Here is a 60948-nt window from a genome sequence, read left to right as displayed (position 1 = left end):
AAAGCGGGGCAGGAGCCTGGGTTGCCCATCCATTAGTAGCCACCAAATACATCCAAACCAGAACAGCTATGTGAATGAAAAGCTGAGTTGTGGGGGGACATGCACTGGCTGGGATATCTGCCCAGGTATAAAAGGAATAAAAGGATATGAACAATAATTGACGTTGAAGCCATGCACAGTGAGAAGCAACAGCACAATGCAACCTCCTTCCCCAGTATCTCTGCATCGGCTAAGGGCTTAATTGGTGTGGCTTGGGGTTTCATTGATAGGCAAAGATGTGGAGCACCGCCACGTTGCTGAGTCCGCCTCTGATCTTGTCACCGTGTAAATCCCAGATAGCACTGCCGAAGCCACTCAGACTGCCTTGGATCTGCCACAGCAGAGCTGCGCTGGGATGCCTCACCTTTTCAGCAGCGGGGAGAAGTCCTGGCAGGGTTTGCATGTCAGAGGAGCACCCAGAAACCCAGGTGCCTCGCAGGAGAAGGCTGAGGAGCAGTGACCGCCCAGCTCAGGGTGGGGAGAGGAGCCTGTCCTGGTATTCGGTGGCTCTGCTTGAAATCAGAGCCAGCAATGTAGTGAGGAGGGAGAGCACGAAGGCTGGTGAGCCAAAGCCTAGCAAAGTCATTGTGTCTTCTCTCAGCTTCTCTCACCTTCTCCCACTGGAGGGACAGGCTGGAAGCTGGAGGAGCTATGCAGCACCTTCCCTGGGAGGCTCTGCACTGCCTGCACCCATCTCAGGTTTTCCCCATCCGTCTGCTTCTCCTGGCCCAAGCCAGCACCCCAGTAGCAGCTTGGGAGAGGTGGGCGAGGGGCACAAAACTCACCCTCCGGGCATGTATGGGAGGGAGCTGTGTCAGGGACACAGAGCTGGGTGCAGCTTGTGCCTGCCCTGCTCCTTTACAGCCCTTCCTGGTGGGTGGTGAAGCTGCTTTCACAATTGTTTCCTGTGAAAAGCCTGCACCAGGAAGCTTGCTACTTAGCCTCCTTGAAAAAGAAATATTTTTCTGCAGGAAATTGCTTCTTGAAAACAGCCCGGCTGCCTCGGAGAAGCTGCCGAGGAACTGACGTGTGCGCAGGGCGGGCAGCCGCCGATGCCAAAACTGTGGAGCCGGGGAGGTGATGGAGACGCGAGGGGATCAGAGGGGAGGTGCTCAGATAGCATCAACAGGTCCTGCACTAGCAGGTCTTGGGCCATTCCTCTCTTGCTTGCCTGTTTTCTACAGAGGAAGGACTTTTTTGGCATACAAAATGAGGAATGTTTAGAAATGGGGTATATGGGTATATATTCAGCTACATGCTGTGCATTTTGTGTCTGATATATGCATGAGACAGGCTTGAGAGTAGATGTTATTGGCTTTTAAAGTCCCATAAATATCCTGTCCTGCTCCATCATTGCAGTGACAGACTCTGGAGGGTCTTAATGCCAAAGGGAGCATTGGAGCTGCCCCCTCCTCTGATCATCTGCAAGGTAGGATTTCATAAGGGTAGTGGCACACTGCCTCCATACCTGCTCATTTAAAATCCATTCCTAAAAGGGTAAATAATCTTAAATATTCTCCAGTTCTTGCTCTGGAAGGAGTCTGGAGCCCAGGAAGCAGAGGCAGGGAAAAAGGGAAGCAGTCGTTGCTCAACAATGTTTTCTCAGTTTAATTAGACTGGAGCTGCCCTCCCTTCCTGGTCTGCTTAAACAAGAGCCCCCTTTCTCTCCTGGGTTTCATAGAAAGTGCGGGGACCTCTGAAGTTCTCATTTAACCAGCTATCCCAGCCAAAGCACTGTGAGAAGAGCTGGGCCAATATTTCCCAGATAAATTAATTTTTGGCTCTGCAGATTGGATTTTTTGCACCCAGGTGGAAGCATGCCCTATTCCATAAAAATGTAGAGGTTTCCTCAAACCCTGAAGATGGAGATAGACTTTTCTTGGGTGCCCAGTGAAAGGATGAGAGGCAATGGGAACAAATTGAAGCATGGGACATGACAGTTAAGCATAAGAAAACACTTTTTCACTGTGAGAGTGGTCAAACACTGCATCAGGTTGCCCAGAGAGGTTGTGGAGTCTAGGAGATATTGGGATACCCAACTGGGATGCAGTACCTGCCTTAGCAGATGCTGCTGTGAGACACAGGTTGGATTGGATGCTCCTCAGAGGGACCTCCAGCCTCAGCCATTCTAGGCTTCTGTGACCACTAAGAGATGATCACAGAAAACAATAAAATGGGGTCTTGGAGCCTCGATTTTTGCTGTGGAGATGTTTAAAGGGAAGCAAATGTCCATGTTGCCCAAGGCCTGCAGCACTCTGCACACAGCTGTGCTCCCCTGTGGTTGCCACAGAGCTTCTAGATCTACCTGGAGACCTGCACAGTGGAAAGGCGACAACCAGCCCAAGGAGAAGGCTCCTACATCAGGTCGGGTTGCGCAGACGCAAAGAGGGGGACAACTGCCCTGAGCCGCCCAGCCGCTGTACATGCCTTCTGGCTTTTGCACAGGAGGGGTTGATTTCCTTCTTCTGCAGAAACATGCCAGAGAATAATTTTGTAGTCTTTGGACCAGAATTCATTGACATGTTGACGTGAAAGTCTCCAAGCTCTGCAGCAAAAGTGCCTCCCGGAGAAGCAAAGGATGCTATGCCCATTTAATACAGGAAAAATGGCACCACCCAAGGACCTGGCCATGCAGCTTGCATGTGCTTGTGGCTGCCCTTGCTTCACAAGATGGTCCATGAAGGTTTCTCCTCGCGGTGGTTCTTCCCCAGCCTACATCTACCTGCCTTTGCTGGGGCAGCAGGGGGGAAGATGCTTGCCAGGGCTTGGCATCCTCGCAGGATGGAGCCCACCGGAGACTTTGCCCTGAAGAGGGGCTGTGTTAGGAAGGGGAATCTGTTCCCATCACTGAGTTACATGCCTGCAGTGTCAGAGCTGATGCTCCACGGGGACTGCTTGCTGCAGAAAGGAGAGCACTGCACTTAGATCTTCCTGCTGAGCATTTGTGGGGGAAGCGCTTCACCAGGCCAAAGTCATCTGACATTTTTCTTGGGGGTGGATGAAGATAATGAATCCAGATTAGGCAGTGCGGAGGCTGGGGAGCTAGATTTCTGCTGAATATATATGAAGACAAATGTAAATTCTAAACTTTCTAGGGAGTATTTTTACCCTGGCTCAGTGTTAACGTTGATAAAAATAGTCACAAATTAGTGCAGGAGTAGAAAGCAAATTTGGGCCTTTTTTTTTTTTTTTTTTTTACTGTTAAAACCATGCATCTATTTCTCTACCAGGAGAGTTAACCTCTTACATGCATTAATGAAACATGGGGTAAACCACCAACAAGTGCCCTTCCCTGACAAAATAACTCCTACCTCAATTAAGTAATTAGGCATGAGAGTTGAAGTTAAATAAAAAGCTTTTTTTTAAAAGAAAAAAAAGAAAGAAAAAGTGATTCAATCCGAGAAACTCAGCACTGCAAGGAGGATGTTAACATCACACCAGCCCACTTGCCTGGTTCCCTAGCACCCAAATGCTTGCAAAGGTGATGGGGAGGCACCGGCCCCATTCTACAGATGAGAAGAGCGCAGTGTAGAAAATTGTGATTTTGCTCAATGTCACAGAGCAAACCAGAAGCCACCCTGGGAGCCCAGGTCATCTGAGCAAATTCCCAGCTGAAATACTGCTCACAAAATACCGCTTCAAGCTGCCAGTCCATCATTAAACTGCCAGGAAGGAGCATCCTCTCTTGGTACTGATGGATATTTGACCACAGGCACCTGAGACAGGTGAAGATGCCTGCTAGAAGGAGCTTAATAGCTTTATGGATTGATATCTGGGTCATGAATCATACCTGATACTTGTTATTAGATGTTGCAAACAGCTGAGTGAGCAATGAGAAGATAAGTCCTAGGAAGGTTTAGCTGCTACAGCCCAGAGTTGTTGGGGGAAGGGCTGCTTTGACAACTGAGACGGGAAAGAAAACACTTTTGGGGTGCAAAGGTGTTGAGAAAGTGCATGTTAAAAAGAAAAAAAAAAAGCAAAGGCATGCTCTTCAGAGGTTCATCTTTAAGAAGAAAACATGATTTAACTTCTAACCAGCTTCTGATTGCAAATACTTTTGCTTTACTCTTCAAATCCTTGGGAACCCCAGCCCTAGCCTAGAGCTGTAGTTAGTACCATGAGTCCCCTCATGATGTGACACTGTCTTCCCTTTACTCAGGCTTTGGCTGCTCCCTCGGATCAAAGTAGCAGCTGTCATGTCCTTGGAAGCAACGCTGACCGCAGGGGCTAAGTCAGGACCTGGAGTGAGTTTGGGGTAGACATCTGCTAACGATGCATTTACCTCCTGTTCTGCCAGGACTCACAGTTATGGGCTTTGTTTCTAAAACACAAGACAAAGACCCAGGTGGAAAGGAGACACCAAAACACAGCCTGCGGGCTCGGCAGTCGGAGAATCTGGGAGAAGAGTGGTAGTGGCGATGGAAATGAGGAACCTGAGATGGTGGCTACATCAGCATCACAGGAGACCAGGATGGATGAGGACAACAGCAATCTGAAGCCAAGCCAGCAAGACATGGCTGTGGGCATGGGAAAGTTGCTGGTCACTGTGCTGGGCATCGAGTGGAAAGGCTGATGGAGGAGAGAGTCTTTCTGCAGCAGGACAACAACCAGAAGGACGCACACAGCCCCTTGTATTAGAAACCGAAGGCCAGTTGTGGCGGTATGGCAGGGAGACGATGGCAATCCACGTGTAGAGCAGTTACGCTTTGTGCAATCCTTGTCGCAAGCACTCAGGACTCTTTGGAGCTGAGCCGAAAGCTGCTCATTTCTGGACGTGCTGATCTTCCAGCTGTCAGCAAGGCCGTGTACATGATGAGACAAACGCCACCAAGACCCCTGAGCCCCGTCCAGCCCCACTGTGCTGGAGCAGGTGCTGGCGCACAGCATCCTGGCCCCAGCCCACGTGCCTCTGATCTGCCATGTTTCGGGAAACCTCACGGGTGCAAGGCGCCTTCTCCTTGGGAGGGGATTTGAAGGGGACACCCACGGCTCTCTGCAGAGCAGCGATTTCCTCTTTCACGGAAGAAATCCCCCTGGACGGCAGCCCCGGCTGCAGCGGGGAGGATGCGGGGCCTGGCAAAGGGAGCCTGGCGCTGGAGGATGATAACTCGGTCTGGCTTTTGGCTGCGGTGCATTTTGGAGCGGCTGACTCAAGAGGGCAGCATGCCGACGGGCTGGCACCGGCCGCTGCCCGCTGCGCTGCCCGCCCTGCAGCTGCCGGCCCTGCCTCGCCTGCCTGCTGGGTGGCAGGGGGAATTCACCAGGGTGGGCCGTACTCCCGAGGGCCTGGAGACGGGAGAAGCGAGGGGAATCTCTATTGCTCCCCTCCCAATGTCCCTCAGCTCCTGGCTGGGCAGGCAGAGGATGCCACACCAGTGCTAGGTGACACTATTTCGCTTTCGACCTCGTCGGGGCGAAATCTGGTCTTGCTTCTGCAGGTGATGCGCCTGGAGCCTGTCCCGAAACTTATGTGGTTGCTAATGCGACCGCAAAATGGAGGTGAAACATTTCTCTTCTGGTTTCACAGCACCGCATGCCGGCGGTTACACCTGCCTCCCTCGCACCACGGAAGAGGAGCCAAGGAGTCCCCGTAAGATTTCTGGGCACTGTTTTCAGTACACCAAGGGCTTTAGACCCAGATGTAAGTTCTTTGCACAACCCGCTGCTGTTCCCCTTATGAATTGAAGGTGCTTTGATAAACATACTGAAAGGTCAGCTATTTTCACTGTGGCTTGCATAAGAACCTCAACATCCTCTGCTGCAAGAGCAGCGTTAGTTAACTTCCTACTGCAACACTGAATCACAATAGCTTCCCACAGCAACCAGTGGTAAAAATAACTGGGCAAGGGGAAGTGGACGGCTTCTGCTGTTCCGCTTTCTCGGGCACACTTGAGTCACAAAAAAAAGTGATGTAGAACAAGCCATTTATTTTGCTGATGCCGATGAAATCCATGAACGGTTTGGAGCACAGTCCTGCTGAAATCACAGAGTGTTTTGCAACGGGATGCTCAGCGTGCTCAAAGTTAAGCATGTGCTCAATTGCTGTGTTGAGTCTGAATTTTTCATTAGGATCCAGACTTATGAATTAGACTAAAAGGAGACAGGGACCCTAGCACAGCCAAGTGCAGCTTTTGTACGAAATACAGAGGAAAACGGCCTCCTTGGGATATTTCATATGTCCAGGGTATATAAAACACCACTGGGGAGACAGTGGCCCTGCTATGGTTTCAGTAGTAGATCTTGGCTTTGAGAAAAGCAGGTCTTGGCTGGATAAAAAGTGCCCTTAAATACAATCTGATTTGTATTTTTTGCCTTGACACTATGTAATTTGAACAGCCCAGTTTTAAACAATATTAAGACTAAGACTCTGTGTGTGTGTGTGTGTGTGTCCGCGCATGTTTATTTGCCTGTGGGGGGGTGTTTTAAAGAACAATATCTTTCCTGTTATACAAGATACAGCCCAAGTCTTGAAATTCAGCCAGCTGGGAAAAAACCTTGTCGGGACCTAGTCAGGTCGTTGAGCCTGGGAATCTGCTGGTGAGACAGACCCTGACTCTTCCCTTTGTAACAGTATTTGCTGAGAAAGTTTATAGTAAGAGGCTAAAGAGAACAGAAGTTAAGGCAAAAAAGGAGTGGCTCATCTGTCCCAGACTGGGAAGGAGAAGCTGTTCCCCCTCCCACTGATGCCCACGGGAATTTGGAGAGCTTGTAGGATAACCTGGGTGAGAAGGGACCACAGAAGGGCTCTAGCCAAACCTCCTGCTTAAAGCTGGGTCAGCCCTGAGGACAGACCAGGTTACTCGGGGCTGTGCTGAGTCGAATCTTGAAAACCAACAAGGATGAAGATTGCACAGCCTCTCTGAGCACCCCGTCAATGTTTGACTGCCTGCATGGTGAAAATAGACTGCAATAGAAGCAGCTCATACGAAACCACATTTTTTATGTCATCCTGCTCATTAAAAAGAGAAATATCAAATCTATTTTGTAACAGCAACAGTTTATGTGAGGCATGGAAAACTTCTGGTACCGGAGAACTGATTCACATGAAAAGGCACGTAAAAGATGGAAGGAAACCAGAAGGAAGCCTCCAGTTACGTTCCTGTTGTGAAATTTCAGTATCGCAGCACAAAAGGTTTGCATTTATAGTAGTGGGTACCAATAGGGAAGATACTCTAAAAATAAATCAGGATGCACAGATAAAATCGTCTATTTTGAGGCTCATTCTGAGAACGCAAGGGACTCCTGAGGCTCGATGAGTCTCAGTCAATTTTATTTTGGAACTGTGCGTTGCTGTCAAAGACCGAGGCAGGGCTGGGCATGAGCCACTCAGAACCCACGCAGGCCTCCACACCTGCTGGCCCGTGGGCCGTGTCACTTCACTCCCATAACTTTTTCTTACACTTTTGGCTGAAAACTGACGGGGGAAGGGGCGGGCGCCCGGGCCGGCCGAGGCGGGCTGGCTTTGCCCGGCAGCAGCGCGGGCTCCCGGCAGCAGCGCGGGCTCCCGGCAGCGTGGGCCGGGGGCCGTGGCCCCCGCGCGCCTTCCCGCGCTCTGCCCCCGCCGCCGGCGCCGCGCGGGCCCCGCCCCCTGCCCATATAGGGCTCGCCCGCTTTTCCCCGCCGCGCCTCATTGGCCCTGGGGGCGTGGCGGGAGGCGGTGACGCGCGGCAGCGGGCGGGGCCTCCGCGCGGGGCCGCGCCGCCCGCTGCGTGTGCACGGTGCCGCGCCGATCCGCGCCGCGCCGCGGCGGGCGGGGCGTGCTGCGCTGCGCTGCGCTGCGCTGCCGCTCGGCCGGCCCCGCTGCCCGCCCCGCCTCCCGAGGCATGACACGCCGAGCCGCCGGCGAAGCCCCGCTTTAATTGAGGCCGCCGGGATGGGGCGCACCGCGTAGGGCAGAGCGGGGGCCGCCGCGCTCCGGGCCGCAGGCAGCGCGCACCCACGGCCGTGCGGAGCGGCGCCGCGTTCCGGCACAGCGCGAGCCCACCCGGGCCCGGGGGAAGCAGCGGAGCGGGGCCGCGTCCGGCCGCCGCGTGGGTGGCCGGTGGGCCGGGCGCTGGCGGCCGCCGCTGCCGAGCCCCATGAAAACGCAGGTCTGGGGGAGCTCCCCGCGGGCGCCCATGGCTGCGGCGATGCCGTGCAAGAGCGCGGAGTGGCTGCAGGAGGAGCTGGAGTCGGGCGGCGGCCGCTCGCTGCTGCTGCTCGACTGCCGCCCCCACGAGCTCTTCGAGAGCTCGCACATCGAGACGGCCATCAACCTGGCCATCCCCGGGCTCATGCTCCGCCGCCTCAAGAAGGGCAACCTGCCCATCCGCTCCATCATCCCCAACCACGAGGACAAGGAGCGCTTCGTCAAGCGCTGCAAGGCCGACACCGTGCTGCTCTACGACGAGGCCACCGCCGACTGGCAGGACGGCGGCGCCGCCACCTCCGTCCTGGGGCTCCTGCTCCAGAAGCTGCGCGATGACGGCTGCAAAGCCTATTACCTGAAAGGTGAGGTGCCCCCGTCCGGCTCCCGCAGCCCTTGTCCGGCCCCCCCCTCTCCCCCCCCGCAGCCCCCGGCCGGCCCCTGCATCGCCGGGCATCCATCCCCTGGCCCGCTGGAGGTGCCTAGGTTGTTTTGCTTCCTCCCCCCACCTCCCTCAGCCTGATCTTTTTTTTTTTAATATATATATTTTTCCCCCTCTGCATCCCGCTTTAATCCCCCGCACAAAATGGTCGCAGGCTGGAAGCGGCCGGGAGCGCCCCGCTTCTTCCTGCGTCGCCTCCCCGGCAGCGGCGGGAGGGAGCCCCCAGCTCCGCCGCCGGGGCGTCCCCTCCAGCGCTGCCCTGTCCCAGGCAGACCCCGGCTGGGCACCGCTGCCGCCCCCCGGGGCGGCCCTCGCCTCTGCTCCCCGGAGGGGGCCTTTCGGGGGCTCCCCGCCCCGGCGCCAGGCTCCCCTCTAGCCCCTCCGGAAGGGATGGCCAGATGGGGGGGCGGGCAGGAGACCCCCACCCCCCTTTTTTTTTTCTTCCCTCCCCCATCTCTGAAAAGCCAGCTCTTGGGGTTTTCTCCCCTTCTCCCTGGAAATGCCAGCGGCGCTGGGAGGGGGCAGCCCGGCTGCTCCCCCGGGGCAGGGCGATGGAGGAGCGGGGAGCCCTGCTGCGGGGGAGCCGAGCTCCGCACCCTGCACATGCCCTTTCGTGAGGGCTGGGGCGGTTTGGGGTTTGGGGGTTTTTTTTGTGGGGGGAGGTGTTTTTTGGCCATTTTGAAAGATCCCAGCAGGCCTCCGCAGCGGGCTGAGGAGAGCCCACAGCTGGGCTGCCGGGACCCTTCCCATCCTCCCCGTCCGGTCGCTGGGTGGCGGGTTTGAGGCAGAAATAGGAGAGCGGAGGAGTGGGGGGGAGAGTGGTGAAGAAAGTTGCCACTCGCAGCCCTTTAAAAAACACTGCTGCTTCTTGATAGACCTTTTTTGGGTAGCCGAGGGAGCCCCTGGTACGGGGTTGGGGTGGCAGGGGGACAGGCAGGTATTTGGGGACCAGCCTCTGGGGCTGCGCTGCCTGCACAAGCCTCCTTCAAAGGTGACCTGGGAGGGGGCAGCCAGGCCCCAAGCACAGCGGTCGGTCCCGCTTTTCCCTCCCGTCCCCCCGCTCCCCGCCTGTGCTGGTGGGTGAATCCCCTGTCCCAGCCCGGTTTGGGGTTCCCGATGGGCTGCGTTGCTCCTTCACTTTGTTTTCCCGTTTCTCTCCCCGTTGTCCTCATCCCTGGCAGGAAGGAGCAGCTTTGAAGTTACTCCTAAGCTCTCCCCGATGGGCAGGGGAGGAGCTGAGCCCCTTTCTCTGCCTTTTTCCGGGAGCCTCGGTGGGAAATGTTTCCAATTAAAATTCCAAAATGGCTCCTCGGCGCTGTCTGGCGGCGCGGGGGGGAGGAGGAGGACGAGGACGAGCCTTTTTCATGAATGGATGTGGCAGGAGCTGTCTGTCCTGCTCAGTGACCCCGCCACAACCGCCGAACCCACTAACAAAGTTTCCAGGAGCCCTTTCTAATTAAACCATTTGTCAGTGTCAGATACCAATGGCTGAGCTCCGGTTTAATATTGCCTGGAAAGGAGGTAGATTGGTGGGGTTTTTGCTTCCCTGCCTCTGCCTTCCTTTCCAAGCTGTTGAGCTGAGGAGCTGGAGAAAAGGACTTAGGAGCAGACATGAAGGGTCCCATCCCTCCTCAAGGCTGCTGTGGTTTGGGTGAAGAACAAACCTGTGACACTGCCCTGTCACAAAACGTGTTGGTAGTGATAAAAATAGGTGTGAGGATCACTCTGTGGCAAAACTTATGGCCTTTTTTCCTGCTTGAAGGTGAATTATTTTACTGGGTTTTAGTGCCTGGGCTGGGTATGTGGTTGTTGGTCTTGCTTTATCTTTTCAGACACAGATACTTTTGTGCTTTTTTGTCTAGGTGGCATAGTAGCTCTTGCCTAAACTGCCTCAGACCCATATTTCTGAGAAGCTAAACGAGGCAAGATTGTCTCTTGCCATTGATTTTATTCTTGGATGTTTGCTTCTTTCGTGATTGAGATTTGGCCCCTATTTGTCACAAGCAATATTGAACTTCATAAGAAACACTCTTTGGTTTTCTGGGACCTGTTTGCTCAGTCACACTCTGCCTAGGGAAGATGAGGGAGCAGGGAGATGCCTTTCTTGGGCTGAAGTTGAAGGTATACCAAATTTTTGCTGGCAAAGATGTGCTAAGTAACATGCACGTGCGTTCAGGTAGAAGGATTTTCCATTCTGAAGAATAAAACATCTTTTTCTCTCTGCCTCTCCCCTTCCCTCTCTCCTTTCCCCCTCCCCAGGTGGCTTTAACAAGTTTCAGACCGAATATTCAGAGCACTGCGAGACGAACCTTGACAGCTCCTCGCCCAGCAACTCTCCCCCGGCATCAGTTCTTGGCCTGGGAGGGCTGCGGATAAGCTCCGACTGCTCGGATGGTGAATCTGACAGGGAACCCAGCAGTGCCACAGAGTCGGACGGGAGCCCTATTCCTAACAATCAGCCTGCCTTTCCGGTCCAGATCCTACCTTACCTGTACCTGGGCTGTGCCAAAGATTCGACCAACTTGGATGTCCTGGGCAAATATGGCATTAAATACATCCTGAATGTGACTCCCAACCTGCCAAACATGTTTGAGCATGACGGAGAGTTCAAGTACAAGCAGATCCCCATCTCAGATCACTGGAGCCAGAACCTCTCGCAGTTCTTTCCCGAGGCCATTGCTTTCATTGGTAGGTAGTTGGCAGAACATATCTTTTCATACTCACCACTTGGGAATGTGGCAAGCCGCTTCCCAGGGCTGTTGCTCGTCTCTGGCCTCACCTCTCCGGGGCACAGCATCGGCGCTAGCTTAGCAGCTGAGCATCACGCTGCCGAGGTGATGCTTCTGGTGCGCGTCACCCTGGCTGGGTTCAGGGAGGCCTACCCTTCCAAAGTTCAGCCCTCTTACAGCACCTCAGCTGGGTTACCTGCACGTGGTAGGGCTGGCCCCGCTGGACCCAGCCCCGCTGTCTCTTGCCCTTGTATGGGGATTTGCACTTGTGTGAAATGGCTGAACCAAGGCGGTGGGGAGCTCCTTCGCCTGCTTTGCTCGGAGGAATGAGTGTTGATGGGACTTGCACTAATGTGACTGGTGCCAGCAATTCCTTAGCCCCAAGTGTGGTTAAAATCTGGGGAGGGATGTTTTCTTTTCCTGAGGGAATTTGCTAGTCTAGTTGTGATCCCACTGTAAGTCGCCCTAGCATAACTAACTCCTTGTATGGATACTTCTCCTAAGGTAAGTGTCAACACAATGAGTTAGTGATTATAATTACACGGCAGAGCTCAGCTGGAAAAACTGCTGTGCAGACAGCCTCTGAGACAGCTTTGGCTGGTCGTGGGGAGGGACGCAGGGGGACAGACCTCTTCTCCCAGGCTAGTCTTGACTTTGAAAATTGCTTCTTATTCTGTGAGAAGTGTTTGTCGGGCTGAATAGGGATGTACACTTTCAGAATGACCTGTGCTGTCTGGTGACGGTCGTTAACCTAATCAGTTCTGATTTATGGGGGGGTGAATGGCACAGGTAGTCATTACCGCCATTAACTATTAAAAGCCCTATGGCTTCATATCTGGTTAAAAACATTGGTGTTTCATATCTGGTTAAAAACATTGATGTAAGTAAAGGTGAGGGGGACCTTTACCTTCAGACTGAAATCTGTGCAGCCTGTTTCAATGCTGCTTTAACCGCCCTGTTTCAGATGCCGCTGCATGTGCTTGCTTGCTGTGGTGTAAGGCCTGAAACAGGGCAGAGCGGTGGTAGGTCCCTCAGCTGCTTTTCAGCCATCGGAAAGCCCGGTTCCCATGTGCTCTCCTTTGCCCCGAGCTTTTCTTCTCTAGTGACGTGATTGTGGTCAGAAGTGTCTGTCTGCTTCAGTGTGGCAGCAGGGACCTGTCTGATGCCCCATCTGTACTTCCCACACAGAGTGTGGTATTAAACATCAGGTGAGGTACGGGGTCCCTGCTGGCACGTGGCCTTTGGGATCCATCTGCTCCAGTCAGACGATGTCTCTGTGAACACCGCACTTGTGCTTTCCAGTTAATGACAGGAAATGGAGGATTACCTCACTCTAAAGCCAAACACCAAGAAATGCGGTGCAGGTCAGATGAAAGGCAAAAATGTCTCAGAAATATGTTGAACGGGGAGAGACTGGGGGGAGGGCTGAGTACGCTGTGGGGCGATTGCCCACTGTACTGGAAATTCTTGCTTGGTTTTGGAAGCTGGGGCAGAAAACCTGTTGTGGCTTGGGTCTGGATTTTGTTTTGCCTGCATCTTCTTTGCCCTTCTCTGCGCTCCTGGTGCCAGAGTGTCTCTTACCTCTGGCTTTGCCTGAGGATCCTCTTTCTCCTGCCACCTTCTTCCTCCCTGCCAAGCTCTCAGTCAAATGACTGACTTCAAATAGGGCTGCCCAGAAGTAAGCAGTGCTGGGTACTTGTGTGCATTCAGCGCTCTCAGCGGCGTGTCCCTCTTTCAGCACTAAGATGTCAATTCATAAAGGGATCACGCTGTTCCGGCTGTGCAAGAGACAATGAGTGTGTGTGCTTTTGAGTCAGTGGCAAGGCAGGGGAAATTTCGTCGCTGTTCTCTCGCCATTTTTTTGGTCCAGCCTGCATTCCTGCTCTCCGCTACCATTCATCCTGAGAGTCTCCTCCAACACAAGCGTTTGTTTGTAGTGAAGTGCGTTTCTGTCGATCCTAAAGAACAATTTCACAATAAGGGAAGTTCCTGCACTTCAGACTCTGCTTAAATTGGCTTTGACTACATTCAGATAGCTTTCTAGTGGAAGGAGGACAAGAACAGCGGAAGAGAATAGCTTGCATGGTGCTGGGCTGTAGCCTTGCATCAAGTGCTCAGCCTTCCCCAGTTAGTTGGTGTTGAGGTGGGTGTGCTATGCCTGACCAGCAGCATCTCCCTGGAGCTGTTGTCTCCAGCTCCACCTGCCTTTTGTGGGTTACTCCATTTCTCTGAATAGAGGGTACTGGTGCTCCCTAGGCAAGGGATGTGTTGCCAGGCTTGATTAATACTCCTCAAGCATGTGAAATGCTTAGCCTTGCTGTGCGGAATGGGGATGTGCAGCTTCGCCATGCAGTGGGAATATCTCAGGAGCCCTTTGGGGAGAGATGTGGGTGTCAAAGGGACATGAGATGGTGTCACTAGGAGCAGGGGATCCAGTTCTGGCAGTCGTCCTGGTCCTGGGAGCTGCCACCTGGCCCTGCTCCAAAGCCATGCGTTTTTGGTGCAGAATAATAGACTCCTCCTTCCCCTTGTCTTGTTTCAGATGAGGCCCGTTCCAAGAAGTGTGGGATCCTTGTTCACTGCCTCGCTGGCATCAGCCGGTCCGTAACAGTCACTGTCGCCTACTTGATGCAAAAACTCAACTTGTCCCTGAATGATGCCTATGACTTTGTGAAAAGGAAAAAATCCAACATTTCCCCAAACTTTAACTTCATGGGCCAGCTCCTGGACTTTGAGAGGACTCTGGGACTCAACAGCCCTTGTGACAACCGCTCGCCCAGCGAACAGCTCTACTTCACCACACCCACCAACCACAACCTGTTTCAGCTGAACACTCTGGAGTCCACATGAAGGGGATGCTGCCTGGTCGGGAACTTGAGCATCGAATAGCTTCTCTTGAGCATTTCAACTCTTACAAAAATATCTGTCTTGCCAGGCAGCTCTGAAACGACTAGCTTCTCTGGGCAGAGGTGCCTGATCGCTGCTTTAAGAAGGCTAATGCCGTTCATTAGTATCCTGATCAAAGTGGTTTGAAGAGGTAGTCTTTTTACAGGGGGTTATTTAATACAGGCGATGTTACAGCGTTTTGAACGCAGCTGTTACCGGCAATAACCGCTTTCCTGGGTGCATTGGGACTGTCAGAACACGCACACGTGTGAAGAGCTACCGGGGGTTAGCTTGCTGTGGAAAGCGAGGAGATTTATGCACTTGGAAACCTTGAACAAAAGGTGTTGGGCCAAGACTGTTTTAAAACCCAAGTTTACTTTTTTTTGATTTTAAAACAAGAAAAGGTAGATCTTACTCGAGCTTTGGGTTCAAACTCTTTTTAAATATGTAAGTTCCTGACTGTTTGTACAGACAAGGTTGCAAAACCAGTATTTTATTCTGTTTCTTGTTTGATCATTTATTATTTTTTTTAATCAAATGTTTATATTGACCAAATGCATTTTGCACACTTTGTGAAGCCTTGGTATGTCCTGGCATATTACTGGGTACTCCAGAGAGAGATACATGCTGCTGCTGTTGTTGTTAGCATCTGGTAGGAAGCTTTGTTATGTGTGAAGGCCAGTTGGGCTTAAACGCAACCCCTTCACCACTCCTGCACTCACAATCAAAAACTCTGCACTGATTCAGCCAAGGTGACTAAGCCGCAAGCTTTTTTTTTTTTAATGCCACCCCTGCCAAAAACACTGTTTGCTATTGCCAGAGGTAAACCTCTTGTAGCCTCCAGAGCTGGTAGAAGCATGTCTGAGCCCAGCTTTGTTCTCTGCTGCCTGTTGACTGACTTAACGTCATCCAGCTGGCCCAAAACCATTCCAGCTTCCCAAGTACAGAAGGTAGTAGTGATGTTGGTGTTTCTCATGCACACTCGATTCTTTCCCACGTGTGCGGGGTGGAGGGGAGAACACGGCGAGCGCCTGGAGCAGAGTGAGGATTGCGTAGCGGGACGGGACTGAATCGTCACGCACAGAGTGTGTGAGGGGAGTGAAGATGTGGAAATTATGACAAGAGCGTTGTAACAGAGAATTTTTTTATATATATATATGAATATATATATTAACTGGCAAATTCTGAGATGATTGGAGCTTTCAACAGAGGTTCTGATTTTTTTTTTCTTCCTCTTTCGAATAACTTTATGCCGTGCCTTCTATTCTGAGAAGACTTGTTTATATTTCTGGCTAGTGTTTGGCAAACACCTTATACCGAGCCGGGAGGGGGAGGAAGTGGTAATAATTTCTGGGAGGAGGGCAGAATGGATTTGGAGATTTCTTTATTGGCTGCAATGTAGTCCCTCCTTTCTCCCCCCTCCCTGTCCACTTTAACTCTCATGTAACGGAAAAAAAAAAAAGCCACGGATTTTTTCTAAATATCCAGTTTTTTGTACTTTTTTCAAGAAAAAGAAAAAAAAAAAATCTCCATCTGGAGGAATGTTTGACGCTGTCACATCCTGAAACTGTTCTTTTTGTTAAAGATGTTACCAGAATGTTGGAATGAGCTTCTCTTTCTTGTTTTCTGGTTGTTTTTTTGTTTGTTTGTTCGTTGGGTTTTGTTTGCAACAATGTTGGGATCGTGGGTCATTGGAAGGGAGAATGGGCGTAAGTACGGTTGCGAGTGAGAAAACTGAGAATATCCTAATTGCATCTTACCTCATGGAGGAATTTATTTTTTCAGGGATTTTTTGACAGTGCATCTGTATTGCATTACAGCTAAGCTGGTTTGTAAAGGCTTCCTGTGCTGTTAGTGGTCTTTCTTCTTTAAAGGAAAAAAAAAGATGCATCTTCTGATTAGTACAAATGAGAGCTTGTTAGTGAGGAATGGTTCTGCTTTCTGAGTTATGAAGGAAAATTAGTGACCCTATGTATACTGATCCAATATTGGGACTTTGTTTATATTGCAAATAAATATTATTTTTTCTTTAAAAATGATGTTTGTGTCAGATGCTTGTCTAGCCTCTGTCCATATAAGGGCACGCTGCTCTTATCCGTTTTTTTATGGTTGATTAGTATTCTTCTGTGACCATGAAGAGCATTTGCTGGGCAGTGTTCAAGTGTGGTGTTTGGTTTCATGCGCAGCTTAATTTTTAAGACCTGTGGTAAAATGGAGAGGGGGAGGTGGGAGGGCGAGGAGAGGGATATGGGGTATTGGATAAACCAGAGAACAAAGAACAGCTTGAGAATGGGACCGGCTTTGACCCCAGCCATTCCTCCGTGCCAAAAATAAATAGATAAACTAAAGACACTTTTGTTTGCTGTTTAAGCGTGGCCTACAAAGGCATGGCAAGGCCTTGCCCACAACTGTTGTGATATTATTTCAGTATGTTGAGACTTTATTTCAGTAGGAAAGCAAGAAGTCATGGCCTTGTGGGCAGTCACCTGATGACTAACTTCTGGGTCTCACAGAGAGTGGGAGCCCCCTCCTGCATCCTTGGGTGGGGGGCCAAGCCGCCAGCCACAGTGTCGCACGTGGGCTGCGCCGTCTCCCTGTGCTCCCCGGCCAGAGGTGCGAGTGGTTTGTGGGAAACCTGGAGGGGCTGCTGAGGGTGCTCTAGGGTGAAATGTGGCTCCAAGCTCCTGAGTGCAGCCGGGCTAAGGGAGCTGTGGCTCCCCGTGCCTTTGCTCATAGCTGGGCAGGACTGAGCATCAGTGGGTTCATCGTCCATCTGTCCCTGTCCCGCCCCCCTGCATTCCTTGTTTTAACCTAAATGGCAAGAAATTAAATTACTATCTGTTCAATTCCTCAAAGTGAGTGTGTATGTCATCTTGTTCTTCTATTCCTAGGGCCCAAGCACCAAAGATAGCTAGTTTTATTCCAGAAGGAGCTCAGGCTGACAGGTGCAGAGTCCATTGCAGAGCAGGGGAGGTAGTCAGAGGCTGAAGCAGGAGCCAAGAGAACGTGTGTGTGTGTGAGAATTTGTTTGTTTACTCCTTGACTGCATGATGGGAATCTATATATTGATTTAGAGGCTGGTTTGTGGCTCAACAAATGAAAATCTACGTGGTATGCAGGGAAAGGAAGACCTTTAGGTTTTCCTCTGTAATTACATGGTAGAGTAGCTCTTGAGGAAGATGAGAAACCATGCTGGAGGCTGGCTGTGCACTGAAGGAGTGCAGAACAGCTTGTCAGGTGAATGGCTATATTTGCTTCCATCTAATTTCCTCTTATGATTTTCTGCTAAGGTGTGGAATAGGATATTAGCAGTTAGCATTAGCTCTGTAAGCACATTTGCATGGTAGCTGAGTTGTGGCTGGCTGGAACAGCACAGCTGCTATTTGCGACGGCCTCGGTGAAAGAGCTGGTGTGCAGGCAGCTCCCTCGGCGTACCTGATCCTGGGAGATGCAAGTCTGTTGTGAGCATCCCACCACTGCTGCACTCAAAAGCCCCATTGCCAAAGGAAGGAGATGGCTTGTCTGAAAACCATCCTGCCACCTGCAGCTGCTCTTTCCTCCAGGACCCAAAGGAGCCTTTTCCAAGCTTCCTGGCCTCGACAGCAGGGAGCAGCCAGCCTGGCTGGTCCTCGGCCATCAGTGTTTTACAAATGTCTTGCACCGTGCTTCTTGGCTTGGAGGGGTTTCCTTGGAGACCTGATGTCCTGTAATTTAGTGAGGAGACAAGAACTGACATCAGGAAAGGGGCAATGCTGGAGAAATAGTTACAGAGAGAAAAGAGAGCGTGGGGTCTGTCTACACTCCCTTACGGAGGCGGGCACGAGCACTAGCTGAGCGTAGGAGCACGGGCTGAGTGAGAAAGCTGGTTATGTTCAGATCGGTGGAATTTGGCAAGGAGGTACCGCTTCCCACACACAGCAGGGAGAAGCTCCTTGGTTAACCCATTGATTCCAGACAAGCCGCTTGTAAGATGCTCTGTGGTGCTCTGCTCTACAAAACTGGGTAATCTCCTGCTTGGGTACAGAGATCTGCTGTCCCTGGATTTCACTTGTGATGCCACAAGCCCTCAGGCAATACAAGTGGGAATTTATCTTTTTTTTTTTTTTTCTTCCCATGGATGACTTTGTCGTACCTCTCTGATTTGAGCAGTTAGGGGGACCACAGGTCCCAGGTGCTTTCAAAAAGTTTCTCCCTCTGTTTCAAGTCATGGCAAAAGCACAAAGCTCTGAACAGAGGTAGAGCTAAACTCCTGCAGTTCCCCACCAGGAAGCCCAGGTAGCTGATTTTGAACACTTCCAGCAGCCCTCTGCACAGCACATCCCATCCTGCCTCCCTCCGTGCTGCCTGGCAGAGCCTGGCTGCTCACCCCAGCCGGAGAGGGAAAGGCAAGGAGAGCAGGTATGTCCTGAGCATGAGAGTGACTGTTTGGCATCTTGTGAAACAAAAGAGCAAAGAGTAGGTTCCCAGGGCAGTGCAGGAGGATTACTTGTGGTCATAGACAACGATAGAGAAACAACACAAAGGCAGGGGAGATGCGCCCCAAACAACCGGAGGAGGGAGGTGCGAAGGGGTGGTGGAGGCATCATTAGGAGCCCAACAAGCAGGACATGAGCTTGGGGAAGGGGTTTTGGGGTTACTTGTAGCTTTCTTTCCCTCGCTTGTGTCTACCCTTACCCCTCTCCTAGGCCCTTATTTCTTGGTGTGGCATCAAACACGCTCTGAGCATGATGCAAGTCAACCTCTGCAGCTCTGAACTTGCCTGCTGTTGCGTCACCCAGAGACGCACGTGGGAAAGCAGACTCTTCCTGCCACCATCTGAATTTGGGTGCTCACATTTCCAAGGTAACCAGGTTATTTGTGGGCTGTTATTTTCTTTTTTTATCCTTTATGTGAGCAAATCAGACTATTTGCAGTGTTGCGAAGGCATGTAAATCAACACATCCCTGTATTTACAGCCAACTGGCACACGCTGTGATAGTCATGCTCTGGGCTGCTCGGAAAGTGTGTCAAAGTGGGCTTTCTTCCAGATTTTGTGCCATTTGCTCCTGTGCTTCCTCAAATCTTTCCTTAATTGTGCTTAAGGTCAGAGTGCTGGGCTGGCTAAATGTAATTTGGGATGAGAAGGTGGGTGAGGAAACGTCCAGCAGGTAGGGAGAGTAGCTCATGGGAGTCCCATCCAGCCTCCACGTCCTGTTCCTGCAAGTTCCTCTGTTCAAGCTGCAAAGTTCCCCTTTTGCTGGCTTTGCCTTTTGACCTTCTTGCTGTGTCGCCCAGCAGCATGGGCCCAAAGGACAGGCTGCAGCAAGGCCACCCAGAGCTGCCACGAGGTCACTGCTGGATCCCCGGCCCAGGTGTGAGATTTGGGTGGGAGACAGCACCACGAGTGTGATGTGAAGGAAACGGCTGTGCCGTGTGCTGGCAGTTCTGTTGCATTGAGGAGGCTCCCCGTGCCAGGAAGGGGGCAAGCAGGTGCTGAGGTCTGCCATGCCCGGCCGGGTGGTGTGGGGTCCGGGCTGCCACATATGGCTCAGCTAGTGACGTGATGACGAAGCAGGAAACATGCCTGTTTCCTGGGGGCCATGCTCAAGTTTAAATGGCTGTTTTTGTGTGGCATCTGTGTAGTATCCACCTTAAATTTGCGTGAAACCGTGAGGTGGGGAGCAATATGGTGTTGGACCTCAGGGCAGCGCTCTCCCTAGGGTGAGCAATGGCAGCCATTTTGTGTCTCTTCTCCACAGCATGCCCCTTCTTGTCATGGCCGCTGCTGCCCTGAGCGGGGTGCACCCACCCCCCTTCCTGGGCCAGCAGGGCTTGTAGGGTGGGGGGGAAATTACCTCTCTGAGCATCGTCTCCTTTTCCTAGCCTGGCTATGTCTCTGCTCTCACCTTTTTCCTCTCCAAAACACCTGAGGAGCTGCTGTGACACCTCGGGTGGCACCTGAGGGGACACTGACTGGTGGTCTGGGAAGGCCTGAAAGACTCGTGGCCATCACGGTGGTACAGGAATGTGGCTGGGTCCTGCGAAGGAGGTGTGGAAGGATGAACAGCTGGGGAAAGAAGGCTCTGTGTGGCTGACAGCAGCTGAACTCAGCCTGCAATGGTGGTGGCAGTCCTCAGCAGCTGTGATGGCGCTGGCACCAGCGGTCAGGGACTATGAGCTGCTTGCAATGGTATTGTAAGTTTCTGGTGCCTCCGGGCTCCTCCCTGACACCTCCATGCTGCCCTGCTCATGTCGTGATCGTGTTTTTGGGTTGGGAGCTGGGTCGGGGCGGAAGCTGCGGTTCAGCTTTGATGGCTCAGTCAAGGGTTGGGGATTAATTACGGGTTGGGAATTAATCATGCAGCAGGCACAGACACCCAGGCTGGCTGTACAGCCCCAGACTGCTGGTGCCCAGCTCCTGTGGGCCATGTGGACCCCTCAATGCCGGGACAGTATGGACCCCCTCCACTGCCTGGTGCTAGGCAAGACCACCAGAGCTCTCTGGCCTTTCTTTCTCCCTTCTGGTTGTTTGTGCTCATAGCTGAACTTGCACTTATTCTGCATTATCCTTATTTGCTTTCCCTGGTTTCTCCACTGCTTTGTGTTTCTTCAGATAGTTGGGATTTGAGGTACTCTCACCTGGCAGCTGCTCCTGCGAAGCTGTGGTCCTTCTGCAGGAGAATGGAGCCCTGGCTTCCTCTCAGAGACATTGGGGCATGTTGGAAAAGGAGGCCAGCTGTGCTATGGGGAGATTTGGAGGGGATGTGTGTTACTTCTGTGCTGCTCAGTGGTGCAAGCGATCCAAGAGCACATAGGGCCTTAAGAAGTATCGGGTGGGGGAACCAAGTATGAGTGGAGGAAGGGGAATCCAGACAGATTAATTTATTTTCCTGCTTTCTTTCCCTGGAGAAACATCTGGCTTATGTAAAGCCATTTGCTGGGTTTCTCACTGCTTTATTTTGAAAGTCTCTGCATTCAGGCACTCTGCTCTTCTCATCAACCTGCTCTTCTCATCTCCCATCACTGCCTCAAGGGCAGATTCTTCATGATTTGGGGTTTTGCTTTTATGAAGTTTACTCTTTGTTTCTGGTCTGTGTTGTCTTTTTCTTTCCTTTTCTTTCCTCTTCTTGTAAAGGACTGCTCTAGTTTGGCTTGTGGTTTTGCCTTGTTTTCTTCTGAGAGGTGAATTGTTGTGATAAACCCTGCACAAAGTGGGAGGGAGCAGACTGGTGCGTTGGCGAGACCCTGGTCACTGATACGGCACTAGTAAAAGCCCTGTGCTAGCGAGAAGCTGAGCTCTGAGGTTTGATTGCAGATGCAACACCCTAGAAGCACAGCATTTTTCTGTATGGGAGATTTTGAATTGAAATGTGCATGAGGGGGTGCAGTTAGAGGGGTTGTGACTTTGGGTTTGGGGTAAGCACTCTCCTTCATTTTGCCAAGGTGGGTCTGAATTGGACCCGTCATTTTACCGTGCAATCCTGGCAGTGAAGTGCTCAGTACCTGGTGGAAGATGTACAGCTCTGCTCCAGTGATGCAGTTTGGTTCTTACTCTAAATCTGCCACTTCCTCTCCCTGGATGGCTGATTCCCCACTGCTTGGAGCAGGCAGCAGTCCAGGCAGGATCGCACCCCTGAGAGCCAAGCAGGATGCTCTCAGAGCTGTGCAAAGCAGGATGCTGGATGTGAGTTTGAGGGGATTCAGGGTGCTGAGCCTGCAGAAAGCTGCCTTTTCCTCTGACAGACCAAGGATCAGCTCTGCAGTGAGCTCTGTCTCCGTGTCCTCTCTGCCATTCATCACCTTTCCTCTGCCCCCGTTCAGGCTGTTGCCTTAGAATGATCCTGCGCTAGAGGTTCAAACAGGCTCCTGCATGTCTTGGCCTTGCATCCAGTTGGCAGAAAGCTGAGAGAGAGAGAGATGTTTGGGAAAGTGTTGTGGGTTTTTTTTTTTGTTTGGGTTTTTTTAAATTATTTTTTTTAACAAGAAGCTTCACTATTCATTCATTCCCCAAATAGCTTTCCCTCTCATTGGACAACATCTTCCTGCTAGGACAGTCCAAGCCTGTTCTGACAGGCTGCTTATCTGCCTTGCAGCTCTGACTGCTTCCTCTGTCTCTCCTTTGTGTGGGAGGTGTTTTGTCTTTCCAAACTTCTGCTGACTTCAGTGGGCGCTAGCTTGTGCCCAAACATGCACTGATAGTGCAGTTCAGTGCTGAAATTCGCCACTGATTTTTATTTATGTCCCTGCAGCATGTTTTTCTTTGCAAGGGGAAGGGCTTAAGTGGTTTGAGGAGGGGCAGGAGGGTTGTTATTGAAAGTTAGTGAAGCAGAGGTTCTCTGCTGACCCTGTCTGCCTCTGTCCAGCGAGTCCTGCAGCAGAACGTGGTGAAGGCACTAGTGTTGAGGGGTGCCACACCGATGGGGGTCCAAATAAGGGGCTGAACTGCACAAAAACTGTGTCTGAAAAAGCCCAGAGCAGTCAGCTTGTTGCTTTCCTGTATTGCCAGCTGCTCAGGCAGTTTTAGAGAAATTCCCAGTCTAGTTTTAAATCTGGTAAAAGTGGAGAGAAGTGTGTGTGTGTGCATGAAGCAAGATTTACAAATGTCAGTATTTTTAATAAAACAAATCCAGTCATGTTTGAAGCTGCTGTCTGCCAGTGTACATTCCTGATACAGAATCAGTGCTTCCACTGAGATACAGTTTCCAGCCAACGTGATGGGACTGCCACTTCCTATCTGTGGCTCGAACCAGCAGTAGCCAGGAAAGGCCCATCTTGTCCCCTGTCCATGTTCCTCTTAGAGTGTCTGTATCAGTCTGGTGCCTGCAGCCTCATCCCCCAGGCTGGGCTAGCTGGGCCCCTCTCAGATGAGGAGGGAGAGGACAGATCCTCTTAGGAGAGGGACATCCGTCTTGTGAAGAGCACTTCTGGATCATACGTACTGGCTCCCCTGGAAAATGGTGGGCCCTTGCAGCTTGTGTTGATTGGCCATCAAGAGATGAAGCACTTGACCTTGGAGATGGGACTAGTGGTGAGTTACATGCAAGAACACTTCCCTGCCTCAGTGTTAAAATCAAGCTCTGATCTCTGGCAGTCCAGACTAACTCCTAGATGTCACTGTCCTGAAATAACTATGAATGAAACTCCAGATGATAGTTAGTTTTTTTGAATCTCCAAAACTTCTGTGAGCCTGTTCCTTGTGGAGGTACATTTGGTTTTGTCTATGGAGTTCTTCATGTTTCTTCCTGAGCTGTGGGATACTTCTACTGGCCATGCAATGCCACCACATGTCCAGTGCTACTGCATGTGCAGCGGAGGCTCAGGGATGTTTGTAGGTCAGGGATGACAGATACTCAGCAGGGCTCGTAGGTGCTATTATTTAATTGCATTCCAACAGCAGCGAAAGCAGTAGCAAGAGTAATAAACAAATTATAATCTACATTATGAAGCTGACAAATGCCACCCACTCATTACCTGTCTTTAACCACTCTCATTACTACCTAGTCTTTGTGGGAACTAATCTTGCTGCTCAGTGTCCGACTTGTTCACTTAATACCATTATCTGAAGCAATCGACCGCTCCTTGTGAAAGAAGAGGAAGGTGCTTTTCCTGAGGCTTGTTCTCTGGGCGCTGAAATGTGGGCAGCTCTGGGGTGGAGGAGGCTGAAGGGAGCACTTTGCAAAAGCATGGTGTGGCAGGGAGGTGAAGACTGAAGTCCACAGGGACAATCTCGGGGGGTGGGTCTGGGGGCAGGTGGCAGGATAGGAAGAAAAGGCTGCACTCTGTTTGTCTCCCTGGGATTGAGGAATAGTATCCAGCAAAGGGATGTTAGGAAGAGCCATGTTTTCTTCTCTCCAGATGTTTTCCAGGGTTCGGGAGCAAGCTGGGTTGCTGAGTAATGACAGTTCTCTTTGTGGCTGCTGCAAGCCCAGGGCATTGTAGGAGGAAGTCCTGGTAGTGTTTCTGTGGGGACCTGTTCAGGCTCCCCCCAGGAAAAAACAATTGATCTCCAGGAATTTCTTGCACAGGTCTGGCGGCATAGCTTGAGTTCAGCAGAGTCAAGGATGCTCAGCCTCCTTGGTGCCTGGCTGCTGCCACTACATTGTGTCAGTCCATACTAAATGTTAACGACTGTGCTGTGCCTGGGGTGCAGCTATTCTCCTTTCCTCACTGACACAACTGGGAGCTTTTCTGGGGGAGGTTATTAAGGCCTGGAAGCTGAGGAGTTGGGCTGAGAGAGCAGATGGGAAAATAGGTCTTTTTCAAGATACTCCATGGGTGGCTGAACCCTGGCCAGCCAGAGGTCCTATTGTGCTCTCAGGGTTTTGCAATATCTCATGAGGGTCTCTAATGGGTAAATAATAAGCTGAAAGATGGTAAACGAAGACGGAGAGGTGAAGGGCCATATTTCCCACTGGAGAATTGACATCAGTCAAATGTGACAAGGGCCTGTCGAAGGCCAGAGCTTTTGAATGTGTCTGTTAATGATGAAGAAGAGTAAGTGGCAGATTATGAAGTTTGCTGCTGAGTATTCAGAGTAGTAAAACCTAAAAGCTGCACTGAATAACTGTAGGAAGTCCTTGCAATGTGGAGTGGTGGGGTTGCAGTATATGATGCTGAGAAAAGCAAAGCAATCCAGGGAGAAGAGGGAGCCATCTTAATCTAAAATGCAGTGGAATGGGCTCAAAAGGGTTAATGTCACTTGGGAGAGAGATCTCAGAAGTGCAATGAACTGGGCTATAGGAGCAAGGCTTGATTCTGAGTATGGTCAAAAAACCCAAAAACAATTGACTTCTAGGAAAAGAGCTGAGAACAAACTGTATAAATGCACTGTATGAATCTGTGGGGAACAAAAGCGTTTATGTAGGTTTGGGGGAGACTGGAGTAACTAATGCAAGGAAAATCCATTGAGTGCTTTTAAATATCAATACATAGTCTCTTGTGGAGAAAGTCCTGCATCTGCAAATAGCTGGAGCCTGGGAAGGTGTTTGTAATGAAACATAGCTACATGCTTGCCCTGTTCTTATACTCTTCCCTAGGTGCTGCTGTCAAGTACCATTGAAGACAGGACACAGGGCAGGATGAAACTTGATCCAACCACAGTTAGTGGCTCTGATTCCTTTGCTTTTCCAAGAAAATGCTGACCTGGAGTAAGCCATGTGTGGCACACTGCGACTGTGTGTGTATGAGGAGCTTTTATGGAGGTTAGAGATAATGCGCTCTCTTTCTCTCTGTTCAGTGAAGAGAGCTGCTGAAGTGCATGGCTGGAGAAGAAAAATCCTGAGGTTATTGTACATCAGTTATCAAAGGGACATTGCAATGTAGTGTAGGGCAGCCAAAGCAGGGAGGGCGACTTTGTACCAACAGAAACATCTTGTTCTTCACCAGCACCAGTCACTCTGAAATGAACAGTTTCCTTAGGTGATGGAAAGCCATTGTCCGGGTCAACAAACCCACCTCTTGTCTCCTTTGAGGAATGTTTGGGCAAGAAACCAAATCCAAAAGGATTCACTTTCTTTGACCTGTCATCTCCCATCACTTCTTAAGTACCGTGCTTCTGGTTAGGAAGAACTGGATGACGTGGAAGTAGCTGGATGGGCCAGGGCAACTCATCCTACCCTCAAAACCCCCATGTGCTACTTTAACCCACACCACAGTGGGGCGAGACACTGTGTGGGAGCATGAGACAAGTTCTGAATGTTCCTGTTGATCAAATGGCCCACTGAGTCTCCTGATCTGCTGTGGTGATAAGTCATAACGAGGACTCTCTCTTAATCCTCATTATCCTCTGTTGGCGCTTCCTGCCCACATACACTAGATATTTCCTATCAACAGGGAGTAACCTCTGTGGAAGATAGGATCAGATTCCCAGGAATCAGGCTGTAGTAAGAGTGAAGGAAGAATGAAGAAACTGTCCTAATTTGAGGCTAATCTTATAAATACAGGGCTGGATACAGACAATAGGAAGAGAAATGCCAGGAGAGCTTTAGCATTTAGTTAGGGAAGGATCATCTTTTGCCAGGAGTAGCCTTAATTGTAACTTATGATTTGGTAAAGTTGCTGTTTGATCTCAGCTTCAGCAGAGGGGAAGAGACAGACTCTGGGTTGTGTCACCAGAAGAGGAGTAGCCTGAGAAAAGAACAGGGAAAAGTGTCTTTAAAAACAATTTTTTGTCACTTGTGTACTAAGTCAAGCTGCAGTGCATGGATGGAGTACTTTATTTCTGTTTTGATTTGGATAAAACACTAAATAAGGAGGAGAAAAGGGCTGTGTGATTTTTCCTGAAGCAGACGTGCTAATATACCCACCGGCTATTTAATGTTGCACAGCATTGCTGAAAATGCAGAAAACCACAAATCTTTTCTTCTAGCATAAGTGGGTTGGTGGGGTGGGGTGTTTCTTTCCCCTACCTAGACCCATAGCTGGAGCCTGTACCAGTCAGAGACTTGGCTTGTCCCTCATGCTCACCTTTCATGTGGGCTGGGTGGAGTGTGCTGAAGCTGTTTGTGGTAGGAAGTTCTCTACAGACAGTTGCTTTTATGAACCTTTTTAGGCAACCTGTTAAAATGAAGAGTTGCCTCCTACCTGTCCCTGTCCTATCCACATCACAGCACCATGCATGGCCAGAGCCCGTGATGCCTCTCTGCGTTTCATTTGCAAGCAGGATGAGAGCACAAGCATGTTTGTGAGAAATGAATTGCCTTTACAGGGGTGTGTGAGGGTCCTTAACCACATATTCATGAGCAACTGGTATTCTAGCATGATCCCATAACCATACAAATGACTACAATGCAACAAGGTGTGGGCACTGGTTGCTTATCCCCACCCTAAAGGCGGTGTCGCAAGTTCCTGGAAAATGCCGTCATGTCCTTGCGGGTTTGGACTCGTTTGGCTTTTTACTATCCATCCAGCTCACAGGTGCTTGTTGGTGTTTTATTTATTGCCCAGCTCTGGGCTGATCACTGCTTCTTCCTTCGGAAGCTTTACAGGCCTTGTCTTGGACCAAGTTTGTGAAGCTATGGTGACATACAAAACCCCTGCTGCTTCCTAGAAACTTTCTGTCCCTTTTAGATAGTCCAGCTTGGACAGGAGGTCTCACCAGGCTTGGCCTAAGACGAGTGATACAGTAGTTCCCTGTTCCAGGCTTCTTGTATGAGTTAGGACAAGTGCTTTCAGCGATCCGTAGGTCATCTGTATCTTAGTTTCTCACTTCCTATTGTTTCTGGCCCTCCCAGGATAGTTGATTTTTGCCTGAAAGTCAGCAGAAAAGTCATGCCATGTGGACTTCCATTCCATCCCGAGGTGGTTTTCTTTGTTGTTTTCTCTTCACCATAGCAGGTTATGTGATCTAAGGGTTCTACTTTATTATAAACAGTGCACAGTTTGGCTCCAGTGGCTGGTTTGTTTTTTTTTTTTTTGTAGTTTTTGTGTTGTTTGTTTTTTATTTTTAAATTTAAAAATGACTGATGCATTTGGGCTCTGTTTAAGATGAACTCTGTCAGGGAGCAGGGCTGGCTCAGAGGACATACACAGTGGTGTGGGCACACCAGATCCTCCTTTGTGCTACATTTACTTTCATAAAGGTTTGCTAAGTAGTGCCTACGGGTGGTTGATGCAGCTGGATAGTGAACAGAGTGCTTGTAATTGCTTCTGCTATCTTCAGGGATGTGCTTCCAGCAAGTCACGACACCTGGTAACGTGCTTGTAACATCTAGTAACCTTGTAATTTTATAAGTGGAGCTTTAATCCTGCCTGGTTGCCAGTCAGGTCTGGAAACATCGACTGTGGCACTCTATGGTCTCTGCTAAAATGCTGTGCCTGGTCGCTGAACTCACTGGATTTTGCTGCCTTCGCTGTCTTCTCCTTGCCAGATGCTCCAGTCCTTCACATAGGTCGAAGCCTGCCCTTGTCTATTAGTTTTCTCCCCAAGACCTTCTGTAGCGTGGATGTTTGCATGTTGATCCTTTGCTAGCCAGGTGCTGCTGTGTGATATTTCCTCCTTTACAGATGGCAGATACCTTGCAGTGAAGGAACTGTGAGGCTGAAGGGGCCAGCATTCCTGCAAAGCCTTGAGTGGTCTGGTTGAGGCACTGGAGTTTGGGAAGGTGGAAGGACTGGAGGGAGAGTTTAGGCTTGCTGCAGAAAGAAGACAGATTCAAGAACTCTTGTTTTGTCTGTGCTGTTGGGATCTGGTCTGCTGCAGGAATGGGAGTCCCTGTGCTGCAGGCTGGCTGCAGAAGGCATGCGCCAGCCACAGGGTGCTCAGCCAGGCAGGAGACGGAGGGAAAGGAATGTCCTACGCAGGCTGTGAGCAGTCCCTGGACTGAGCCACCAACAGAAAGTTGGTGGCAGAGCAGGCATTGAGCCCTGAGCTTTTAACAAACCAGCTTTCACCAGAACCTCATGGCCCAGCCTTGTTCTCCAAGGCCTGCTCTAACCATAGGTGTAAGGTGTCATGCCAGAGTACCCAACTGCTGGAGTCCTGATCTGTAGCTATCCCCACCTGGGAAGGTGTCCCCTGTAGAAATGCAGGCAGCAGCATCCTGCCATGCGGGAAGCCCTGAAGAAGAGAAGGCTCGGCCAGGAGGAGGTGCAGAGCACACAGGAGGATCTTGGGGTGGGGTTTCAGGCTGACTTCCAGGTCCAGCTTTGGGGCAGCCCTGGTAAACGCTCTTCACAGCACTGGGAGGGACTGGTGTTCAGTGAGCAGGGCGGGGTGGATGCTCTGCGCCAAACTCTCGCTTGTCTTCTTTCTCCTTAGGGCATTCTTCATTCATTAAACTTGCTACCAAGGCAGCTTTGGTGGAAGTAACCAGTTTCCTGAAAGTGGAGGCCTTTCCTGAGTGAGCACGCAGTCTTGGGGTTTGGGTGAACTGCCATGTTTGGAAGAGCAGGGTGGGGAAAGCGGGGAGTTTTGTTGTGTGCTCCATTACCAGTGACTGTGGACAAGAATATGAAGCAACAACCAACACCAAAGAGCAGAGAGCCAGTTTTAATTGCCTGCAGTCAGATACTCCTGGTGAGCAGAGAGCAAAGCTTTGAATGGAAAGCACAGTCTACCTCTAGTCTATATGTCTTCCTCCTTCCTGGCTCTAAATATGAATTCAGGTGTGTGGCTCCAAAATAAGCAGTGAGAGCCAGTTTAGGGTGGGCGCTGTCTTTTGCCTTCCACTTTCTTCAGTACCCCAATCAGCAGGGACATGATCCCAGGCAGCACCCCTGTGGCATGGCTGTCGTGCGAAATAACAAGCTGGCAAGTCCTGACTCCTTATTTATATTTTGGTGAAGGTTTTTATCATGTTTCCTGCAGACACGGACTGAGAGGAACGGGTGGTTCTGCTGTTGGTGTGCCTTTCTGATAAAGGCCAATGGCTTTTAGCAAGCCTCACGGCTCTTGAGTTGCTGTTGGGTCTCACTATATCCCCTTTTGCTGCTTCACATGAGCGCTTCTGCTGTGTCTGCTGGAAGACAGGTGTCTTCTGTGCAAGAGATTTTAAGAAGTCACTTAGCCTGTTTACTTTTCAGTTTTATAACCCTTATTCTGTTTTTTTTTTTTAAATTCTTCCTCTGCCCTGGAAATCTCTCCTTTACCCTCCCCAAGTAGAGAATATTTACAGGAATCTGTAATTTGTTAATTGAAACTGCTTCTTGCTTTGCATGAAAAAAAAAAGCAAACTATGACTGTAACACAATGGAAGTATAAACAGGAAAACAGACAAAAAAGGATTCATTTTGGAGACATATTCCCTTAAGAATGCAAAACCTTCTAGGCCTGGAAGGTATGTGAGTCAAGTATCAATTGGTATGATGTACCAGAAAAGGAAATGTTTAACTTTTTTATTTATGTCCAGTAGAGCTCAATGAAGCCTTCAGAGAAAAATACAACTGAGAAGGATTCAAAGGGAAACAGCACTTAGGGCTTCTGGCTGTGTATGCAGCGCTTTTTAAGAGTTTCATGGGAATGTTAATAGTTTATTCTCAGCAGTGTCTGCGGAATGCGAGTCTGTAATTTGGAAACTTTTTGCATGACTTTAAAATTGAAAATAAAACAGAAATCTGGCCTAGATTTTAAAAAATGACAATGGAAGTTCCCCCCAAACCAGTGGTGAGATAGCCCATAAACAGTGTCTAGAAAACCAGGTCCCTTAAGGCTGTCTCCACTTGGAATCCAAATTTAATAGGCGATTTTAGGTGATCTTATGTTTGAAAGTCACCATGTGATTTGGGCAACCAAAGGAATAATTTGTGAATTATCTATTAGCTGAAATATGTTCACATAAACCATACACTGAGTAACTGAACATAATTGAACATATAGTCAGCAAAATTGAAGTCTGTTCATGGCTAATTTGTGAACTGACAAAGGAGCTAAATCATTTGATGAGCATTTGGTTCCAAGTTGTACACCTATCTCTAGTGTCCAGCTGTAAAAGAGCAAAATGTTTAGTTAAGCTCAGTATTGATGGTTTATGAAGATCAGATCTATTTTTATTATTATTGCTTTATTTGGAAAAGACTCCAGAAGTCTTTGGAGTGTCTTTTTTTTTTCTCTTTTTAACCCTTTTTGGCAGGATGCGAACAGGTCAGAGCCAGACAGTTATCCCTTCTGCAGTTGGTCAGACAGTTAACAAGCAGCCTATTTGGTCCAGAAATTTGGAGGGGTCCTCATCTCTGCTGTACTGTGATCCTGCCAGGCAGGACAGCACTTTTCACCTCTGCAATTTGAATTAGGGCAAAGGAAGAACAAACTGTTACTATGAGCTGTTCCAACCAACTCCCTTCTTCTGTCAACTGCCAACCATGATTTTATGTTTAATTATTTGCATTACATCATTAGTCCTGTGCTAGATGTTGTACAAGGCTAATGATGTAAAAACTACACTAGGTTTAGACACTGCACAGGCTTCCCTGTAGGGCGTATGTGCTGAAGTGTTTGAAGTGCTGAAGGAGGGGAAGCTGGCAAAATCTCCCCTATCTTCTCCCTTTGGAATAGTAAGATATTTAACATGTTCATTTAGCCGGCTTATTAAAACAGGATATTCTTCTTCAGAAGTACATCCCTGGACTAGTTAGAATCTCCTTTATGCTTTCTGTGCCATGCATCCGAGCAGGACATTTCTGAGGGAGACCCTCAGTCAGAGGTCCACCATGCTCTTCCCACCAGAGCAAGCCCAGGCCGGGCACAAGGACAGGTGGTTCAGGGGCACATCAGATCAGTTATTTAGAGACCTTGGGCAAAGCAGAATGCATCAGAGTCTTGGCTCTCCAGAGCATAAATGTCCAAGTATCTCTTCTGAAGGTGCCTGGTAATTACAAGCAGATCTCCTCCCTTCCAGAGCCTGTGGTGAGATTTGGCTACTTGTTATTGCCCTAGTGTTATTTCCACATCCTCACAGCCTGTGTGTACATGCATATTTCCACTTGCTCTTTTATCATGTTCTCCTTTCTGAGCTTCCCTTTAGACTGTTGATAAGCTGTCTGTATTGCTTAATATGGGTTGAGGGTGTTGTGTTTCGGAGGGTCTGGCAGGGTTTCTTATGGAGCACCTGGATGCACAGGAACTATTAAAGTGTGGTCTCACGGTCTAACAGTTGGGCAGGGTAGCCTGCTGGTTCCCTCCTGGTGGGAGTGTGCTCGCTCCAGATGCCAGCTGATATGGTAGGGATGAAACTGGGAAAGGATGTTCTGTGTACTGGTAGTAAACCTCTGAGCAAAGGGGTCTGGGAAGGGGAATGGGCAGTGCTGGTGGCAGAGGAGGGACAGCCTGACTCGCAGAGCCCCTGTCCTATACTCACCAAGTCTGGTTTAAGAGAGTGGAGAGGGAAATCACTTCTTTTCACCTCTGTTGGTGTCTCTGCCCTCCTGCTCTCACACAGGGCTGCGTGTGTAGTGTCTGTGGAAGCAGAGCAGGACAGGACAGCAGGTGCCTGGATGCCTCGCTCTTTCTCAATCCTGTGGCCAGACTTGTTGAGCCCAGTTCTCTGTATCTGAATCAAGCCTGCCTTAACCTCATGGAAGTGGGGTCAGGGACTGAAGCTGGGGTGCGTCCTCCTTTTCCCACGGCTACCCATATGCTGAGAAACCCAGGAGCTGATCACACTCCACTGCTCTGGTAGGAGATGCTTGTCCTTTACCCCTCTCTGGAGTGGTTGAGTCTCTCTGCACTGAAATACGCTCTCCCTGTGGAAGAGGAAATATGGGCCCTACTTCTGTGAGATGCTGCAGGATAGCCAAACATCCTCAGCAGGTAGAGATCATGTAATTCAGGTGGACCACTAAACTTTTAGGCAGCAATTAGGACATATGCAGTAACTCTGAGTCAACTAATACATCTGGGTGTTGCCTTGGCATACTTCCGATGGCAAATCCTTCCTGTGTAGGCTTGATGTTCTTACATTCTCTGCTGGCCTCCCAAGTGCTCCACTTGGAAACCTGATCAAAAGCCTGTGGTGATGCCAAAGGGAGATGTCCCATTGAATTCCCTGGCGTTCCTTTGGTCCTCTAAACCTGCAGATGATCCCAGGCAGTTTCTTTGATGCCTTCTTCCCCAGTGGATGAAGTAATTATGACTTCTGTGCAGCAGGTTAATAGCTCTGAAGACTTTAGTCAGGCTGATAACAACAACTGTGTTTTAATAAAAAATGTTCTGGTAAATCCTTCTGAATTGCAGCTCTAATTACTCTGCAGCCTGATGTGCAGCAATTGCAAAGCTAATAGGATCACCTGAATCCAGTTAATGAATCCTCTGTTATGGCTTGCTGTGACTCACAAGATGTGTAGTGTTTCTTCTGGTCTCCCCTGCCCTGCTCCATTCCCTGGTGAATATTTATGCTCTGTATTGCTAAAGGTAAGGGGGTGTGTGCCTAAACTTTGAATGAATTAACTTAAATATATGTGTGTCCTTTCTCTCATTATTTCAATGGACTGTAAGGATCAAGAGCTTGGGCTTTTTGCTTTGGTCTCAAGGTGAGTTCATTCAAGAACTCACCAGTAGCTGCTACTGCCTGATAGCTCTTTTCAGGCTTACAGGTTTTGGTGAGAAATCTGTTCAGCCCTGTTCTCTGCTTCCCTGGTAGTAGTCTGCATCTGTATTAGAGAACAGAGTTAGGAGAAACACAATTCCTCCTTGCTGGCATTTTAAGGTAGTTTGTCCTGCATCAGGAAAGGGAAAAAACATTAATCTGAAAGTAATTTGTTTTGTTGGAACACTTTTTCTTTCCATTTCAACCCTTTGTATGTAAACTTGCTTATGTTTCCCAGCTGCTCCCCCCTGGCCCCTTCCTTTCAAAAGGAAAAAGGCATATTAACTCCAAATCCAAGTTCTTCCATTTTTGACAAGGCTGTAAGCTGGGGATCTGGGTTTGGAAGGCTCAGGACTGCTCAGGAGTGGGACTCTGGGCAAGCAACAGGGACCCAATGGTGCTTTTGGTTTTAAGGTGCCTTTTTCTTTTACAGGTGGAGGGTCTAGGTAGTTTGGGGCTTGTTGGCAGACTCTGGTGTTAAAGCTTCAGCCTCAGTCAACGATAAGCAAAGGATTGTTTGAAAGTGGCCTTTCAAAACTTCCCTCCTTGTTGATTTCTTGTTCTAAATGTTCTGTTTCTTACATATATTTATAGGATTAACTCCTTGTTTAGGCACACTATAAAATGTGCCTCTAACCATGTACCTTATAACTACTATAATAGCAAGGAAGCCTGTCTGACGAATTTAGTGGCAGGAAGCAAAGTAAACATCTAAAGGATGTAATAAAGAGATTCAGGTGGGTAGGACATAGCAACATACCTTAGGAAAGACTTGACACCAGCCACATTTCTGGTCCTGTAGCTCCAGTGCAGTTCTTTACTGGACATAATGCAGTGAACCATTTGTCTTAACTGCTCATGGAGTTGGGGCTTGTGTAAAAGCACAGATGTGAGGCCTGGGACTGTCTGTCCCCTAGCTGTGGGGGTATTACTGTAGAGGGGAGGATGCATGGAGCAAATCTTTCTCTTTCCCACTGCACACACCACAGCTGATTTCATAGATGGGTCAAACTGAAAAACTCCAGCTCACTGTGAGGATGTTAGTAGAGGATACTGGACTGGGGGTTTTCAGAGGCTCAATTAAATCTCTGTCTAGGAACTTGAAGACCTTGGGTAAGAGAGAAAAATGCTAAATGATTCAAGTGTTGCAGTAGAGAGAGATGAATGAAGTTACAAAGGAACTGTACAAATATTTATTGCATGCTGGCAACAGATTTCAGGCCAGTCCGTTACAGCTGGGGGGAGGGAGTGTCACTATTTTTTTTTGTTGTTGGTCTTTTTTTAAGCAGAGTTTAGAGGGAAAAAAAAAAAAGGCTTGGGTGACGTTTGGAAAGAGGAACAAAACCAAGCCCAGCAAATCTGCTTGTAAATGATAAGACAAGGAGGGGGAGAGTAGCAGAGGTGGTGCTGGAGGGTTTGTATTGCTTTCCTGGACATTAAAAGTGCAGTAGCATCTCTGTGGCTGCTCCTGCCTAGCTGTGACATGCAAAAAACCTCTTGTGAGCGCTGGGCTGAACGTGGGAGGAAAGGAGTGCAGTTTATATTGGATTTTCAAATACTATAGTGTCAGACTTCTGCCTGTCTGACTCCCCCCTGAAAGTTCAGGGCCTGCTCTTTGAAGGCTCCTCTAATTTCTGGTGTTTACAGGCATTTATCCTCTGCTCTCTGTGCTGGGCTTGGTTACAGAGAATGGATTAGGAATGTAGGAGCTGTAGCATGTGTAGATACTGGTTTTGATTGCCTATGGTGGGGGTTTTTGTTGTTTTTGTTTTTCTTCTTTATGGAAGAAATGGGTAATGCGTTCTGGGGCTGGAGCTAGCTTGACTCTGACCTCTGACTCTGAGATACCGGATGCCTTGGCAGTGACATTAGCTAGGTGGCTTGGGAAGAAGTGGAATGCTTGCGTTCTTCACTGCCTCCCACAGGGTCAGGTGGGTTTTCTCGTGGTGGGTGGGAAGAAGTCACTTCTCACCTCCTCCTCAGACAGAGCAGAGGTCGGCCGTCTCGCTTACATTTCCCTTAGTCTTGCTGATAAATATTTGTATTTTTCATGTTTTGGAAGCTGAGCGCAGGAAGATTAAAACTCATGCTTGTCAGCTTTTGGGCAGAGTGAGAAGTGGCTGCTTCCCACATGTTGCCTGTGGGATTGTTTCACATTGGCTGCTCTGTGCTTGGGCAGTGCCTTGCCCTTCCCTAGAAGATGCTCCAGGCCCTTGGGAGCTCTCCATGCAGGAGCTGGGCATGAAGGAGCATGGCTGTCTGCTGGGCAGAAGCAGGACCTGGGGACCAGGAGGGATGGAGTTTGTTCCTGGCTCCATCTAACTTGGGCCACCTGGCTTCAGTGTCTCAGTGTGACAGCCGTGCATGACAGAGCATGGCAGAGCAGCATGTGCTTGATGCTGCCAGTCAGCAGCAGACTCTGTCCTCACTTCACGTTACGATGGCAGGCCAGATCCTGCCTAACATCCGCTTTGCCAGTTGCTAGTGCTGAATCTGTCCCACTTGACTCCTGCTCGCAGCAAGGCTGGATGGGGAGCTGTCTCAGTGAAGCTCCAATCTCCCTGTCTCTGAACCTACTGTGGGAGTTTTTGGCATGACCCTGAGTGGGACAAAGATTTAAAATCCTTACCCTAACCTATGGGGAAAGTATTCAGGAGGCTTTCATCTTTGGAAAATGCACTGGGTTCTCTGGATGAAAGAGCTACTATTTACCTATCAACAACATAATCCCCCTCCCTCCTACGGATTGCAGGCAAGCTCCCGGGGCAAACAGCACTGTAATTAAGAACAAATATTTACTATGAAGGACTAGCTGAGGCCTGGCTGGGCAAGCAGCCATGAGCCTTGTCTGAACTTGCCTTCTGTTTGTTCCCCTTTGAAAGCGAGGAGTCAAAGTCTTTTGTCAGAGGAGCATTTGTGAGGCACAAGATGGTGGGTTGGGCCTCCGAAGCAGCCAGGAGCCATCAGGCTGTTTGTTCCAAGACGAGGAAATCCCCCACAAGCAGAGTTAATTGCATCTAGAGACACTTCACTTTTCTGTTATGGATTGCTCTTGGGTAGATCTGCAAGTGAGGGTGGGTGCAGAGATAGATCTGCATGCAGGGACTGCAGCTGATGCCATGCTACAAGCAAGTCTGTGGAAATACTTGTCTGCTCTAAAATAATGAATTAATTTAGGCTTTGTTTGCATCTACTTTCCCTTTTGATTTCTGTTGCAATTCAAGAGTTTAATTCCCAGACTCAAGCCCTGGTGTTTAGATGCAGGAGAGCTTGGCTGCTGGAGAAAGCACGTCCTTACAAAATTGCTGGGACTGTTTCACAGCTCAAACTCGCAGCCTACTCATCTGCCCTCTGCTACTCTGATCAACAGCAAGGAGGGGTGACAGGGATCTTGCTCATCTTCTGGCAAGGCTCGGCAAGCTGAAATTTAATAAATAAGTCAATTGTGAGTAATAGAAACAATTGCAAGGATGTGGTGTGTGGTTCAACCAGCTATCACTGCTGTGGTAATGCAACAAGGCATGTGATTAGACTGGGAAATTGCTGTAGCAATACCAAGATTTACAGCATGAGTCCCACAGAAGGAGTGGACTTGGGAGACACACACAGACACACAGAGCTTGCAAAAGGACTGAGCGAAGTGGCCAGCACCAGCTTCCAGGGTGCTGAGGAAGCCATGGAAGTAACTGGAGAGGTGCCCTGCAGCATGCTGGGGGGTGTGTGTGTGCATGCTATAAAACTCATGGTTACAACTTGTCAGAGTTTTTGAGGAATATGTCACTAGCTGGTCTGATTTAAGAGGGTTTTTTTGGTTTCTTCCTCCTTGTTGTAGGGATGGTCATATATTCTCAGCAGTGTAACAGCTGAAAATGGGGCTCATGGATGCCTGTGCTCATGGGCTGAGCGTAACCTGCCTGTAGCGCTGATCTGTGAGAGCTGCTTTATATATTAGATACCTGGTTTGGGTTTTTAAAATAAACTCCTTTGCTCCCAGACAGAAAAGTTTATTTGAGTCTTCTTTTGTTTGGGAGCTTAGATGCAACACCAGGGAGAAGGCAGGGGTTACCTAGTATACAGGATCTGGGAGGGCTGGGAAGAGGAAAGGCTCTCAGCTGTGAGCTAGGAAGTCACAGAAGAGCAAAGAAATGAGCTAGAGAGGCTCCACAGACTTGACGTTAGTGCTCCTTAAGAAGGCAAGAACAGCTTCAGCAGTGCCTCACGCTGTGGCTTTATCAGTGCCCACCTCCTGCTATGGCCCATTAGATGTGTGCAGGGAGGAGGCGGCTGCGCAGCTGCTCCTGCTTTTGCGCTGTGACCAGTACGTTAGTGCTGGCGAACCCCAACTAAACCCATAGCTTGAGCAGAACAAAACTGGCTCACTGTTTTTTGCGTTAAATCCACACCATCCTGGTTCATGAGTGTGTGCGTTCTTTGGCTTCGGTGTCCAAAATAAATGCCAAAAAAGCTGTCAGGTCTCTGGTTTGGCTTCAACAAAGTTGTCCATTCCAATGTGTCTCATGCATATGGCTGTAGGAGGGGAGCCCTGCTTTTGTCATCTTTGCCAGCGAGTCAGACATCTCTGGCAAGCCTGCAAGAGTTTTGCTTGATTTTAGAGGGAGGGAGTGAGTAAAGCTGCCTGGAAGATGTGCCGTGCTTTCTGAAAGAGAAGTAAGCATTGAAATTCTGGTCAGAGAAAACATAGGTTGGTTCTTTGGAGGCATGATTCCTGCCTTGTTTTGTTGATTCCTGCTACTGCTGCTCTTTCATGGTCGCATTTGCTCCTTGGCAGGTTGAGGGATGCATGTATTTGGAGTACTGTGTCCTGAAAAGGTAAGTTTGGCTAAAGAGTGGGTCTGCAAGAATTCCTCAGACGAGGCCTTGTTTGCCTTGGGTAGTGTAAGATCCTGAAGCCAGATAGGCTACTAGACAGAGGTTGTGCAGACACCTCCAACATCCTAGTGCAGCAAGCAGTAATCAGGTCTGGGGAGACTGTCTTTTAAAACTGTGTTTAGAGTTTCATATCAAGGACAAGTCTATCCCTGGGACTATATGTATAGTGGAAAATTCCCTCATTTCTTTAAACCTACTATGTTAAAGAGGTGGTTGCTGAAATGCCTCCTACCTTCCCTCTTCCCTGTTAGTTTAGAGACAAGTTTAACAATTATCATTTGAAAAGGACCTAAGGAAAGAACTCAAGATACTCTTTTCCATCTGATGTTACAAAGAGACTTTAACATCTCATCTCAGGGGACTACCAATTGTGTGGGTACCAGTCTTTTGTGACAGTTATCAAACAGACTAGGCGCTTCCTAGCACTGCAGGCACGCACGTGACGTTCTGAGATGAAGCACCTGAAAAGGAACCTGAGGAGACTCTGAGGATACCCAGAGAGGTGAGTGGGAGAAGCAGGTTGCTGTGTCCCGCACAGTCCTACACAGTGCTGGTGAGGAAGAGTTAACTCGCTTCTGTCTGAGCTGAGCCTGGAAGCAGAGGTTGGTTGGCTGAACATTGGAAATCCTCTCTTCATGCCAGGTGTAACAAGGATCATCTGGTAAAAATGTGTGTCTGCCTGAGACACACATCTGCCTTAGACATGCATTGAGCACGAATGGAGTTTGCTGTCTGCTGGAGGAGCCAGGTCCCCAGTTGAGCAAAGCCTAACGGAAATTGGATCCAGTCCAGAATGTCTGGATGGCATATGGTATTTACTGTAATATGGCATTGCTTGTGTAAGCAACACACCCTTCTCCCTCACTCTGGAAACCATCTGGGCTTCATGTGCGAGCGGTTAAAAACCGGAGCAGGAGAGCATCTGATGCTGTATGGCTCTTGTGATGTGTTTCCCACTCTGGCCCCTCTCCATGGGTGTCCCTGCGTTTGCAGGCATGGGAGTCTCAGCCATGCCCCGATGTCCTCTTAACAACCCGCTGAGGGTTTTCTTCCCTTTTTCTGCAGTGGCTGTAAACAGAGTAGGGTTGTATGAGGAGTTTGCATAGGGCTTTACGGGCAGGGCAAGAGGCAACCTCTCTTGCTTAGGCCAGGGTACAATCATTATGCTGGCCAAACCTTCCTCCATTTCTAGCTGGGTCCACAGGCAGTGGCTTTATTGACTCTACTGATTTTTATACCACCTGGAGTCCAAGCTCCTGGGAATGAGGAAGGGATATTTGGCACGTCTGTGCACTTGCATAGTAAGTGTTTTTTCCAAAGGGAGCTGAGCACCCTTAGGAGAGGCTTGGGACTGGGCAGGGGTCCCTGTCCTTCACACAGCTAGGCTGAGAAAGCATTTGTCCGATTGCTAAGTTGTAAGGGCAGGAGGGGAGTACAGAAAACTGTCGCCTGCCTGCCTGCCTAAAATAATGCAAGTTTGGCTGTGCTTTTCATTAGCTTCTGGGATGGGGTTTAGTTAAAGGTAGCGCCTCTGGGGTGGGGTTAAGGTTTCCTCTGCTGTTTTCAAGGCTTTCCTTGTAGCTTCCTCTCTCTCTGTGTGTGCACCCTCTGCGGGTTTTGTTTCTTAAAGGGACCATCATATGACAGCCCAAACAGCTCTGATCTTTCTGGCAGACTGATCCCTCTTCCTTCCTGAGCTTGATAAACAGTCCAAGAAACTGCATCTATGTGTGAGTCCATGTACGCCTTTGAGACCTGCAGCTTGCTTCTCTAGTTCTTGGTGTGGTTTTTCTGTCCTTCCGTCATAGTTTCTGGTGCTGCTCTGCTTCGCCTTCCCATCTCCACTCCTGCTGCGGTTCACCTGCTGCTGCTTGACATGAAGATGTAGGTGATACGGAACAATCCATTTCAGAGAACCTGTGCTCTCTGGCCTTGCGCCCTGATGGCACGGGATTTCTGAGGTGGTTAGGGTTTCAGGCACCCCTGAAAAGACATTGCAGTGATTTCTGAAATCAGCCTGTTCTTTGAGCATTGGCAGTTTCTCTCTGCAGCATGGATGCTGTGGCTTGCAGGTTACCTAGATGCCCAGTGCAGGCAGATGCTGGTAGGGAGAGGAAAGCCTTCTCTGTGTGTCTGTGCAAAGCACTGTAGCACAGCAGAGCTCTGGTTCAGAACAGCAGGACTCTGACATGGAGGACAAAGTGCATCATTCCCAGACTCCAGCTGTCTTTGGCCTAATGTGGCTAAAATACAGAGAGGCACTAGAACAGCCTCTTTTGCTTCCAACCCCAGCAGCTTGTCCTTTTGTGGCCAAAGGATCTGGTTCCAGCTATGTTACTGCTGTTGGAAAGTGGAAACGCCCTGTGTGGAGACACCCGTCAAGGCCTAGGGGGGTCTGGAGGCTTGATCTTTGCACCTCTGCTCTGAGAGGGTCTTGTGGGCTGGGACTTCCCAAAGCCCCTTGGAGCTGTGTAATCTTTCGGGCTGAGAGGGGTGCATTTTCCTCAGTTCCTAAAATAGTGCATGTTTGAGTCTCACTCTCCTCTCTAGATCATTGCCAGATCTGAGTTCCCAGGCCCAGGCTGGACTAGCCTTGTACTGCGTCTTCAAGTCTTCCAGCTGACTCTGCCCCTTTCCTTGAGTGCAGCTGATGCTTGAGAAGTGACATGTGTTTGTCCGCATCCTCCAGGGTAGGAGGAAGGTTCCCACCTCTGTTTTCTCTTCCTCTGTCTCTCAGAGCCTTGGAGAGATCCAGCAGCTCAGCATTCAACAGCAGCATTTAAACAGGTCACTTCAGTACTGAGGTACCTTCTCTTCCCCCCCCCCCGTTCATTTTTGTTACTTTGTCAGATTGCCTTGCCTGATTGACTGCATTTCGATTCATCTCTGATATTTAATCTCCTCCCTGGAGAAAGATGGGCAGGAGAGGTGCTGTTGCTGCCCTTAGGTAGGAATCAAGAGCTGTAGAGTGTTATTTCATTCACTCCGAAAAAGTCCTTTAATAACACAGAGAATGTGTTGTGCTGTAGTGAAAGTCAGCTTTGAGAGATCATGTAATCTGCCCTTGCCTGGCCTTGTGCTGTCTCCTGCTGTAGGACTGGAATCAAAATACCATCTCAGACACTGCAGCCCAATTGACTGGAGCTGCTTCAACCAATTCCATCACTGTGTTTTGGAGGAAGACCTTTCTCTCCTCCTTCCCTGTCCTGATCAGATGACATCCAGGAAATTCAGTGTCCAGACGAGAGGTTCTTTCTTTTGCAGGGGGGTGACCCTGTGAAGGAAGCAGTCAGCTTTATAGCAAGTGGGGGTGGGTGGGCTAAGGATGTTGGAACAGGAGAGTGATGGGAGGGAGCAGATGAAATGGTGGGCCCCATCTCTCTCAGTCAGAAGGGTTGTCAGGGTCAAAGGGTTGGAATACGGATGAGCAGCTGTGAGGCAGAGGCTGTAAAGAGCTTTTTTTGTTTGTGCTGAATAACGCACGGTCCATTGGCTGCCTGTGTCTAGCTGTATGCTGTCCTATAGGGATGAGAGCTGTGCCCTGTTGTCTTTCCTCTTCCTCTATCCCTGAGACCTTCCACTGGGTTGATGCCCCTTAAGGCTGGGCTGCCTCTGGGGCCCCGCTCTTAAAGGACTAAGGATACTGACTGGTGATGTGCCCTGAGCTTTAAGACAGTGGGTTCTGGCCTCTTCTCGCACCTCTAGAGAGGTGTTTCTCTTTCTGGTTTGCCACCACAAGAGAAGGGTGGCAGTACCAAGGCTTGCTTGGGTCAGCCTTGAGTGAAGGAGTAAGGATCAGAGCCCTGATACAGGTTGAGTTCTGCCAAATGAGACTTTCTGTGCTCCTCCGTGTTGCCTGTGTCCCGTGGCAGAAAGGGAATAGGATGAGAGTTCCCACTGGATGTGTTAATTTCTCCTGGGCCGTATCTCTCCAAGGTCATTTGTTTGCAATTGCATCCATATGGGTGGTGCCTCTGCGTAGCTGAGCTCTTGGAAGCCCACCAGGAGACAGACCTCATGTGACTATGAAATACAGAGATTTTATGTGGCCATCGAAAATGCTACTCTTTACCAGGACATAGCCTCCGGGGGCAGATCTGTGAATGGAGCCAAGCCTATTTAATTTCTTCTGACCGCTGCTGTCCTAGTCCAGCTTGCATATCAAAGGCTTTTTGAGAGCAGGGTCCTGTGATCTTTTTTTGCTCTAAGCGCTTGTTCCCATTTGTTGGGAGTGCCCGGTCTCTTCAGGGAATGGTGGAAGGAGGTAGTGCCCTTGCCTTGGCTGTGGCTGTGCTCCCTCCTGAAGCTCAGTACAATCTTCACTGCCCCAGTGCTTCGAAGGAAGCTAACTGCAGCTTTATTTACATGACATGGGTGGGGATATAATAAAAGGAAATGAAGAAGCCCATACTAACAGCAGTGGCTTTTGTTTGTCACCAACAATACTGCAAGTCTGGCCTCACTAAAAAGCAAATGCTGAATGGCCAGCTGCCATCCCATCTTGGGCTCTGGCTGTATGCTCTTGTCTGGAGAGTGGAGCAGAATCAGACCCATTTGCTCGCTGCAGGTCCTGCTGCATAAGGCGGTGGGAATGATATGATCCTCTTCCCCAGGAATTAACATTGGACGAGGCACATGTTTAACCGCGGTAGGTCGGGCTCTCCAAGTGTTCTCGGAGTAAGACCCCCTCCTCTTTCCAGATGGTGAAATGTCTGTGAAGAGTTCTCGCTCTGGATAGACTTTTTTATTTAACTGCTTGGCCTCTGCCCAAAGGAGTCTGTGTGGCTTTATGGGAAAGGATTTTCAGTTGTGCAGTAATGGTGTTGTGCACATTTGAACATGTGTACCCAGTGGATCGTTCAGCTAGGGATGAAATTGCACTGTTGACCACAAATGTTTGTGCATATGCATTGATTGCACTTATCTGTAAAGTTATAATCATTACTCAGTCAAAGCTTCTGGTATTATCCGTCTGCTTGTTATTCTCTGTCCGTGCTCTGTAAGGCTCTGTTAAGCCCGTCACCACCTCCTTCCCTGCTGCATGCTTGTCTTTATCATCTTGTGCCTTGCACCCAGTTGGAAAGCGGCTGTGTCACTGGGCCTTGCTGCCCAGCTGTGCTTGTGGGAAATAAGTGATTTCCTTGGGGTCTGGTGGCTGATGGTGGTGGAACAAGTGGGGTTAGGGAACCCAGACCCTCCCCTTGGGGTCCAGAAAGGATCATGATTTTTGCTCCCTGAAAGGATGTATATGCTCTGGAGCTGCAGGGAGATAGACTAGATCTGACTTCTAGGAGAACAACTTTTTTACTCCCTCTTCTAAATGGGTGGGAGGAAGATCGGATGAGGAGAGAGGAAGAGCTCTGAGAATTAAAAGGTAAGGGTGGTATAAGACTGGTGAGGACCTGATATTAATCTAGGTTTGAAATTAAAGGTGTTTCCCATTTACTGCAGTGCTAAGACATGGAACATCTTCCTGTAGGGGCAGAATGAGATCATGTTGCTTGGTGGAGATAGTTTTACTGGTTTTTGAAGAGGGTTTGTTATGAAATTATGCTGTCTGTGCTCACAAGGCTTTCACCTGGTATTCTGGGAAGTCCTCCCTGGTGTGTGTCTCTGCCTGTATACTGTGATTCTCAAGGTCTGTTTGGTGTCTTTAAAGCCTTTTGGCTCTGCAGGTAGAGGAAATGCTGTGTCAATACAAAAGTATGGCCTCACATGCCATGGGACTGATGGGTGGAAAGGTCTCCTCTTATCTGGGGAACAACTTTTTTTGGGGGTGTCTGAGTCTTTTAAAGGGATGTGTCTCAGGTAACTGATGCGGCTACTTGTTAATCAGATGCAGAGTAATGATGTTGGGGGCTAGCATTAGAATTAGCATTAGTGCTTGTGTCCTGTGGATGAATTTGGCTAATGCTGAAGCATGACTTACCAAAAGTTAATATCTCTGACAGCTGCATCCCTAACTAGCTGAAAGAAGACAGGGGTACAGGGGTACATCATCACGGGTGAAGAGGGAAGGGGGAACAGCAGGCTTGGCAATGCCAGGTGGGGGACAAGATTTCCTTTCTTCTGGTGAGGAGGACAGAGGAAATCAGACCTTTTGGTACATGTACAAGGGGTGGTGAGGAGACCACTGGTGTATCTCTCTCTCTCTCTCTCCCCCCCCCCCCCATTACTGGGATGGCTTCAGCTGCAACTGAACATAATACCTAGAGTAATGAAGCCTGCTGGAGGCTTCTGTCTGGAGACAGTTTGAGGAGAGACATTGTGTCTGCCTTTTCCTTGCATAGCCTAGACTTAGAAATGCTTCCTGTAACACCCAGTGGGCTTTTTCTTGAGTACCTGTGGGTATTGAGGTTGGCAAGTCAAAATAAATGTTATCTGAGGACCCCATGCATTCACCAGGGTTACCATAGTTGCCACTCCTGCTCTAGCTGTAAGAAATCCATGTGCTCACATGAGGACCAAGAGGGTGATTGCGAGATGCATCGGGGCTGTTTGCCCCAGAGCTCTGCCATTGCAAGATGGGAAACAATTCTTTGGTAACACTGCACGATGCGGTGTTACCTGTCACGTGGTGGGTACCCATCACCTCATGGAAGGGGCAGTGCAAAACACGCCTTCAAAGCTCTGGTGTGCAAGTGTCCTCCTCCCCTGGGCTTTTGTCATGAAAGCTTATACTTTGGTACTGTGGTAGGGGTGTTTCAGTCACACAGGGGAGGAGGCATGCAGGAATAGTCTAGATCCAGTTGATGGGTTGTGGATGGCCCCTGCTCTGAGAAAGGTGGTGTAGGTTGGATGTTTGATATTCTGGAAAAGTATCCTTGTGGTATAGGATTTATCAGGGCTTCAGGTAATTTTCCAGTCCTACCCTAAAACCTGCTGTGTGACCTTCAGGAAACTCACTGTTACCTGTGTGTGCCTCAGGCCTTCCCCCTTCTCTCCTTGGCTGGATCAGTTCCCTCCATGGCAGCATCCTCTCTTGCTCTGTGTCAGTGCTGTGATGCTAAGCACAGCCCTGTTTTTGAGGTGATAATAACTCAAAGCCTTTGCGGAAGCTAAAGCTTCTAAAGGGTCTGAGCTTCATCTCATCTGGTCCAGGGAGGCACATCTGGGAGGGAAGGTGAAGATGTCAGGGAAAGTTTTGGCTGCAAGATGGAGCAGCATGATTTTTTATTCAGTGCTTTGCTGGCCAAGCAAGGCCCTGAGTGCTGCTATTGCTTCTCTGTCAGCTTCTTCCACTAGAAACTCCAGCCCCCTTCTCTCCTCTACCTTGGATAAATAACCGCTGTCTCAAGACCCAGGAATGCCAGATGGAAAGCATTCCCTTCCTTTCAGACTTGCTGGGCACACAGGACTCGTTTACAGCTTGCTGGCATGTGCTAGTTGTTCAGAGAGCTGACCGGGCACTGCCTCCTCAGCACAAGCAGAGGGAAGCCAGGCTCCAGGACGCAAAAGAAGTAAAGGAGAAGGGATTTGTGTGGCAGATGAACGCAGCTGACATGCCTGTGCTGGCAGTGCAAAGGTGTTCAGTGAGCACAACAGGAACAGGGCTGATCCCAAGCTGCAGGAAGACAATCTGCTCAGCCTTGTAACTATGCTGCTTTTGTCCAGGCCTCTTCAAACACTCGTCAGACACCCCTCCCTCAGAGCAGCCCTCGGAAGCAAATACCTCGGGGAGGAAAATTTAACCTGCAACAAGTTTGGGGCCACAAAGCAAATTAGCAGCATGGTTTGTGATACTACCAGAAGGTGTAATTTCTCTATCCGTGCTTGAGCACTGCTAGGTACTACTAATGTTCCAGGGACAGGCGTACTTCAAAGGGGAAAAAAAATATTCTTGCATCCCATCCAGCATCAGCCTTTTCTCCTTGATATAACCCCTTACAGTGGGAGGGCTTTCAGAAGGAACTGGGAGCTGGCAGTGGTGGGAATGTCTACAGGAGAAAAGGCAGGGTGTGGAAACATGTTGGTACACAGGGGGAGTAATACGGACAGCAGCAAGGTGCCCAGGAGGGCATCTCTGTGCTCAAACCTCTCACTGGGACTCCAGCAGCCTTTGGTAGAACTTCAGTAGAACTGGAGAGACAAAGTGCAGAGCAGTCCTAATCTACAACCCTTGTGGAAGCAGCAGAAAGAGGACTTGTCCATCACTGAACTATTTTCAAGTGGCACAGCTCTTAGGTGTTTCTGGAAACATGATAGGTTTTCCTCTTGCTCTGCAGGATCCCCTCGCCTTGTTGATGTAAGTGACTTAAGTGCTAAATGACACTGGTAGGTGCCACAGTTAGCTTGGCTTCCTTCTCAGCCTTCAAAGTGCTAGAGAGGTGCCCTGGGTCATGGTGCGGAGGGCTTTGCAATAAGACCCCTGCCCACTGCGTTTGAGAGATATGTGCACATGCTATGGCGGTGATTGAGGCCAGGTGGGTGCTCACACCTGGTTCTCCTTCACCTGCCCTGCCCTCAGGTGTTGGGGTGTGGGCTTGGGGCAAGTCTCTGTGGGTTGGTGAGTTTAGCTCAGGGTCAAACACAGGGGGAAATGAGCTCACCCATTTCTGCCTCTTTGCAGGGCCCTACTCTGACAGGCAGTGTCGCGCTGTCCAAGCTCTGGAGTCCTGGTGCTGCTCCAAGGCCGCCAGCCTTGCAGAGGGGAAGATGGTTTTGTTTAGTTTGCTTATATGAAGAAAAAAGTCTGTCAAAATAGGGATTTGGAAAAGGGAGGGGGGAGCAGGAAGTCTTCCTGTTGGCATTTATTCGAAGGGAAATGAATGTTTTATGTTCAGGGGCTCTGCTGGATGTGCACTGCTCGGGGACAGTGGTGTGGTGAAAGCCTCCTGACTTCTTGAGTGTGGGGTGCGAATGTGATCTGGAATAAGAAAGAAAAGGCTAAATATAGAAGCCACTAGCTCCCATCCTGCAATGGTGGCTCTGCCCTCACTGCAGTCCTGGAGGCAGCAAGTTCTGCCTATTGTTCCGGTCACATTCTTGTGTCCCACGATGGGGCCTCTGTGATGGAATAAAATGAAGAGAAACAGATGGGAAAACAATAACCCAAGGAACAGGCCCTGAGCTTTGCTGGAAGCTTCCAAAAACCCATAAATCCCCAAATGCTTTTGTGCTGGATTAGGGAACTGAAGCAAAGCAAGGGCCAAGTACTTGCCTTCCTGTATCCCATGTGCTCTTGTTGCACAGAGACAGCTCTCTATGGGAGCTTTACTTTGCAACAAATGATTGTAGAGGCAACTCTGTTTTAATCTTTTAATTCTGGCAACTTCCCCAGCTGTCCTTTTTCTGCACTCCCTGACCTTTTTGTCTTGGAGGGCCCTGGATAAAGTGACTGCACAATGAGCCAGCCCACCTTTCCATCCTTCTCATGTACAACTGAGCTGGCTGCAAAGCAAAACATGGTGGGATCCTTGCAAGGCAGTGGTGCAGTCTCTTTGAGTTGCTGATAAGTGCTCTATAGAAAGGAATCACAATCACATTAGTGACTGTGAGCCTCTTGGAAGGGGAGAGGGGCTGACTTGAGCACTGAGCAGGGAATATGACCTGCCTGAAATACCATGTTTGGTGACCATGAAGGCGTCAAAGTAATTGGAAGTCCTGACCCAGCCACAATTTGCTTTTTGTTTGTGTTTGAAGTCAGTGCATGATGTTTTCCTCAGCAGATCGTTATCTATAGTATCCCTTCCTTGAGTGTGTGTGTGCAAAATCCTCGGCGAGCAGCGGGGAGGATGGATGACTCTGGAGGTGAATGAATGAAGTTTGGTGCTTTCTGCAGAACTCTGCTTTACCTTGCAAAAAGCAAACAACTTGTTTACTCACCTACGTGTCTGTGAATTGGCTTTGCTCACACTCAGCCAAAACCTACAACTGTTTCTTAAATTAATAGCTTATTTGGTGCTGTCTTTTTGAGATGAAGCAGTTCCCCAGGGGATCAGACCAATGTTGCAGCTGGCCGAGGGGAAGAGTGAGGCAGTGCTGGGGGGAGCAGGGGACAAGGATGGGGGGTGAAATGAAATGAGGTCTTAGTTTGAACCAACCATCTTGTGAAACCTCATCTTTAGGATCTGAGGCAGGAAGAACTGCACATGCTGAAGCTGTGCTGCTGCAGCTGTGCTGTTACAGCATGGGAGCTAAGTCGTTTAAAGCCAGATAGGGATCTATACACCAGCAATCTTCATCCTTGTTAAAATTCCCCTTTTCTCCCCCTGTTCCCTTCCCCAAGCATATATTCTTTCAGTCACCCTCCTCCCTGCTATGTTTGCTCTTTCCAATCGCTGCTCCATGTTAAACAGCTGTCGCTGCTCTGAATGGACAGATATATCCCTATGCAAGCAAAGAAATGGTGAAACTATTCATGTGCTGAAGTGGCTTGGTCCAAAGCTACTGAAACCAACAGCCACGCTCACATTCTGTTTAATGGCCTTTGAATTAGGCTTGATGTTACTCAGGCAGTTGCATTTGCAGGATACAGGTTTTCTGTGTGGCTGGTCACTATCCTGGGGGGTATTTTGTACAGACAGATGTGTACTCTGGGATTGTAATTACATAGTTTATTAACTTTATTGTTCCTTGCATTTGAGTGGGAGATTTTTTTCATTGAAATTGTAGAGTGTTTCTGCCCTTTTGTTCTTTGTGTACATGAAACCGCATAGGCACCAAGTTGCTGGTAAAAAGCGAACTTGAAATTAATACAAAACACTGTGTTGTGCACAGGGGAGTGCATTGCTTCTTTTGACCGAGTGTTATGCTGCCAAACTGGTTTCATATCCTGCATCCCCTGCTGTGCTGCAGCACTGTGATGCAGCCGATGTGCTCTTGTGTCGCTGCTTCTACAGCTGGGTATAAGGAGCACACCTAACAAAGTGTATTTGGAAGGTGAGGCCAGTCAAGTGCAACTGGCCCCTCCTCCAGTTCATGTGTTTGCTTGTGCCACCTTGGAGGACTGTCCTCGGAAAGCCCGCCAAGGACGGGGAACTGCTCCTGCCAGCCCCGTGGTGCTACAGGAAATGAATCTTCCTGTTTTGTTACCCACCTCAGTTCTATTTAGGGCGAGCCCTGCTTCCTGCTGAGAGCTGAACAAGGGACTGATGGAGGTAGATTTCATGAGGAACATGAAATATGTCCTCCTTTCTTTGGGCTTGGAGCCACTGAGAGCCTTTTCATGCCATCTGAATGGGATGTGGGAGGAAGCAGGGGAGGAAGAAAAAGACTCCAGGCTGATTTTCTCTTTTAGGATCTGACTCCCATTCCTGTTGTCTCAGGGGAGAGTGGTTTACACACCAGTCAATGACCTTTTCTCAAATGCAAAGTAAATATTTTCTTGGCAGACTAACCATTGTGAAAGAAACAGTAGAAGGCAGGGAGATGGCAGGTAGCTTTAGATATCTTAGGTCCAGTACCGCAGAGCTAAGGTGGGTAACACCAGTTGAAGCCAGCAGGAAGAGACCTCTCTACATTTTAGAGAGGCAACTGTGCACTCTGTGCAGAGGTGGGGAGAGTGGAGTCTGGCTCACAAAGTGAGCAACAAGGAGAGAAAAGTCAGGGTCTTCAGTAGGTATGAGCTCCTCTAGCTCAGAGGTGAAGGAAGGAGAGAATCCTCCTGTTTGCCTCGTCTCACTTCTGAGGTACCAGCTAAAGCCCTTTTATATGTTTAGGCAAGAGTCACTTTGGTCAAATGCAGTTACTGTTAAGAGGAAAAAAAAACAACCCCAAACAGCACATAGTAGGACATAAACAGCTAAATCCTCAATTAATCAGCTGAACACATGGAAGAAAAATGTTTGGGCTTGAATGAAGTATCGAATTCCATTTGGGTGGGATGGCGTTCAGTAATGCCACACTGCAGTGTTTTGTTTTGGAAACAAACCAGAGTCATTTAATCCTTTCTTAACATTGAAGCTATTCTGTAATTTGCAATTTGAAAGTGCAGCTTGGGGGAGCTGATTGCATTTCTCAGTGCCTGTTCCTTGTGCTACACACAACCCTGTTTGGGTTTTTTGTGTTCATGCTGTGAGAGCTGGTGGGAAGGTCTGCCTTTTGGAGTCGAGTGAACTGATTGATTTCACAAACAGAACTGAATGTGAGCAGAACTATCTTCATGTTCAGTGCCTTACGGACCCCTTGGCCCTGAGGAATACAGCGACTGGAGGGAGCTGTTAGGTCTCATCACTGTTAGGGGCATGGGCTCTTGGCTAAGAGAGACTGGGAGTGAGTGTGTGAAAGCAGGAGCCCACCTAAATAGCGATGCTTGCGTTGTTTTGCATATATAGTCTGACTTGCAGGAAGAAGGAAAATTTCCTCCTTTTGTGATTTTTAGTTAGCATTAAAACTTGCTATAGCTCAGTCCCTCGATGCCCACTCCATTTTTTAAATCACAGTGGTATCAAGTCCTCTTCTATGCAGCTTCGAAGTAGATTCTCTAAGAGTGTTTTTGCCCTTGATATGGGTGGTTTGGTCTGCTTTAGAGCTCTGCACCATCTCAAAACTAGTTTATCTTGAAGCAGGAAGGATTCTTGCTGCAGTCCCTTAAGGCCTCATTGTGCTTGTCCCTGTACAATCACGGTGCTTAGCTGGAGGCGTTCACTTTTTGGAAAGAGTAGTCAAAGGAACGACTTGCCCAAGGGCGCGGAGGTGCTTGGGGAGGCAGCGTGAGAGCAGACTGTAGCTCTCCCGTTGCTGGAGCCAAAGGCTCTGCCATCGGCCAGCTTCCTCCCTGCTTCCTCGTGGAGCCTAAGCCTGACCTGATGCTTGTGGTGTTGATGCCACTGTGATTTCTACTTACAGCCTGAGAATGACCAAGTTTGTTGTTCCTTTAGCAGTCGTTTAGCTTTGGCAATGGAGAACAGCTAGAAACAAGGTGAGGCTTGACTTGCTCTATTTATAACTCTAAGCATCTAAAGTGCACATGGCTGTAATGCTGTAGCAGGTACAGCATCATCTCAACTTTGAGGGCCAGGGACTCCACTTCCCTGTTACTGAACCACAGTGTAAATCAGCACAGTACTGCAAGCAGATTCTCTACTGGAGAGTCCTTTCCCCCTCTTCCACCCCCCCTCTTCCACCCCCCCTCTTCCACCCCCTCTTCCACCCCCCTCTTCCACCCCCCTCTTCCACCCCCCTCTTCCACCCCCTTCCCCCCCCTTCACAAGTGAGTGACGTTTAATGTTACCTTCAATATCATATTGATGCATGTGTAGTTTCTAAAAAACAGTAGCTACTGTCCAGTCCATTCTGCCCCTTCCTGTGTAGCAAACTAATCTCTTGTATGTGTGGTTGGAAAAGCAGCTGTGAATGACTTCACCAGATACAGAGCAATGGCAAATCCAGCTCATGATGTATGTTAGCAATATGAATAGCTTACCCCTTTCTCCTGCTCCTTGTCTCTCCTGAAAAGAGTAATGGAAAGTTAGAAGAATTATTTAATGTATAATAGATATTTAAAGAAACACTTCTTCCTGTAAAGTGTATGCATGGTTATCGACATCATAAGGAAGAGCATTTTGTCTTTCGCTCCTGAATGATGGGAACTCATAATGCAGTAAATTACACCAATATAAAAGTTAATGTACTCAGCTTTAACATGGATATTTCACTGTTATTATCACTATCGAAAGTGACATCCATCACAGTGACATGCACCCAAAAAGGAAAAAAAAGTCTGGTGTAGTTGTGTCTAATAACCCCAATTACAGAGCTCTTCTAATGCCTTTTTTATAACAGTTTTGCAGCTCTCTATTATCTCCTATTAGTGTGATTTCTCTCCTATCTATAAATTTCTCAGGATTGCCTCTTCCTCTCCACCTTCCATAATCGCCATTTATTATCCACACGCTTCCCATAAAACAAGGCTATAGGTGACATAGAGAGATTGATGCTGACCTAGATAGAGGCCCACCCCCAGCTTTTTTCTTTCCCCTCAGCAATAATGTGCTCGTTACAGTGTTGAGGAGGCTTTGTTAAAAGGTTCAGCTTCTCCTTGCAATTGGTGCTAAAAATAGTCTCATTAGCTGAAACTTTGCTTGATCAGCAAAGGAGCTCTTGAGGAAGAGGTACTAGGATGGACTCAAGATGTAAATAAACAAGAGGAAACTCCATCCTGCTGCCCTGTCAGCTCCAGGACTAACTCGGACCAGCAAGGCAATGCACCAGCAATGCTTTCTGTCTGTGGCTGTCTGCAAAAGGAGGCTTCTGCATCCTCACTGGCTAGAGTAACCGTGCACCTGATGATGATTTTGCTCACATAGTTTTGGGGGTTTATTTTAATGTTCCCATGCTGAGCCTTTTCCATGGGCAGCTGAATACTCTGCAGGCCTTGCAAGGCTGCAGCACTTGTAAGTGCTTCTGGGGGCTTGAGTACCGAAAAGCAGCCCTCTCTCAGAGGGGACAGGTATGGAGCAGTCCCTGGCTCACTGAAGGGAGTCCCCAGCAGTCCCTGGCTCACTGAAGGGAGTCCCCAGCAGTCCCTGGCTCACTGAAGCATGTAATCTGTGCTAGGCTGCAGGCTGCTTTGCTGTGGCTCTTTCCAAACACCTTTGTGCAATTCTGTGCATTTCCCTGGAGTCTGCTGGGGCTTCCCAGCATGAGCAGCTTATTTCTGCCTGCCCAGGCTTCAGGAAGTGCAGCAGAGTGCACTTGTCCCCTTTGCATCACTCCCTGGGCTAAGGGCTCTGCCAAGCAGGACACATCTGTGGAAACCTGGGGCAGCTGTGCAGGTCGGGGATCCTGAGGAGTGGCCAGGTAGTGCCCAAGGAGAATGGAAAACTACTTTCTTTCCCAAGAGTTGGTTAATTTTGTTTTCTGTTCTCCAATTGCTAGGAAAGCTTGGCCCTGCTGGCCAACACTGGTAAGGAGGCAGTGAGTTTCTGCAGCTCCAACTTGCTCGCCCTTTGCCAGCCTTTGCCTTTGCTCTGCTAGGAGACTCTTCTGCATAGCAAAGGATATCTCATTATCTCCTGTCCAAAAGGGAAATGCAGCTCATAGAGTAATTATCTCTGCCATCTTCACTGCCTTATTTCTTACCATGTTAGCATACTCATAATTAACCACAAAGCCTTTTTTTTTTCCTCCTTCCTCCTAGTTCTTGCAGTGAAAAACTGAGGCATGTTTGAAATAAAGCTCTGCCTGTTTCTACCCATCTTGAGCTGAGTTTAACTCTGCCCTTTGGTGAAAACCAAAGGGAAAGGTCCAGCTCCCCCAAAGAGGTGAGGCAGCATGGGAGGGAGTGGGTGGCAGGCTCTTTGCCTCTCCTTTCCCAGTCAGACTGTGACATGAGTCCTGTACAAAGACCCGTTTTTGGGGAAGACCTTTGCAAGCCATCCATGATGAGGTTGTCCAGGCAGCTGGCATGGGCTGCCTCTGTGGTGCTGCTGGGGAAAGCATGTGACCCCTGAATTATAGCTCTATTTATCCTACCAGATTTTGGTGCGGTATGATTTGTGGTTTCTTCAGGGAATTTTTGTCATTTACATGGGTTTGTTTCTTAGTATCGTCATTTTGTTTTTGTCATCATTAGTAATGAAAAAAAAATCAATAATGAATAACTCTGAGCCTGCTTTGGTAATGGGCTGTGCTTTGGTTAGTGAGGGAAAAGCTTACACTGAATGCCATGTTATTAGTGAACCATTGGTTTGATTGTCTCATTACTGCCCTGAATGTTGTTTATATGACCAATATGTAAAGCCTTTGTATGTGTGGATATAACCAGCAACATAAGGGATGCAGTAGCATTTCTGAAGTCCCCTCAGTGGCCACCAGTCTGAACATCCTCCAAAACTTGTTGCTGATTCAATTTAGCTGGGGTGTTCCCAGGAAAGGCTTGCTTCCTCCGCTGTTTTTCCTGCCTCTGCCCATAGTGGTGGGAGAGCAGGGAGCAGCTGGAGTGATTACTGGTAATTATCCATCACCCTTGTGAGCCTGATCCTAGGGCTGCACCTTGGCTTGGGTATCATATGTGACTTTGGCCATGCAGGGCAGAGCCAAGGGCTCGTGATGGCCATCCTAGGGCTGTGAAGGCTGCAGATGCTTCTGTCAAACTGTGGCTCTGCAGAGCAGGAAACTCCCTCTTCCTCCTCCTCGAGAGGTCAGGAAACCAGCAGAGGAAGAGAAGTCTGCATTCACAGACAAGGACCAGCACGAGTAGGTGGGCTGGGAGGCAGCTGGGCTGCCCCTGTTTGCCTTGGTGCTGTCAGCCCTGCTCTTTTTGAGCAGAGCTGCATAAGCTGCTCAGGCTGCAGCCAGAGGGGTGTACTGGAAAGGGCCTGCTCTGGCCTCCTTGCCAGAGAGCCCCCGGTCTGGCTCAGACCACCATGGCTGTGAGGCCCCTTGCTGCCAGCTGCATGTTTGGGCGAGGAAGGATCTCTCCATGCAGCAGGACACTGAGCAAAGGAAGGAAATATCTGCAGGCTGGGTGGCTGCCTGGACTTCCCAAACAGTTACTTGGGCTGTACGACAGCAGCAAAGAGTATGTTGTTACCATACTTCCTTGTTTGATATGGCCTTTCCATGATCTGCCATGTAGGCTTCTGAGCCCAGGCAGGAAGAGTAGTTACTGTGCAGCCAGATGGTTTCATTTTTTTCAGGGAGATTAATTAGCTAGCATCAACTGGCTCAGCCCTGGCATCTGAGAAACAAGTACTTATGGCAACAAATGAGCTGTCAGGTGTCCCCTCCTGAGCCCGCTAAAGGATTTCAGTGGACTTTTCCTCGGGCCCTTGGTACATAGACGTTATGTGCCGACATATGTTACCTGTCTCAGTTCTTGAGGTGTCTGTTGAAGCTTGTGTGATGGGTATGTAGGTGCGTTAAGGGAGGACTGACCAGAGTTTGGGTATATTTTCAGGATCCCCTGCACCTGTGAGGAACAGCTCTGCTGCCAACTTCATGATACCCCCTTTTCCTCCAAGGGGGAAAGACTTCTGAGCCTGCTGAGAGTTGCCCAGTCATGTGGGATGGTGGCAGGGATGTGACTACAGAGAAGTGCATATGCTTGTCTCCTGGGAGCCCCATAGCTCTGTAGAAGTGCTCTCAATAGCTACCAGTAAGTAAGTCTTTAGAGTATGAATTTCTTGGGTCAGACACTGTACAGCTCATGCCTTGTTGCGCCTTAATGAATGGGAAATGGCATCTGGAAAGGCTGTAAACTTGGCTATACTAAGCAGGTGGCACTGAAGGTAAAAAATGGCTTTAAAGACTATTCTTGCAAGCCATGGCTTGATTTGGAGATGTTGAAGCTTGTGTGATGGGCATGTAGGTGTGTTAAGAGAGGATTGACCAGAGTTTGGGTACAATTTCAGGATCCCCTGCCTCCATAAGGAACAGCTCTGCTGCCAACTTCATGATGCCCCCTCTTCCTGCCGCGGAGGAAAGACTTTTGTCAGGAGTGCTAAGTTAGGTGCTCCTGCCAAGCTGGAGATTTTATGGCAATTGCTGTATTGGGAAGAAAGATGAAATAATGCTCTTGGAGCTTCAGAAACAAAAGGTTCAGTGATGCCACAGCTTCCCATATGTTTGTTCTGAAATCTTTGCCCAGTGCTGGAGCACATGGACCTGTCTGTTCAGTTCCTCACTCATGGGCAGTGAGGTTTAGCTCCTTCCCTTTGTGCAAGTCTCCTCTTGTTTCCTGTACCCATTTGTGACCTTCTTGGGAGGGCTGGAAGCCCCAGGGTTTCCCCTTGAGGGACAATTGCTCATCCTTGAATAAGATGTTTACTCTTGCCTGTAATTGCATGGGGCTTGAGCAGCGCCAAACCCTAACTGTGCTTCCTTCCCATCTCATTGCTTTCATGTAGAGACATGGGTGTGTGAATTGCTTAGGGAGGTTCGAGTTGCAGCATGATAAGCTCCGTCTCCAGGCACTTTCCCAATCTAGTTTGTCGGGAGCAGGTTCTGCTTCTTGTTGTCCGTTCATTGCAATCCCCAGTGTACATCAGGGTCTCCTGGCCTTCCTCCGCTGCCCTACCCACTTCTGGCTCACAGTACATTTGGGAACCAGTTACTGGTTTTAAAATCGGAGGACAGGCATCCTTTATTCAACTTTGAAAAATGGGGAGGTTTGGAGCAATGGAAGGGAAAGGACCATGGGTCCGTTCCAGTATTTATTTTGCTTATTGGAAAACAAAAACATTTACCAGGCTGCTTTCAGAAACCAGCAATCCGTAAGCTTGGTTTTCATTAAAAAGGCAGTCATTGTTTTTCCCCTGAGGATCTAGTGACATTTTTCGAAATTTTCTGTGCACAATAATTGTATTTTTTTAATCAAATTTTGTTCTGACTTTGTGACCGCAATAAAATTTAGGAAACTCTTATTTATTATGGGTTAAAAAATATTCTATGCATCTGACTGCTTTCCTTGATTACTGGATCATACTCTGATTCTTCTTCCAGTCACAAAACAGTGTTGTAAATGCTGCTTTCAGACTCCGTGGGATGTTTCCAAAATGGCTTGGAGAGCTACTGTCTCTATCATCCATTGCTCAGCTCTGATGCTGGGACCCTGACAGAGGAACTTACGGATAGATGCTACAGGGAGAGAGAGAACCTGGTATCTGAGCCCCCTCCTCCTTCAAGGTCTGTCTTTCCTCTCTCTTCACCAGGCTCCAGAAATGGGCATGTTTGTTTCTGGTGTTTTAGTTTCACCTTCGTCAGAGCTCAGTGTTGGTCAGAAGTTAGGGAGTAAACTTCTCTCCAGCCCTTCCATTTTTGGGGTTATTTTTGAGATGTCTCTTCTTGTAGCATTTCAGAACTGAAAAATAAGGTGTCCTGGTGACGATGTTAAAAGTCCTCCTGCAAAGCGAGCCCTGATATACCTATATTAGCAGACTCCAGAAGCTGTTTAGTGTTGCTTCAAGGATGGGGGTAATTGGGAGAGAAGAAGGTTTCCCCTTGAAAGGGGATTCTCAGAAAATCTGTGCTTGCTTTGGAGACAGGCAGTTGACCTTTGGGGGCTCTAGAGAAGATCTGGGGATGGGGAGGTGACCTACAGAGACACTAGATGTCTGGTGTTTGCTGTAGCCTGGTCTCCAACTCCCTAAAAGCATGTGAGCAGAAGGTCAGGGGAATACCTAGAGGGCAGGATTCCTAAGGGTCCTGCGTCCCCTGAGTACAGACCCAGTGAAGCTACCCGCACATGGCATCAATGCAGATCATGTATGTTCATATTGAGGGGAAGTACCTCTTAGATGGAGGGGGCTGCTTAGCTTCCAGGCTTGATTTGCTGCTGAGATGCAGAAGGTATGGCTGTCTTCTGGAGCTGAACCATGGCTGTGGCTGTAGGCCACTACTTACCTCAATTAAGTCTGAGCTCTGGACTGTGGTAACAACCCATCTTGTTACCAGTCAGCTGAGCCCTACAGCATGACCCTGTCTTTTGCTAGAGAAGCCCTCCGGTATCCTCTAAGGCACCAGAGAGATGGTCAGGTTAGGTTAACAAAATAACCTCTGAATCTATTTTTTTTCTTCATTCTTTCCCAGAGGGGCTGTTGCCTTTCCATACTCCTAGGATGCATGGTGGCATTTCATTCCTTTGAGGTCAACTGATTGTGGCCTTAACCTGCCAGAGAACATGGATTCCTCACTGCTTTACAGTGAGACTGGAGGATTTTTAAAGAACATGCCATAATTCATCCGTGGCTATGGATTATAATGCAGAAGTGATCAGGTAAAAATCTATGATGCATCGTACAGGAGGGAACTGTGAGCTGCTGTTAATCCTAGCAGAGGAGCAAATGACCATGTGAGATGGAAGACCATATTGAAAAGAGCCTACGTGTATTTATCCATTTCCCATTTGTCCCTGAAACAGACATCTTAATGCACAAAATTATCTTAAAAATCCAGCTTCCTTTTCAGATTATGGCCTGAACTTTCATAACTAGATGTGTAAATAATGCACAAAGTATCTTGACTATTCTGCATGTTAAACTGCCGCAGCCAGTGTAATTGCTTGCAAATATTGTGTGCAACAGCAAGGGAAAAATCGGGTTTGCTCTGTATTTATTGCATTTCACTCAGCTTAGCCACTGGAAACAGCTTGAGTCAGCTTTGCTTCATCTCTCTCACACCCTTAACCCAAAGATGCATTGTTTAGGTTCCTAGTAGAACTGGTTGGGAATCTTTTGAGATGATTATTTGTTAGTAAATGATGCGTTATGTAGATGATGACTTTTAATAGAGAAATGTAAATTTTGGTTAAAATTTTTGTGGCTACCAATTGTATAGCGACACCTGCTCACTCTAGTACAGCCCAGGATCAGACACTCAAGCTGAGATGTGAAAGCTCTTACCTCCAGATCCAGCCCCACAGTTCTTCAGCCTCTTTCCCTCTCAGCTTTGGACTGTTGTCTCTTTTTGGATAGACATGTGGGGCTGGGTATGCTCTAAGCTGTGGGAGACCCTTTGTTTTCCTTCTTTTTTTTTTTAGGGTTTGAGTTTATGCCACATCAAATGTTAAATAATCAGTCCCTGAAATACATTGCAAAAGGGCAAATATTTTTCTCTGGATGACTTTTAATTCATGACTGAGAGAGAGGGAATCCTGCCAAGAGATTAAGCAGGAAAAATGGTATCTGCCCTTGGATTGTGAAAGTTTCTGCCTCTGAGGGGGCTCTTTGAGACTCCTCTCAAGACCTGCCCACTGTTGCAACTTGCAGTGAGCCAAAATGCTTCTTGCCATGATTGTGTGGCTGCTCGAGGGAGCCAGGGCTGGACAACTGCATGAGGTTTTAGATCTGATTTAGCAATTGGTAACCAGTGGCCAAAATCATGGCACAAATTGAAGCACCTGAGAAATCTGGGATTGGGACTGGTAGAGTATGGTTCTGCTTGAAAGTTTGCTAACATACGGGCAACTGGAAGCAGCAGTTTGCCTCAATTCCTGTATCTACATTTGGGCAAGGCTTCTGGTTGACAGGAGTGAGCCCAGCTGGTCTCAAGAGTAAAATCTTGCCTGTTTTATCTGTAGGAGGTAAGAGCTGTATGTACCACTTTTACTTTTTTTGTTAAGAAATAAGTCTTTCGCCTCCAAAATAGAAAAGCTCTCTTGTATTTGTGTGTGAACACCCACAAACTGGAAAGGCCAAATCTCTTGCTTTTCCTGTCCCCAGTGCAATTTGTAGGGAGCTGCCTTTGCTTGCCCATGTCCCCAGCTTCACTAAAGGGCTGTGTTTGCAAAGCTCTTTGTGTCTGACCAGCTGAGCTCTGATTTGGATTTATGCACAGATTGTTTGACGTTCAGGCATAAAACCTAGGAGGGTTGATTTTATTTTGTTTTTCCTTCTTACGGGAAGCTGGGAGTCCATGCTGCCAGAATCGATTGGACTCACTTGTGTATCTTCTCTCCTGAAGCCAAATGACAGTTTTAAACCATCTTTAAATCAAACCTTTATGGTTAAGATTTACTGGGAGCTTTTTATAAATGAAATACAAAATCAGGTGCTCTCCACGTGGAAGACAAATTCTTGAATCTGGCTTCCTGTGCATTGACAGAAATGTGGGGCTGTCAGGTGTATATTTACGTGTACATGCTGCTGAGCCCTGCAGCGGTGATAGACACTTCCAAATGGCCCTGCTCAGAAAGGAGAGGTGTCTTAGTGTTTGAAGGCAGATCCTGTGAGCCTTGTAGATTTATGGGAACGAGGGCCCTGAAGTGGGTGAATGGGACAAGTACCTATAAATATAATGAGCTAGTCTTGCACGCAGAATAGCTACATCTAGCTTTATAAATAACAGCAGCCTTTTACGTTTCCTAGGAGGTCTGGCACTCTTACAAATGAATGTGCTGCTAGTTGTCTGAGACCAGACATCAGAAAGCTGTCCATGAGTGCTGCTGGCCCACTGTCTCTTCTTCCCTGCCCCCATTCCCTCTGTCTTGGTGGGTTGTTTTTGGGGGGTTTTTTTCAGTGTTTTTGGTTACTGAAACACAGACCCTGCCTGGCCTGCAGTCTCTCACTGTTGCTTGCTGAAGATGGATGATTCATCAGGCCCAACCTGATAAAATTGTGCAAGCCAGTCACCAAAGTTAATCAGACCAAAAGGAAAGAGAGGAGAGAAGGGAAAAACAAAAACAAAAGGCCCCAGAGCTAGTTCTAATTTTTGAACCTCCCCTGGGAATTTAAAAATGCATATATAATGTTCTCAGCCCGGGTTCTCCATCCTCCTCCAGCCTTCATTGGGAAATCTGAGAGCAACCCAGGCGATCGGTTTTAAAGTGCAACTTCCGATGTTGCAATGCAGAAGAGCATGATTCAACAGGCCTCTGACTGCCATCCGACGGCTCATTCATGGCGCCTTATTTGTTAATAGCGCTGGGGAGCAGGCGGCTGCGGTTGCAACCTGCTAATCACTTCCACTCGGATTTGTTGTGTCACACCAGCAAGGATTGAGGTGAGGGGGCCGAGGAGCTGCTGACATGAATCACGCGGTGCTCTGCTGTGTAATTAGGAAGGAGCCCTGTGGTTCTCGGTGCACTGGCAAGATTTCTCAGGCCTGAAACATAATAAAGACTGCCACCCACTTTAGCAGTGCGTTAGCATCGTCCTTGCTGATCCTGAAAGAGGCTGAGCACTTGCTGGAGGCCTGGTTGCTTGGGGTCGGGGGTAATTGGGGCTTAGCCAGACAGGGCAAGGCTGATAGCTGGGTCACTGCCATAGCAGGGAGGACAGATCTAGGAGGAGGAAGCATGGCAAATGGGAGGAGAGTGCCTGGGGGTGCTCTGTGTGAAGGCCATCACTCCCTGCTCGGTGCGTGGCTGCAATAGTCCTGCTCATGTCCACCATGCGACTAAATGGAGACAGAATTGCACAAGCGGTTGCAGTGGGGTGTGCCTCTCCCCTGCCTGCT

The 60948-nt window shown here is 48.9% G+C and overlaps 1 protein-coding gene across 1 annotated transcript; it reads left to right on the top strand.

Annotated features, from left to right (window-relative positions):
• Window positions 1-7800: 7800 nt before the first annotated feature.
• Window positions 7801-16260, top strand: DUSP7 (dual specificity phosphatase 7). The gene is made up of 3 exons (XM_072876074.1): window positions 7801-8529; window positions 10866-11294; window positions 13878-16260. Exons 1-3 carry the CDS (start codon window positions 8118-8120, stop codon window positions 14183-14185), a joined length of 1149 nt encoding a protein of 382 aa, XP_072732175.1. The 5' UTR covers window positions 7801-8117; the 3' UTR covers window positions 14186-16260.
• The last annotated feature ends 44688 nt before the right edge of the window (window positions 16261-60948 follow it).

Source organism: Ciconia boyciana, chromosome 11, assembly GCF_034638445.1.
Source record: "Ciconia boyciana chromosome 11, ASM3463844v1, whole genome shotgun sequence".
NCBI lineage: Eukaryota > Metazoa > Chordata > Aves > Ciconiiformes > Ciconiidae > Ciconia > Ciconia boyciana.
This window is presented reverse-complemented; position numbering and strand designations above follow the sequence as displayed.

Coding starts and splice junctions, on each gene's coding strand:
- DUSP7 (XM_072876074.1), top strand. CDS start 8,118: ATGAAAACGCAGGTCTGGGGGAGCTCCCCGCGGGCGCCCATGGCTGCG. Junction 8,530..10,865: donor CAAAGCCTATTACCTGAAAG/GTGAGGTGCCCC, acceptor CCCCCTCCCCAG/GTGGCTTTAACAAGTTTCAG. Junction 11,295..13,877: donor CGAGGCCATTGCTTTCATTG/GTAGGTAGTTGG, acceptor GTCTTGTTTCAG/ATGAGGCCCGTTCCAAGAAG.